The 70,595-nt window shown below is 48.1% G+C and overlaps 3 protein-coding genes across 3 annotated transcripts; 1 reads left to right on the top strand and 2 right to left on the bottom strand.

The window, feature by feature from the left end:
* Positions 1 to 6,722: 6,722 nt before the first annotated feature.
* On the bottom strand, positions 6,723 to 31,470 carry RAB7B (RAB7B, member RAS oncogene family). Its single transcript, XM_004425108.3, has 6 exons — positions 31,173 to 31,470; positions 23,256 to 23,323; positions 22,598 to 22,724; positions 21,698 to 21,913; positions 14,275 to 14,400; positions 6,723 to 8,917 (listed from the first exon to the last, which is right to left on the bottom strand). The coding sequence occupies exons 2-6, from the start codon at positions 23,306 to 23,308 to the stop codon at positions 8,837 to 8,839; spliced, it is 603 nt and encodes a 200-aa protein (XP_004425165.1). The 5' UTR covers positions 23,309 to 23,323; positions 31,173 to 31,470; the 3' UTR covers positions 6,723 to 8,836.
* On the top strand, positions 28,682 to 28,858 carry LOC106801032 (large ribosomal subunit protein eL39-like). Its single transcript, XM_087418213.1, has one exon. It carries the CDS (start codon positions 28,682 to 28,684, stop codon positions 28,856 to 28,858), a length of 177 nt encoding a protein of 58 aa, XP_087274339.1.
* A 7,563-nt stretch (positions 31,471 to 39,033) lies between the features above and the next one.
* CTSE (cathepsin E) lies at positions 39,034 to 53,530 on the bottom strand. Its single transcript, XM_004425107.3, has 9 exons — positions 53,365 to 53,530; positions 52,554 to 52,710; positions 51,964 to 52,081; positions 50,863 to 50,981; positions 45,415 to 45,614; positions 43,703 to 43,825; positions 42,442 to 42,583; positions 42,241 to 42,339; positions 39,034 to 40,507 (listed from the first exon to the last, which is right to left on the bottom strand). The coding sequence occupies exons 1-9, from the start codon at positions 53,430 to 53,432 to the stop codon at positions 40,343 to 40,345; spliced, it is 1,191 nt and encodes a 396-aa protein (XP_004425164.1). The 5' UTR covers positions 53,433 to 53,530; the 3' UTR covers positions 39,034 to 40,342.
* Positions 53,531 to 70,595: the final 17,065 nt, after the last annotated feature.

The following is a 70,595-nucleotide window of genomic DNA, read 5'->3' on the forward strand; positions in this document are numbered from 1 at the left end:
ACCTTTGTTTCATACTCACTCTGCACCAGGATCTGTTCCTGCCCTGAAAAATTCACAGTTTATTGGGAGACACAGAGACTCGCATGACCAGCTCTGAAACAATGGTGACGTACTAAATAGAGATATGAACCGAGTACCACAGGAATAAGAGGCAAAACCAGTGAATGCCACAGTCCCTGCACTGGAATAGCATTTGACAGCATCTGTGCCATGAATGCCTCCATAGTTTGTTTGATTGCCTCCTAGTCCTTTAGAGCAGGAAAGGCAGGCCTCAGTAGCTCCATTTTACATAAGAGAACAGAGGCTCTAGGAGATGACAGCCCTGGTCCAGAGTCACACTATATCTCCTTGCCCTGCTGTTCCAGTCCCCCAAAATTTCTATGTTGAATCCTAACCCCCAGAGTGATGGCGTTAGGAGGTGGGGCCTTTGGGAGGTGATGAGGTCAGGAGGGTGGGGGCCTCATGAATGGGATCAGTGCCCTTATAAGAGACCCCAGAGCTAGCTTGCCCCTTTTGCCATGTGAGGACACAGTAAGAAGTGGGCAGTTTGCAACCTAGAAGAGGGCCCTCACCAGAACCCGACCAGGCTGGCACCCTGATCTTGGACTTCCAGCCTCCAGAACTATGAGAAATAAATGTCTGTTGTTTATTAGCCTCCCAGTCCATGGTATTCTGTTCCAGCAGCCTGAGTGGACTCAGCACCGGTGCTTTCTTCTTCTTCTCGGACACCACGTGTGATTATGTGTGTGTGGTCCGTCTCCCACACTGAAGTGCCAGCTCAATGACAGTCCCTTCTGCTCATCGCTCCATCCCCATTTCCTAGAACAGTGACTGGCACATGGTAAGCCACAGTAAATATATGCAAAATGAATGAATGGAGGATACAAGAAAGAAGTAGTGAACGGCAGAGCTAGGCTTCAAACCTCCCAAGCAGGAGGCAGAATCGCTGGCTAAGAGCCCAGCTGCTGGAGCCTGACTGCCTAGGTCTGGATCTCAGCTTTGCCACATTCTAGCATGCAATGTGGGCAAGTTACCTAACCTCTCTGTGCCCCAGTTTCCCCATCTGTCTAATGGGGATGATACTATAACGCCTAGTTCATAGGATTGTTGCGAGGACTAGATGAGTTAACATTTACAAAGCGCTCACAACAGTGCCTGGTACGTAATGAGCCTCAATACTTATTTAGGAACTTAAAAACAACCAACCAACCAACCAACCAACCAAGGAATCTTCACTCCACATCCAGTATTCTTTCTCTACACCATGTTATGTAGAGCTGGATAGTTTCCAAATCACCGACATATTCATGGTTTTCTTTTATCTTTCTATCATCCTTGTGAAGTAAGCCAGAAATAATTATTGCCCCCATTTTACGGGGGAGAAAGAGGCTAGAAATGATACTGGCTCAAGATCACACAAAGGCTTGGTTAAGATGATCTGACTTCAAATTTACAACTCCGTCCATGATTCCACAGGTTATTCCCTCCCCTCCCTGCAGATATAGCCTGAAATAGGAAAAAGAAAAAAAAAAATCACATTAGAGACTGGCAGAGATTCTCAGAAGGCCTAAAAATATGTTTCTCTTATTTTCAGGGTTTGGAAATCCACTTCAATTTCGTCTATCACGGGCCGTCATTGTATCTAAGACAAATATTGCTGAGACCTCATGGTCAAGGCACACTCCTACAGATTCAAGAGTGATGGATCCAAGGCTACAAGTGTCGGGGAGGTTGCTGCCGACGAAAGGCCTCTGCTCCCAAGGAGCAGCTGTCCTCCCAGCTGCGGTGCCAGGTGCTGCGGGGCGGAGAGGACATGTGAGTTCCTCCCGCAGGGATCTGTGGTCCAGTCTGGAGCGTGGAGGCAGACTCTTCCTGGGGCTCAGCTTGCCAGCTGCCTGCTTCTGGAAACTCTGGATAAGCGTGAGAATTGTATTTCAAGTTTCATTTTAAGTGACCACAACGCTAACCAGATGATCTGAGTCCCAGAGGCCCCTCAGAGGAGGAGATGTGGAGGTAAGAATAGAATGAATGAGTGCATTTGTTTGTTGGCTCACCCATTCGTTCATTCAAGTCTCATTTATTTTGCCCTTAGCCTACAATGGGGATGCCTTTATTCACAGATAGATTTAAAACCAACGCCCCTGCCACTGTTCCTGATCCAGTACCAACCACCATTTATTGATCACCTACTACAAGGTAGGCACATATGTAAGGAGAACACTTTGAGGTGAACATTATTATCCCCACTACCCTGGGTTACAGTGGAAGCTCTGAGAGGTCGGGGGACACACCCACGGTCACATAACTGCGGAAAAAGTAGTCAGTGCTCAAACTCAGGTGGACCTGACGTCAAAGCTCAGGCTGTGGTTGAAATTTCAAAATTTGGATATTTGAGTCATGAAAAGAACACGTGTAACATAGATCTGAGATGCGAAGTGTGATGATAAAATGACTGTCTGCGCCCCACAACCCAACTGGAGTAGCAAACATTCCCAACCTTGCCCAGCCGCCTGTGTGTCTGGCCCCTTTGCATTCCCCTGCCTCCCCCACCCTGATCGCCATCTGCAGTGACCGCTGTCTGGATTTTGGGTTCATCATTCCCTTGTTTGTATGTTTTTCTGTTGCTTTCCGTTGTTTTACCACATGCGTTTGTGATAAATGCGTGTGAGGATAAACCGTTTAGTTTTGCTTGGTTTTGAACTTGATGTAAATGGTGGACATTTATGTCTTCTTCTGTGGCTTGCTGTCTTCCACATGCTTCGAGATTCACCCAGCTGATGTGTGTGGCTTTAGTTTATTCATTTCCACCGCTGTGAAATTCCATTGTTGGGCTATACCACATTTTATTTATCCAATTTCCTGTAGAAGGATGTCTAGGTCATTTGCAGTTTCTTTCTTTTTTTTTTTTTTGCTATTACAAAGAATGCTACAAAGAATTCTTGATCATGTCCTCTGGTTCACACCAGCCAGGGGTGCGTATGTGCATGGGTGGAATTACAGAGTCATAGGGCCTGTGTGTGTTGCCTTTTACTGAACATAGCCAAAAAACAGTTGTACCAGTTTACTTTGGAGCCTATAAGCTAGAGCAGAGTCTTTTCAGGGGTCCCATTGGGTTTAGAAAAGGGGGCTCCAGGGTGTTAACTAACTGGTAAGCCCTGAGATTAACCTTGGGAAATACCTACTCCTAAGTGTAGTCATTCATGTAGCAGTGCACAGACTTGATAGTTTATCTCCAGAGCTGAGCCTCCAAGGTTGGAAACACTTGCTCAGTTATTGACCAACATCCCAGGAGACAGGATCCTCCTACAGGACACAGGGGAACCAAGAAACCTTGAGTTGATCTTACCACGCCTGGGAGACTTGGCGTCTTGGCCAGAGCATGTGGGCCCGGGGGGATTTCTTAGGCGTGTGTCCTTCTCTGGTGGCAGAATCCACATCTGTCAGCCTTGGATTCAGGCCATGGTATAACTGGCTGGGGGGCCTGATTGGAGTCCCTCCTGCCTCTCTCCCTGCTTGATCTTCCTTCCACCAATGTTCATCTTCCTTGTTTTGAGTTTTGGTTATGTAATACACTTAAAGAGTTCAAAATTCAACATATAAAATTATACAAGCAAAAGTCTGGCTGCTACTCCTGACTCCCACTTGCCTGGTCCCCTCTCTGAAAGCTAACCACTTTTATTAATTTCTGATGCATCCTTCAGGAGTTATGTACAAGCAAAAATGAATATAAAGTCTAATTTAAGTTTCCTATTATAGAAAAGATAGCATATTATATCCACAATTCTGCCATTGCCTGTTCACATAACAAAATGTCTTGGATATCCATTCCATGTCATCACACAGAACATTTCATCAGCCTTTTTTTAAATAGCTGTGTGGTATTCTATTGTATTGCGCAGCGTTTGTTCATCATCTACTACGCTGAGTGCTGGGGTAAAAATGATGAATCCGAACAGGCCCTGCCTTCAGGGAGATACAGGCTCAGGGTGAACAGCCAACAATTAGGATGAAGTATCACAGGTGTAGTATCAATTAGGTGAAGTATCACACTCAAATATTTATTGAGTCTCAGCCACTTGTCAGGCATTGCTCTGGGCCCAGGGGAGACAACAGTGAACAAAGTGATGAGAATCGCTGCCCGGGGCGCTCCTATCCTGGTGGAACTGCTGTGGGGGCACCTGGCGGCCCCGACCTGGTCCAGGGTGGCGGAAGCCTTCCTGGAGGAAACGAGGTTTGAGCTGATCATTAACAGCTAAGGGGGAATGAGCCGGGGGCGGGGGGCAGTGTGCCAACAGAGGTCCCGCGGCCGGCGCAGGAGGTGAGAGGCATTCCTGGGGGCTGAGAGAGGTTCCTCTGCTTGTAGCACTGTGGGAGGCTGTGGCCAGAGCTGAGCCTGGGGAGCAGGCAGTGGTGAAGGCCTTGTGGACCACGGAAGGATTTTGTCCTTGTGGACAACGCTTGGATGGCTGCCATGCAGAGTGCCTAGGAAAGGGACAAGAGGGCAGGCAGGAGGCCTGTGGGAGGGCGGACTGTGGTCTAGGCAAGGCCTGCAGGCCGGCTGGACCAGGTGGAGCAGAGGGTAGGGGAGAAGGGACTGGATTCAAGAGAATGGCGAGGTGGTGTTGACAGGACTTGTGGGACTGAAGGAGAGGGAGAGGAGGCCTCTCATCTGAAATACGAGCCGAATGCCCTCCTCCCTGGGCTCTTCTGGGGCCTCCCAGGTGCAAGTTAGGCTCTCAGCAATCTCACTGTCCCTCCCCCCCGGCCCCAGCACCCCTTTACCTGTGTTTTTGCTCTCCTCCAATCTTAGGAGCTTCTTTATAATTTTCTGTACTTCAACACGGGAAACCTACTGTCTGACCTTCTAAGTCTCTGCGTGCCTCTCCAGTACACACACACGCACACACACACACACACACACACTACATACACACACACAACAGACACGCACACACACACCACACCACACATACACCGCAGACACATACACACACCACACCACAGACACATATACACACACACCACAGACACATATACACACACCACACACCACACACACACCACACACACATACACACACACCACACACACATACACACATCACACACAGACCACACACACATACAGACACACACCACAGACACATATACACACACCACACTCACACACATACGCACACACCACACACACACCACAGACACATACACACACACCACACACACATACACACCACACACAGACCACAGACACATACACACACCACAGACACATACACACACATCACACACACACCACAGACACATACACACACACCACACACACACACCACAGGCACATACACACACATCACACACACACACCACACACACCAGACACATACACACACATCACACACACACCACAGACACATACACACACACAAGCAAACCACACACACAAACACCCCATACCTCACAGACACACACCCGGAGTCCTGCTACAGCCCATTGCCTGCTACTTGAACTAAACTTCCCGCCTAGCCTGGTCCTCTTCCCACCCCAGTGCCGGCCCCAGCACACAACCTACAGGGAGCCTCCGGGTGTGGGGTGTGTACACAGCACACATGTCCTCATGTCCTTAGCCGGCTGTCACAGCTGGGCCTGCCGTGCATGACTATTAGTTTTGGGTGTCGCTGCTGGCATGGCTGTCCTGTGGCCACCACTGGACTGCACGCTCCCTCCTGGGAACAACACCGCATTGTGGCGCCTGGCATGTCCCTCACTCTGCTAGGAGTTGGCTGTGGCTGTGGACGGGGCAGTGAGGGAAGCTCTGCTGAGGGGGAGAAACAGCAGAAAAAGTTAGCATTTCTGCAAACTCCCTTGGGCCGCTGGGCCCGCCCAGATTTATTTGGTGATAAGATTGGGCTTTGTTTTTTCCCCAAGCCCCAAGGGTGTGTGCTACCTGGAGCCCTGGCCTGGCTCCTCTCTCTTATCCATTAGCAGCCTGGAGCTGCCCCCCAGAGCCCGGCTGTGGCGGCGGCAGAGCAGCCTGGGCCAGAGCTGTCTTGTCAAGCCGGGTCCTCTTCTCTGAAGGCATGGCTGCCCCATCTCATCCAGGCTCCAGTGGGCTCCACCCAGCTGGAGTCACAGCCCCAAATGCCGCCTCCCTCTGCCAATACCTGCCCCTACTGGTGGGTACCGAGGGCCGGCCTCAGACTCAGGAGTGGGGTGCGGGGCTGGCACGGGCGCCAGTCTGCAGTTTGTCAGCTCAGCTCCCTCTGCCCTGGGGACTGGTCGGTGTGTCCCCTAGGCATGCTAGGAGGGATGCTGTGGGCCCTCAGGCTCCCTTTCTCCACGCCTCACCCCCGACCCCGCACCGTGGGACATTCTGTCCTGGCTCCTGACTCCGGGGAGATGCAAAATGCGCGGTTTGGGCCTGGAGTTGAATCTCCACGTTGCTCTTGCAAAGGCAGATGTTTTAACTTTAGCTGCAGTGTGTCTGCAGGCCAAGTGGGCCTGGCAGGGGCTCCATCATTCTGGAGGGCACTGAACACACAGTTGCGTCCTCAGGGACGGCTTCATGGGTGTCTGCAGCCTGCACTCAGAGGGACCCTGTGTTTGGTTTAATGATCCACTATTGCTGTCTTGAAATTCTTAATAATTTTTGAACAAGGGGCTGAGCATTTTCATCTTGCACTGGGCCCCACTAGTTACATATCTGGTCCTATTTTACTTTTTGTTGTCTTCCCTTTAGTATCTTTTGAATTTTGAACTATGGAGACATGTTTGTTTCTTTTTTTTTTAATTTAATAAGGAAGTACCACAAAGGATAAAAACAAAGAAGGACATACTTATCACTTGTTGCACACATTTAGAAACGATCTGTATGCCCATTACAGTGCACAAGCTGCTGCGTACACATCCATACTCCAGACGTCCAGTCCACAGTCCCATGACTCCCAGGAGAGCCCGCGGGACGTGCAGAATGACACCCCCACGGAGCACAGAGACAGAGGTGTGCTCCGGGCCACCTGCTCCCCTGCCAGGGCCATGCTGCCACCCAGGACGAGCCTGTTCTATTCCACAGAAGGGGCTCCCCAAACTCCCTTGCTAACCCCCCATTCCCCTCCCTCGAGGGCATCTGCACAGTCAGTAGACACTCGACACTCGGGAGTCAGAGGCTGACATCCCAGGCCCGCCTGAAGCCCAGGGAGGGGCACTTCTGCGCGGACAGGCGGCTTCTGTGGTGAGCATGCTCGTGGCCGGAGGACCCTGGAGGTGATCTTGTCCGCCCCCTTCAGGCGGGGCCCTGTCTGTGCTATCTGTAGCCAGAAGAAAAAGATGACCGCCTCCGAGTCCGCAGGGCCAGAGAATCCACGAGCTCTCCGGGCCCTTCGTTCTAGTATCTGTCACCGGTAAGGATTCCTTGCCTGAATCACTGATGTTGCAGTTTTCGCCCGTTTCTTACTAGGCTTAAGAAATGGGGATTCTCCTGCCTCTCAGATCTGGAAGCGCTGAACGTGCCCGGAGCCGGCGACCAAGCTTTGAGCATCAGGGCAAGAAAGCGCAGCGGCTTAGGTTCACGGAGCGGCTCCTTTCGGCTCCACCTGGAAGAGAAAGAGCACTGCTGCCCTCTGGCGGCCAGTCGGCAGAGGCTCAAGGAGCCGTTCAGGAGGCGGGGTCCTCTTGCTTGTGCCTGGGACGGCGGCTTTGAGTCCTTAGGTAAACGTGTGTCCTTTCACTGTTCCTGGAATACAGCACGCTTGTCCTCGCCTCAGGGCCTTGGCTGCTCCCTCTCCCTGGAATGCTCTTCGTCCAGATCTCAGGTGCAGCCACCTTCTCATTCTCTAGCCCTCAGGCTAAATGTCACCTCCTCAGGGAAGCCCTCCTGGACCACGTTGTCTGAAACAGCACCCAACCCCACCTCCATCCCTTTCTAGCCCATTACCTTGTTTCATTTTGTTCAACCCTTACCTGCTATGTGAAAATACCTGTTTAAATTCTGTGTCTGTTGCCTCTCTCCCTCACCAGACTGTTGGGTCAAGGAGCATAGTCCTTGTCTGTTTCATCTGTCACTGAACCTCAGTGCATCATACATAGTAGAAACTCAAAAATACTTGTTGAAGGAATAAATAAATGCACATCAACGAGAGCAACTGAGATTTCAGCAGAGCTTCTGGTCCTCAAAACCACACTCTTGGTGTGGGCAGGGCACACATCACCCCCATTTGACAGATGAACAAGCTGAGGCTCAGAGAAATTTACAGGCGCTGCCTGAGCATCCAGCAAGGGGGAGTGAACCAGTCCCCGGTGGCTTTTCCTGGGCTCCCTCAGTCCTGTACTCTGGAGGGGGCTGAGGGGTGTCCCAGGCCTGAACAGCTGCTGCCAGGGGTTGAGGCAGGCCCTCACGTGGGGTCCAGACACTCACTCCCTGGCCCTGGTTGCTGAGGGAGGCTGAGCTATCCAAAGCCGTGCTGTGATTTTGGAATGTGTAGTGGCCTGGGTGAGGAAGGCCAGTCCACAGGACGATGTAACAGGACTCCAGAGACAGTGGCCTGTCTGTCTGCAGAGACGTGTGTTCTGGAGCAGGAGTGTGTTTGGGGAGGGCGGGCGGGAGGAAGGCTGGAGCCAGCCAGGGAGTCGACTCTTCCAGGGCCAGGATCTGGCTGTGACATTCTGGGTTTCATGCGGACCCCTGAGGGGCCAGCCTGTCCTCACTGCACTCAGCCTGAGGCAGGGCTGCCCTCTGTTTCTGGGACCAGCAGAGAGGGGATCAAGGGCCCTGCCGGAGAGCCAGGCCTCCTGGCTGAGCTCGGGCCGGCGGTGGGGCTGGTGGGGAACCGAGGGCGTCTGGAAGGTCAGCAGCATTTACTCCTGTTCTGGTCTTCTGGTGAGAGCTTGATGGAGTCTGTGAGGTAATTCTCTATGATGCTTCGGTACTGGAGAAGGAGGAGAGAAGTCAGCGTACACATCCTCAGAGGCGAAGAGCACACCTGCCCTATGTTTCTTAATGGCCAGTTGTGGTTGGGCTTTCTGCTCCCTCCCCGTTGTGCTGGCGGGAAACTGAGGCCCAGAGGGGGAAGCACCGGTCTTCCCCACCCCCTCCTTCTTTGCCTCCTCCTCCAGCCTCTTCCAGGAGCCCAGAGCAGTTAGGGGCCGCGTGAGGGGCCCAGGTCACCTGATCTCCAACCAGGACCCGTAAATTTCCATTCTCCAGAGGGGACAACTGAGGTGACGTTTGACCTCAGCAGAGATGATGACAGCCCACTCCTCATCTCTGCTGGAGACCTCTCCCAGCAAACATCCCCATACCCCAAACTTCCCTCACCATGACCACCCCCATTCCCCACCCCACCCCGGCACCTGGAGAAGCCCAGTCGGTCCTCCATCCTCCCCATGTCCAGGGAGTGCTCCCTACAGTAGACTCCATGTTTCTACTGGGCCTTTTTGCTTCTCTGGCCACCCTCCCAACTCTCCTGTCCCAACAAGGTCCAGGGAAGGCTCCTTCTCAGTCTGAAAAGCCTCTCTCCACCCGGCTGGGCCACTTCTCACCTGGGACCCACCCTGCCTGGTTCAGGGGAGAGCTTGGGGTGGGGGAGGTGGTCCTTCCTCTAGGAGGTGGGTTCTACCTGCTCAAGGGTCTCTTCTTAAGGGGATCCCCTTTCTTTACTCTGCCGCGGCTCTCTGCAGGCACCGAGCTCCCAGCACTCATGTTCCTCCCACAGCTGGTACTGTGTGTGTGCGGGTGAGTGAGCAAGCAGGTGTGCCCTAACTCTGCGTGAGTGGCTCACGATACATTGGTGTGGACCTGAGCAGGGCAGAGCCTCCTGTGGGGCAGGTGAAACTGTGCCTGGTGGTCTGCCTCTCTGAGGGGACAACATCTAGGATAGCAGTCATGCCTTCTCTCCAGCTAATTGTCGTTAAAATCCTGATGTTTCTGAACCTCCCAGTGAGGCACGAGGAAGAGCAGAGCATCACTATTTAAGTCCATTTTCACACCAACTGACCCATCTCTCCCAGCGAGGCGGGTTTTGAAAGGATTCTCTTACTGTTCGGCACTTTCTGGGTCCCTCTTCCATCATGAAAGCCAAGGAGATCTTGGCTGGGGTCAGGAGCCTTCCTAACTGGGACTTTGGACTCAGAGGGCAGGGCGTGTTGGTTCCTCACCCTGAGTATGCCCCACCCTCACATCCACGCAAGGCCCTGCTGGGCCCCAGAGCCCCACATGAACAGAAACCTGTGCCGCTGTCCATGCGCCGGCCTTCGAGGAGGGAGATGCTGAGTGCCCGGCGCGGCTGCAGGGCTGTCTGGGCTCCTTTGACTTTATTCTGGGAACAAAGGCCATGCTGCCTCGGGAAGGTGTGAGAAACTTCCTCACTCATTACACCGGCAAAGCAGAGGTCTTCACACCAGTTCTCTTCACCAATAATAGTCACACCCTCCCCAGGTCCAGGGCAACCCTGAGCGCTTCCCATTTACAACAGCATTTCACTCAATAATGGCATCATCTTGCTTCTCCAATTTCCTGCAAAACTTCCAAGCAGCCAGCAGGCCATGATTAGGTTTCCCGTGTAGTTTTTTTCTCGAGGCCCTGGTCCTCTTGGCAATGTGTGCGTCTAACTGTAAAGTAACACCACAGCGTGCTAATGCACGCGCCATTTCAGTGAGGGTGTGATCGTGGATTCTGTCCCTCTGAGTCTGGTCACCTCTGTGGCCCTGCCTTTAGGTCCTGCGTCCTGAGGACCTCGTAAAGGTCCTATAACTTTACCAAACTTACCTGCTAGCCAGCCTGCTTCCCTCCCGGACATGGTAATTTGTCTTTCTCCAATTAACCCAAAACGACCTGGGCCTCCATGCTGCAGCTCACGCCCCTGGAGCTGGGCCGGACCAGCCCCAGCAGGGGTGGTATTGCCAACTTGGGAAGAGCAAATCCCATCATCCCAAATCCCCCCAAACAGGTGGGTGTCCCTTCTTTGAGTATGAGGGCATTCTTAATCATATTTTGGAATAATTAAACACCTCATCTTGAAAGTGGCTAGATTGGGACACTGCAGTCACTCCCTACCTTCTTTCCTCTCAGAATGTTAACGAGTACGTACCTGTCGGGGGCGCTACTCGCAGATCGCTCTTTCCATCCAGAGCTCACCGCAGAACTCAGACATTTCAAGGAGCCTCGAACGCCATGTGCGCCAGTGGACGGCATTACCCCCTCCTTCTGTGACACTCCTGCTTTCCCTCCCTTCTCTGTCTTGGTCCAGAGCAGCACTGATCAATCGTCTCTCAATCTGTCAAGCTAGAAACCTTGTCCTCAACCTAAACAGCTCCTGATTCCTTCTCCTACACTGAACCATTATCAAACCCTGACGGTTCTCCCTCCAAAGTCGCTTTAATCCACCGTTTTTGCCATCTGCATCCTCTCAGGCCTGGACCATTGCACTACCTTCTTAACCACCCCAAAAGCCCAGCCTCTCTGCAGCCTGAAACTCCCCTGCTGAAAACCCTCATACATAGCTCCCGTTTTAAAATAGCTCCCATCTTTTATTTAATGCCTTCTCTGTGCTACGATACTATGTTATTTAACCCTCGCAGCAACCCCATGGGGAAGATATTATTTTAAAGAGAGGGGAGTGGTGGCTTCGGAGGCAGCAGGACTTGCTCAAGGACACAGCGAGGAAGAGGCAGAGCCAGGATTTAAAGCCAGATCTACGTGGCTTCAGAGCCCCAGCTCTGCCCGTGCCAGACGGGGGCTCCCCTCCTGTGACAGCAGCGCCTCTCACCTCTTCCTGCCCAAACACTCTGGGCTGGTGGGAATGAGCACACGACCTCCCCGGGAAGGTGGGGAGAGGTCTTGGTAGGAAATGTCTTTGAAAACTCTTGTTTGACTTTAAAATACAGTTTTGCAAACTCTAGTTTCACCTTAAAAATCCAGGTGAGTTTTACATTCTATACCCTAGTAAATGTGTTTGTTTAATGTGAAAATGTTTCTCCTCCAAATTTCTGAGTAATATAGACATTGCAGAAAGACATGCTCTGTCGGGCTTCAAGGTCCGGGGTGAGCCCCTGTGTGCCCTGGGGGGTCTAGCAGCACAGGCTGGAAAGCATAGACCTTTGGCATGCAGTCCAAAGTCCTGGCGGGGGCTCACTAGGCCTTCGTGATCTGGCGCCGTTGACCTCGCAGGCATCATCGCTCACCACGGCCCGTGCCCCCGCTTCCCTTCATGCCACATTTCTTGGTCTTACAGACAGAACCCACAGCTGCTTCCTCACATGAGCCCTGTGGATTCAAGCCTGGGCATCTGGCTGTGCCCTTCTCTCTGCCCTTCTGCTACTCCTGCTCACACCCCCGGTGGCCTACCATGTCCACCTGCAAATGGCGCATTGTCTTTCAACATCCAACTCACATGCTGCTTCTCTGGGTGGGCATCTGGCCCACCCTCACCACCAGCTGCCTCTGAGTCACCTCGGTGCCTTGACCATGCTCCCCGTGCCGATTACCTCACTGCATGACAATCTCTTTGTGAATGTCTTGCTCCTCTACGTGACCTTGGGACCACTGAGGTCCGTATCTCCAGCCCTAGCCTGACAACTCAAGAAATGTTTATGGGATTGAATTATTCCTGCTTTATAGGTAAGGGAAGTGAGGATCAGAAAAGTCACATGTCTTGCCCAGGAATTCACTCGAAAGCACTCAGGCAGGCAGGATTGAAATCCAGGTCAGTCTGACTGTGGACACCACACCTGCGTCTTCCAGACTGCTCACGAGTAAATTTCCCCCATCCACGTGAGGGACTGACGCGAGGCTTTTCCATTCTCTTGCGAAGTAAGGATGTTAAAAAAAACCAAAACAAGCAGACAAGCTACCATCTACTAACACCAGCGTGGAATAAAAGTGACACAGCAGGAAGGACATACTTTCAAGAATAAAGGACAGTCCTTCTCCAGAAAGGACAGATGCTAACCACACACAGATACTGGCTGTGGGCTGACGGCCGCTTCCCTGTGACCAAGCATTTGGCGATCATTGCACTGTGTTTATTGGGGATCATTCATCACCTATCACCATACAAGGTCAAACAGCCTTCCTCAGCCTTCCAAGGGGACAGCAGGAGCAGGCACAGCGGTATTTTAGGAGCCAAATTGACTGGCTCTGTAATAGGGCCATGCTTCTTGACCATGCGCTAGAGATGGACAACATCTGCTTTCTTTCACACAAGACAGCGGGGGCTGGGGCGGGGAGGGGAAGCATAAGGGCAGCCTGTGGGGGCACCCCTGAGATTAAGCTCTGAGGTGTAAGGATGGCAAGCTCGAGCCTTCTCCCTGGGCAGCCGCTAGAGGTGTCTGCTGCCTCTCTCCATTGTGGACACCCCCAGGCTGGGCCCTGGAGCACTTCTCTACGGGGCAGCTGGCTGCGCCAGGCCAGCCGGGCCGGTCGCCTGTGATGATGGCAAGCACGTCCACACAGGGGAAGTCGCCAATCTCCCATCCTCATTTGCTCATTTTGTCAATTCAAAATCATTGCCACGATGACCTTGTCCCCTCTTCTAAGAAGCCCACCTTGATCAGATGCAGCAGAATGAGAAACAAGCTGAGCCCCTCCTCGGGTAATCTCTCAGGGACTCTCGAGTCTCCAAACCCCACATCAGAAAACCCTGCTCCTGCTTCCAGGCAGCCTTCCCGGAGCTTCCTCCTCTCTCTGCTCCCTCCTGCCCCACAGTGCGGCTGTGTGCCCCTGCTCTGGGCCCCTCACCTCGTCCTTCACCACCATGCAATTACTGTCCACAACCACGCCTGTGCTCTGTCTTCCTCACAAGGGCGAGGGGCCCGGCACACACGGCACACTCACGGCACGCTGTTGAATGCTCACACCAAGGGGTCTAGAGGATGCGGAAGGATGTCAGCCGCCCCTGCAGGCTGACTATCCCACTGGACAAGCGCCTGGCACCAGGGGGTCTCCCGCTCTCCCACCAAGGAGGATTGAACCAGGTCGTCACCTCTTAAACCCTTGCTAAACTAGAATCTCCAGGGGTGAGGTACAGGACAGTATGTGTTATAAACTCCACAAATGATTAGAAACAGTATGTGTTAGAAACTCCACGGCCAGATTGAGGGACCAACGACTCTGTACTCTCAGCTTTACTGGAGTACTGTTGAGCCCAGTCAGCAACTAATTAATTAAGACGATGAGCAATCCTGCCCCACCCGCATCCCTACCTGTTCTCGAGACGGTCTTTTCTGGAAGCTCCTGAGTTCCCCCATCCTAGAGGGCAGCCCTGGTACTGCCACTATAGCCACTCACCCTCGACAGAGCCCGACTGGCCAGCATCTCAAAGGCTTGTACCACATTGATGTCATTCTTGGCACTGACTTCAAAATAGGGAATATCCTTCTCTTTACACCAGCCTTGGGCTACCTCCCGTGGCACCTGAATGAGGGGAAGAGATAATCACTGTTGCTGTATCATCATCCTCGCCATCCCCACTATTGTCATGTCCCCATCATCATTATCACCACCATGTCCCCACCACCACTCCCATTTATTGAGAACCTTCCATGTGTCTGTAACTTTACACATTATTTTTTAACATAAATCTACGAGGTGGCTATTTTAGCTCCATTTTACAGATGAGGAAACTGAGGACTAGAGAATTAAAAAATTTGCTCAAAGTGTGTGGGGCTGAGCAGGATTTGAACACAGGCCTGGCAGAATTAGAGCCCACTGCACGTAAGGTCTACACAAGGAGATTCTTCCTGCCATTGGTTCCTTCCCCAGTCCCTTCGAAGGGAGATGGACATGACAGACACTAGCCAGAGAGGGGGACTTCCTTCTCCTGAGCTGGCTGACCAGGTCCACACCCAAGAGGCCTGTTGCTGGGCGGAGACTCAAGTCCCTGCTAACCCTTCTTCCCCAGGGTAGAGTCCTAGGAACAGTTGATAAACTCTTACTATCGGCTGCATTCTGTGTTAGATATCTTATCGTATTAACTCATTTAATCCTCTTGATAACCCTGTGAGATGGGTCTTATTAGCTCCACTTTGTGGATAAGAACGCTGAGGCTTAGAGAGATTCGAGACTGGCCTCAGATCGCACAGCTGAGAAAGACAGAGCTGGGAGGCAGCCTGAGCTCAGTGCTTCCGCGGCATCTGCGCCGCCCTCTGCAGGGTGCTGCCGAGGAACTCTCTCCCACTGGACTGTTGGTTCCTTGCGCTCAGGGTCAGGACCTTTCTAGCTCTTGGCCTGGCACCATGAGCCACTCAGTATAGGCTAAATGAATGAATATGTGTCTACCCAAATGCAAATGGCCCATCACAGGTTGAGGGCGTTGGGTTGGAAAATGCTCTGGCAGCCTTGTGGGTTACTTCCAAAGGCAATTGGTACCATTGAGTTTAATGTCTAATTAATTATTTCAGGGAGGAGGAAATGACCATATATTGAACATTTGCTGTGCCTGGTACTTTATAACCATTGTTTCATTTTATTTAAGGGAGCCAAGGTTTTTCTCATGGAGAAAGGACCATTCTGCCGCTCTCCCAGAACACAGTGCAGCCAAGGGGAGACCAGAGACAGTCCCTCGTCAAATGGTTTTCCTTGCTCCTGCAGCTTCTGGGAATGTCTATTTTATAGGGACTAAAGGAACCATCACTGTCCCCTGTCTCTTTGGCCCTTACTTCTCTGGCCACAGGAGTGACAGCAGGGCCCAGGAGCTCATGATTCTCTTTCACTGTACCTGTTGTCCCTCAGCATCGCTCTGGCATTGTGAGGCTCGCTACCTAAGACTGAAGGGTGAAGATTGAGGTCAGCTAAGCAGCCTGCCCTTTGGGAAGCCCAGATGACACTTCCTCCCATGCCCAGGCTCTGCCTGGTCAGTCTCGCAGGAGCTATTGAACTTGAGCAGAGCAGAGAGAAACCCTAGGCCCTTGTCTTGGTTTCTGATCTCTAGGATCCTCCTGCCTTTGTGGGGAGGAGCCCCAGAATTGGCCAGGACTGGCTCCCTTCTGTGGAGCACAGACGCCCAAGACCTGGTGAGCAACCTAGAAGCCTCACAGCTTGGAGAAAATCCTGAACTATTTGGAGGAAGGATCAAGGATGGCTCCTGATTATTATTGTCCTCACTAGTAACACACAAATAAGTAATCATCAGAAGTTAACATGATACACCTCAAAGGCATCTTAGAAATGCAAAGGGCTTTGTATCTTTTAAAGTCCTTGAGTGCAAGGACTGGACTCACACTTCTTATAGCTCCTTCCTTGTTTACTTCCTCTCCCCTGCCCAGCCCCCACCTCCACCAGGTGATGAGCATTTTACTGGGCACGTCACTGGTGCTCAGGAGTTGCAGTAAAAACTGAAACGAAGTGAAAAGAAGTCAACTGCCTCTGCTTCTCCGGAAGGCAGGGAGCTTCTTTATATTTCATGGCATGAGAAGCAGGAGCCTGGATTGATGCCCAAGGTCACCAAGCAGCAGAGCTAGGCAGACAGGCCTGCAGCCACAGCCCGCGGATCTCGGCTGGCCCTCTCTCCCACTGGACAGTGCCCGGGTATGACAGATATTTATCTCATTTCGCCCCGCTCTTTCTCAGTCTGGTTTATATGGAATGATTAAATACACACTCCAAAATTCCAGCTGAGATTATGTTGCAAATTCCCATTCTTTTTACGCCCCCCTCTCCTCTCCCGTGCACCCTCAGCAAGCTGCCCTGGAAGGAAAGCCACCCAGAAAGCACTTTTCACTTTTCTCTTCCAGTGCTAGTTACAGTTTCATGATTGTTTAAATCGTCTTGTCTTTTATTTATGGGAAAAAAAGGTTTTGTAACTTAGGCTCTGAGTGTGGAAATAAATTCAGGGTGTGGTACTTGAGGACATGGGAAGTATGAAAATTTTGAAAGTGTTACTTCCATTAATTTTGCTTTTGGCTGACCATATACTATAAATATTTTACTTTTCCTGTTACAATTTTGCTTATTCATCAGAGGCCAAATGCTTGACAAAATTAGTCCAGGTTGCAAAATTTTATTTATGATGCTTTTCCATCTTATATGCATTTAAAATGATCAATTACATAAGTGCTAAAATTAGCATGTCAAATATATCTTAAACCACTACCAAGAATAACAAAGAATATTTTCAGAAAACGTAATCTCAATGATATTAGTCAGTGGTAAGTCAGAAATGACTCCCTGAGCATAGAACAAAGAATTCACATCCTAGTGAATAAATTCCTTGTAGCATAGATGCTAGCAGCATAGATGTTCTTTCTAACAAACTAATATTTTTTCAATATTACCTTCCGTAGAAGGACTAGGAATTTAAAAAAAATCTAAGTCAGTAATTTCTTTAAAAATTATCCCAGTGATAAGTATTTTAAAATTGTGGTAAAATATACATAAACATAAAATTTACCATTTTGGCTATATTTAAGTGTATAGATCGGTGGCGTTCATACATTCACATTGTTGTGCAACCATCACCCCTACTCATCTCCACAACTTTGTCATCATCCCAAATCTGCCACATATGTTTTAAATATTCATTTTCTTCTTATTAAGTGGGAAAAGCCCCTGTGTCTTCCCAGCCATGCCTTGGAGATGAGAAGAAGGAGGGTAACAATCGCTCCCCTTTGTTAAGCTTGCCCTGTGCTTTATAGGCATCATTTCCTTCCATCCCCAAACAACCTCATGAAATCTGTGTCTGGTCTCCATTTCACAGGTGAAGATACTGGAACTGGCCAAGGACACGCAACGAGCATGAATCCGTGCCCAGAGGAGGTGCTCCTTCAGCAGCCCTTAGCCACTCAACCCTGTGCGAGTGAGAATGTGCCTCCTGGCTACCCTCTCCCAGCCCAGAACACGCCTCTCAGCTCGCCTCCTCCATTCCCCACAGCACCCTCTACTCCCTCTGTGCCAAAGGCAGGACCTTAGAGGGCAGTTGCTTCCCAGCCTCAGCTCTTGGCTCTATGGTCTCGGGTCTCTGATTAAAGTCCCTCTGCTGTCCCCACTCCCATTTCCTCCTCTCCACTTCCCTATCCTCATTCCATTACTGCTCAGCACTTCCTCACCTCTGGTTCCTCCTCTCTACCTCCCTCTAGACCCTTCCCTGGGCCTATCTGTGAAAATTCAAACTGCCCCGGGGTTCGCCAATTCGGATCACGGCGCGCACCGACACACCGCTTGGCAAGCCATGCTGTGGCGTTGTCCCATATAAAGTGGAGGAAGATGGGCACAGATGTTAGCCCAGAGCCAGTCTTCCTCAGCAAAAAGAGGAGGATTGGCAGATGTTAGCTCAGGGCGGATCTCCTCACACACACAAAAAAAATTCAAACTGCCCTCATCCTCCCCACTCCAGGATCCACTCTCACCTCCCTACCTTGGCTGAACCCTGGCTTTTCCTGGATTCACTGTTCCCCCTATCGCTCCCTCCAGTGGGGGTCATTTCCATACCCTACTCGCCACAGACCCCAAGATGGGGCTGGGCTTGCCTGGGGCTTCACTGCTTCTTTCAAACCTTTATTCTTCCTCCCTCTGTAGAACAAAGCTCATCCCCCTGAGGCTTGGATTGAGCCCCTCTACCCCTTCCAGTCATCACGTGCATGCCCCATCCTGCCAGGTATCTCTTCATTCATTGAACACCCGCCATCTGGTGAGGCTTCCTCTCCACCTCACCGTGCAGCCTCCATCTCTCACGACAGCCTCACAATTCCTTCCCCTCCAACAGAATTCACCTTCCCTCTACTTCAGCCTCTTCTTCCCAGGCCCAGACCCAGGACCTCCGTAAAATATTAAATCTGGTCTCCCATTCTGTGACTCAGTCTCCTCTCCCTTTGACTCTCTCACGCCCTCACTCCTTCTGCCCTCTCTTCAACCGCTGACACCACAGCCCCCTGGCCCTTCAGCCCTCTCCTTGTCCCTCTTCAAAGTTTCTCAGAGCCCTCACAGCTCTATTTCTCAGCTACTCTCATCTGGAAAAACCTTAGTCCCAGGTCCCTTGTTCCTGGCTTTTGTCCCATACGCAGCTGTTGAAGAAAACCACAACACAGACTCCACCTCAAACTCCTGGTCTCCTCCTTGGCTGATCCCTTAGTATCACTCCTCATTCTTGCCTTTGTCCTTGCTGAGCTCCTTCGCCCGTTTCTCTCGAGTAGCTGGCAAAGCTTCACCACGATTCTGGAGACTCCTACTTGGTTCCCACCCTCCACCCTCTCAACAGAAGATGGTGCCTCTTATTTCACTGAGAAAAAGCCAGACTCTCAGGCTTGAATCCCCTCAACTTCCCACCCCATGACCTACAGACGTATGAAGCAGGACGTTAAAATGGAAGTTTCAGTGAGGCACCACAATTTGATAGACATCAGATATGAAGTTGGCTGGGAGACAGGCCACCCCTGGGACCTTGCACGTTTCCAAAGGTTGACGACCGAGAATCTGTTAGATGACTTAAAGGATTGAAAAGGAAGATTAGAAAGGATTTCTTCAGAGAGAGTTGTGTTGTAGGTACACCCTCCACAAGAGGGAGGACAGGGAAGACCTCACCTGTAGCCAAAATAGGGCTTCAAGGAGGCCACTTGGAAAGCTTAACGTATGACCCCTGGAGTGTGTTGGCTACAGTGGGATGGTGTCTGACAGGCCTCTGAGGGGAGGGATCTAGGGCAGAGAGAGAGCAGACTGCACTGGGAACTAACTGCCCTTGTCCGCACAGTGGATCCTGAAGGCACAGTGTGCCTGGTGAAGGAGACAGTGGGCTCAACAGAGAGCTAGCCAGCCTGGAGCTGTTGTACGTCCCATCAGGAGGACTGCCTACCGGAGGAGGTGACCCCAACAGGTGGAAGACGGTTGAAAAATGAGGAGTTGAGGAGAGAGAGGAGGAAAATGCAGCACCCTTGTCACGGGAGGTACAGTTACAGTCCCCAGTGGAAGCTTCCTAAGGACCCAAAGGAGTAACCCATGGAAGAGACAACTGGAAACGCCTGCTAGGCCCAGAGACACAAACTTTCTTATGATGATATCAGTCAGATAAAGATTCTCCTGTTCTCCTGACCTCCCTCTTCTTGCTTCATTCCTGACAAAGTCTGCAACCAGAATCATCTGGAGAAGGAGAGGAAGTGTGGACACATAAAATTGGCAATGAGATGCAAAGGACCACACTCCCTCCTAGACTACGGTGTTCTCACCTGCAGCTGGCACAGTGGGAAAAAGAAAGGGGGACACCTTGCCTTTGAATGAACTTAGGATTTTGATTATTATCTGATATTGGATATTTGTAATTAGAGAACTGACACTGAATTTACAACCTAAAGTGACCATACAATTGATGACTCCTAGCTTTCTATTTCCAGCACAGACTTCTCCCTTGAAGTTTCATTCTTATGTATTCTAAAGCTTACCGGTCATCTGTAATTAGCTGCTCTACAAGCTCCTCAAACTCAGCATGTCCAAACCAAACTCATCTCGTTCTCTCTGTACAGGAGGCCCTTCTTTATGTAAGTGGCAGCTTAGTTGGAAGAATTATCTTCCATCCATCCATCCATGGTTCCAAATGATGCCTCAGTTCTCCTATTACTTTCCTCCGTTTTAATCATTATAAAAACATAGTTCAAATATGATGACTCAGTACCCCATTTCTTTTCTCTATTTGAAACACTAAGACAACCTTATTCAAATGGCTCTTTTTGGTGTCATTTGGGCTTCGTCTGGCGCAAGAGTATCTTTTTTTTTTTTTTTAAAGGAGAGCTGGACTCCTAAGTGCCTCCATTTTTATTTATTTATTTATTTGTTTATTTATTATTTAAAAAAAATTTTTTTTTGCAGGAAAGATTTGCCCTGAGCTAACACCTGTTGCCAATCTTCCTCTTTTTTGTTCTTCCCCAAAGCCCCATTGCATGGTTGTGTATTCTAGTGGTAAGTCCTTTGGTTCTTCTATGTGAGCTGCCGTCACAGCATGGCAACTGACAGATAGGCAGTGTGGCTCCACGACCGGGAAATGAACCCGGGCTGCCAAAGTGGTGAGAGCACTGAACTTTAACCACTAGGCCACCAGGGCTGGCTCCAGAGGCTCTTTTACAAATTAAGTCCACTTCTATTCTGTTCTCACTAGCAATGATGCAGAGAGCTCTCCTCGACGCCCCTGCAATGGTAAACACCCACACAAGAGGGGTCGCTGTAGCCATGGAGCAGACCAGCTGCCAAGTGGTTAGCCAGGTGATCCAGAATATGCTTAAGCTAATAAAAAAAAATGTCACTACTTTCGCAGAGAATTTGTAGATTGAAGAGTTTATCACTGCAGACCCTGTAGCTGACCCCAGGTAGAAATACTGTTCTACAGGTTAATTCAAATTCTACTTGCCTACCTCTGATGCCTTATCTCTTCCATTCCCTGTCTCCAGACAAAATTGCCTTCAGTTCTCAGCTTACATCATGCTATTTCTTCCCTTTGCTCATGCTGTTTCTTCAGCCTGGAATCCACCTCCTCTAGGAAGCCCCTTCTGTGTTCTGGGCTTGAGTAGATGCCCTTTCATTGTGGTCCCCAAATATCCAAGGTATATGTCTATTGTTGCATTTAGTATATTGTATCATAGTTGTCTTTTAAAGTGTCTGTATCCACTACTAGACTGTGAAATTCTTAGGGTAAGGACTGTGCCTGATTCAGCTCTGCATGTGTAGGACCTTACACAGCGCCTGGCATAGAGTTGGTGTGCACATAACGTCTGGTGAGTGAGTGAAGGAGTGGTACCTGCCGGTCTGCCAGATCAATCTTGTTGCCCAGCACCACCATGGGGTAGGACTGCTCCATTGGAATGGTTTTGGCGAGAACATCACCCCGCCAGGTATCCAGGGCTTCAAAGGACTCCAGGTCGGTGACATCAAAAGCCAGGATGCAGCCATCAGAGCCTTTGTAGAACGTGGACACCATAGAGCGGAACCGCTCCTGTCCGCCTGTGTCCCAGATCTGAAAGCGAAGAGCAGCAGCCCCACGGGGCTGTGATGAGGCGCTGGAGGTAGGCCCAACTGAGTCACATCATGTCAAAGCTCCTTTTTTTGGATAGAGAGCAGACAGCCCTGGCACAGGTGCATGTGGTCCTTTCACACACGGGCTTCTTGACCCTGTCACTCAAGGACACCCCAGTATCTTTGCACAAACATTATCATCCCAAGAGAACTTTCACATCCGAGCCCTCATTATTCCCCTGGGTCATCAGGGCAGGCATTGTTATTCCCATCTGAGAGATGGTTAGACCTTGGAGCGACTTGCCCAAGGCTACTTGCCAAATTTTCCTGAGACTGGGAAACTCCTGGGTTAGCACTCTTCCTTCTAGATCAGGGATCAGCAAATTTTTCTGTAAAGGGCCACATAATAAATATTTTAGGCTTTGCAGACTATACTAGCTGTTGCAACTACTCACTTCTGCTGTTGCAGTGCGAAAGCAGCCATAGACCATAAGTAAACAAATGAGCATGGCTATGTTCCAAAAAAACTTTATTTACGAAAGCAGGTGGTGGACCAGATTTGGCCCATGAGTTGAAGTTTGCTAATCTCTGCTCTAGACCATTCTAGCTCCTGGTGCACATTGCTGTGTTGAGTGGGGTGATTTTCAGGTATGTATGTTGATGAGGGAAAGGGAGGGCTGCTCACCTGTAGCTTCAAAGTTGTGTCATCCAGTATGATAATCTTGGAGAGAATGCTGGCCCCTAGTGTGGTCTGATAGTCCTCGTAAAATGTCTTGTGCACATATTGGTGGAGGAGGGAGGTCTTTCCTACACTGAGGAAAAACACCCAGACACATGTGGACACGCATATGAACACACACACACCATCCATACCATTCTCAAAATCTTACCATGCCCCTCTCGCCACCATCTCTCCCTGACATTCTGAATTTCTAACATTTGAAGTCCAAGGACCGTACTTTGAGTAGCAAGGGACTAGGGAATGGTCTCTAGAGTAGGGACCAGTTAAAGGAGCAGGGAAGTTTGCAGAGAGCTGAGCGCCCCACAGCAATGGTCAGATCTTTTCTGTGTGTGGCAGGAGGTGAGAGGGCAGATAGATGCTAAGTGGCTTGACTAATTCACACAGCTAGTTACTGCAGAGCTGGGACCAGAAACCAGGGTGCCTGACTCTCAGCCTCTTTCTCCCATCTGAGCTCCCTTCCTTGGGATAGGATACCCTCCCTGGTGCCACTCTGAATCAGAAATGGACCCATGGGAGGTGGGAACACATCCAGGAAGTCTCGCTACCCTTCAGTAGGGAGCTGCTTCCCAACTCCCAGATCCCCAAGCTGAGCTTGGCTTACCCCAGGGCTCCAATGATGATGAGCTTCAGGTCCACCTTCTTCCGGGGATTCATGAGGGGCTTCAGAGCCTGTAGGGAAACAGAAGTCATCCACATGCTGGCCAGAGTCCCCTGTGGCCATTTTCACTGAGGCTGCCCTCTACTTTTCCCTCCTCGATGTGCAGATCACTGCCCTGGGCTGAGAACTTGGGTGGGGTTGTTCTCCAAAAGAGGCGGATGACTTAGCAACCCTTACTATACCCTACCCCTCCCTTCCAGGGCCTCCCCAAGGCTAGAAGGCTGGTGGCCCCACAGGACAGGCACGTCTCTCACCCTTCAGCTCCACCAGCCCTGCTGTTGGAGGCAGCCAGGAGAGCCAAGAAGGCGGGATGGGACTGAACAGAGGCCTCACAGACAGTCAAGCCTGAAGCCAGGGATGGAGGGCAGTGTGGGAAGAGGAGATGGGGGCAGGACAAGGGGTCCATTGTCAGGACTGCCTGAGAGGCTTTGGTTGGAGGAGCACCCCTCCCCCAGCCCGAGGTGTTGCTGAAATCGCAGAATCAAAGGCTCTTCTCTAATGCAGCTGGTGGGGTTGTAATTGGTACATGTTTCTGGAAAGCTACTTGGCAGCAAGTATTGAGAGCCTTAAAAATGTCCCTGCCCTTCACTTCTAGGAATGTGTCCTAAGGAAATAATCCGAAATGTGGGCAAAGACTCTTCTTCAAGAATGTTCTTCTCAGTATTATTTACAAACATCCAACAATAAAGAAGTGGCTAAATAAGTCATGGCACACAATGCACTATTAAGTAGTCATTAAAATGGAGTTTTGGAGCATATTATAGTAATGTGGGAAAGTGCTTATGCCGTAGGACATAAATGAAAAACAGAAGACACTAAACTGTGCATACAATACTACCTCCAAATATTAAAATGAGTTCCTACTTTCATGGAAAATGGTCTAGAGAGAAATATACAAAAAATTTAAGTGGTTAATTCTGAGTGGTAGAAAATTACATGATTTTAATATTGTTCTCTGTGCTTTTTAGTATGTTTCAATTTTTTTTTACAACAAACGTGTGTTGTTCCTGTAAGAGAAAAATACGTATATGTGCATGTGTGTGCATTTTATATATACGTGTATGTAAATTTTATATATGTTTATTTATTTTTTAATAAGATAAATCAGAACTGTTGCAGAGGATTGTGCTTCACTGTCTCTTCGGTTCTACCCTTACACGCACGCACATTTGTACACTATTCCCAACTCCTGGGTCTTCTATCTTTGCATGCACTAGACATTCTGAGAAAACAGACTCTGCCTGGCTGAGGCGTCAAAAGTTGGCCAGCTTGAGTTTCCCCTGGTACTTGGGAAAGGCTCTAAATGGGATGTCTAGTTCTCACTTTGCCACTGCGTGACCTTGGGCCAGTTACCTCCCCTCTCTTTGCCTGCTTTCCAGCTAGAGAGTGAGCCAGTTGGGACCCAAAGACTCAAGGTCCTTCTGCTGGCAAATGCTTTATTTGGAGCTGTAACTCACTGGACCACGAGAGCTTTGTCTGGGGTGCCTAGTCAGTGCACAGTTAGAGCAGAAGACCCCCAGAGGCCTAGGGTTGTTTGTGCCCCTCCATGAACCATGTCATGGACCAAGGCTGATTTGAGGCTCTACTCAGAGCTGCTTGTCCTAGGAGCCAGATTGGTGGCACTGGACTTTCTGCTATAACCCAGGAGGGCTGGGTTGGCATGGTGAGAAACAGGCCTTTTTGATGGTCCATGCGTTCATTCAACAAATGCCTACACGTCTACTGCATGCAAAGCCCTGCACTCGACACTGGGAGGAGCACAAAGACAAAGCAAATAGGAACCCACCCTAGGGAGTCATCAGGGGAGAAAGGGCAGGGGCTGAGCAATTACACCGGAGAGGAAGTGTAAAGTGCCCCCACAGAGGACAGAGAAAGTCCTGAGGGAATCTGGGAAAGGGGTCAGGGAGAAGCCAGCAATCTGAAGAAACGAGACAGGTGGTTGGGGGTGATATTTCAGAGGTAGGGAATGAATGAGTCCAAGCCCTGGGAACAGGTGAGTGGAGAAGGTGGATGGTTTGCTTAGGGAAGGGTGAGGTGAAGGGTATGGAGAGAGGAAAGCCTGGAGAGGAAGAAAAATTAAGATGGCTCATGAATATCAGACCAAGGATTCTGTCCTTCATTCATTCAGCAAATATTTCCCATGCTCCAGAAAAGCAATGGAAGAGAATTCAAGGTCTTCACTGGGGTTGGCATTTTGTAATGGATGTCACTGCCCACAAGGAAACCAGCCAAGAGAGAAGTAGCTCAGAAGCTCCTAAAAGGCACAGGTCTCTAAGCATCAGTTGCCGCTCCAGAGAGGGAGCAATGGTGAGCTCTTTCCTAAAGGCTTTGGTACGACACGCTAACTTAGCTTCAAAAGCCAACACAGAGCCTTAGAAAGGGAGTCAGAAAAAAAGGGAGGCAGGAGAAGTAAGAAAGGAACTAGCATTGGCTGAGTATCTTCAAGGTGCTGTTCTGCATCCTCTGTAGAGCTTAGGGAATCCTCCCAAGAGCCCTAAGAGACGAGTACAACCGAGCCTCAGAGGAACCAAGTCACTCATAACTCATCCAGGCCACACGGGTAGTACATGGACGAGCTGGTGTTTGAATCCAAGGCCAGAGAAGGCTCCTCTGCGCCACGTTGCCTCCTGACTTCCTGAGTTTGAACCCATAGAATCTGTGTGCACAGAATCTAGGGCACTGGACTCAGGTTTGGTGAGCACAACAAACCCTAGTAAGAGTTGGAGGAGATTGAGAGAAAGACAAAGTGACGAGAGGTACAGTGGAGGGAGGGAACTGGGGCTGCTGAACTGGAGCTGCTGGGTGAGGACTGACCACAGGGTCAAGACTGGGCATGCTGAGGCAGAGGGAAATGTGCTCACATGCTGTGACACAGCCATGCTGCCTGGCGGCTCACACTATGAGCTCACACTTATTTTCCTGGCACTGTGCTGAGGGCCTTGCAAATATGTGAATAGACAGTATGCATATCATTGTGAGGTTAAATGACTGCATACATTATTATCATACGTTTAATACATACATTATCTGGCCGGCCCTGTGGCTTAGCGGTTAAGTGCGCGTGCTCCGCTGCTGGCGGCCCGGGTTCGGATCCCGGGTGTGCACCGACGCACCGCTTCTCCCGCCATGCTGAGGCCACAGCAACTAGAAGGATGTGCAGCTATGACATACAACTATCTACTGGGGCTTTGGGGGAAAAAAAATAAATGAAATTATAATACATACATTATCATAATACATTTACTGGCACAAATTAAGGGCTCAAGGATTGTTAGCTCTTTTACCACTACTCTTAGCACACAAAAAATAGCCTGTGGGGTTGACACTATTATGATCTCTATTTTACTACTGAAGAAAGATGTTTGGAGAAGTTAAGTAGTTCATCTCTAAAGACACAGCCTGTAAGTCGTAGGGCCTGGGTTTGAATCCAGGCCTAATTTCAGAGCCCACACCCTTAACTGCTAGGGTCTACTGCCTCCTGCAAATCTGGAATGAGGATCACACACCTTGCCACTTTCTGCCCCTGTCTGGCTTGGGAGCTGGATGCTGTGGATGGACAGGTTTGGCGTAGTGCAGCCAGGCTGGTGTGCGCATAAAGGGAAAGCTGGCGGGGGGAGGTAGAAAGTGTATGTGTTATGTAAAACAGAGGATCAATTTCCACTATGTGTAAAGCACTCTATGGGTAATCAAAAACAACGTACAAGATAAAAGTGAGCAAAGAGTATGAGTAAGTAACCAGTAGAAGTCTTATAAACAGTTAGTAGTAGGCTTTGAAAAGATACTCAAACTTACTCATTTTTAAGGGCACGCAAAATTTAAAAATGTCATTTTTTTTTTTACCCACCAGAGTGGCAAAAATTAAAGAGTGATGATAATATTTAGTGTTGGCAAATGTGTTGAGGAAACACTCTCGTGTATCGTGGATAAAGTATGAATTGGCACAGTCTTTCTTGGAGGGCAATTTGACAATATCAAAACTTAATACGCACATACCCTAGGTTCTAATTCTAAGAATCTATCCTACAGAAATACGCATATACTCAAACACACATTTGTACAAGGATGATGGCTGAAGAGCATTGTTGTAACCTAAAAGTCCATCAATAAGAGCTCTCTATGTAAATTATGACCCATTCATTCTTTGGAATACCAAGCAGTTTTTAAAAGACAGAAGTAATGAAGTAGAAATGTCTGCTGATAATTTAAGTAGAAAAAGAACATTATTGAACTTTGTGTATAGTATGATCCCACTTGTATAAAAGCAAACAACAAACCTATGTGTGTGACTATATGGTTGATAATATATTGATGCTTGTCCTGCAAACACACAGAAAGCTATGGATAGATACAAACTAAATGATTCCTACGAGGTGGGGAAAGGTAGATTAGAGGCCAGGAGCTGTTGTTTTATTTTATATTTATCTTGTGTTAAAATTGGCTACACAAGCCTAAGCTATAATTTAAAAATATCAAAGACTTAACATTTCTTTCCAAAGAGCATGTGGACGGATGGCAGCCCAAGGTCATCTGAGTGTGACTTCATGGCAGGACGAATGACTTCTGTGTATGGGCAAGAGAGGGAGGCCACCTGGCACCCTGGAATGATCATGAGGTTCCGAGTCATAGTTCTTATCCCGTCTCCACACGTTTGTGACCTCGGGTAAGTTACTTAAGTTTGCTGAGTCTGTTCCCTCGTGGGTGAAATGGACATCCCTCATGGCCACAGCTTATTCTGCAGGGTGGTGTGTGTCATGTTCTTATAGCACAACAGCCTCCCCAAATTAGGGAAGATCCAGTTAAATGGTTAACAACTTGGGGCAGGGGAGCAGAGATCTGATCTGTAGTGCTTGCCACTTTCTGTGGTGTAAAGAAATACTTCCTCCATGGCTGATTTCAAGCTATCAGTGTGGAGCCTGCTCCAACACATTATAGGAGGGACTTCTAAGGTCATCTAGTCCAATCTCCCCACCAGTGCTTGAGCCGTCTCCACCACATTCATGGAGAGATGGAGCCAGACTTGCTTTCATAGAGCTTCTTCCCCCCAGTGTGGGTGGATTTCTCCTGGGGACCACACAAAAAATGCTCAACTCCTCTGCCACTTGCTAGCCCTTCTGAGGTTTAAAGTCTTCCCTTTGAGTTCTAGTTGAGTCTTTTCTTCCCCAGACCCTTGTAACTCACCTCTGTCTTGATTCTGAGCTCACCTCACCCCACCGCCACCCTGGTCCCTTCCCCTGGATGTGCCCTCAGAGCATGCTGCCACTGCCAGTCCCCTACCCCACTCCCAGAAGGGCAGGAATTTGCTGAGGCTGCTCTGTAAAACAGCCTGGTTCTCTCCCTCTGTGCCGTCATGGTGTGTGCATTGACTCATCATGGTTGACTCATTCCTCACCATGTCTTCTCATAAGACTTGCAGGACCAAGCGATTCCTGGCCAAGAATCAAAAGCAGAATCATCCCATTCTCCAATGGATTTGGATGAAAACTGGTAATAAAATCAGGCACAACTCCAAGAGGAGACACTGGAGGAGAACCAAGCTGGGTCTATAAGGAATCGCATGTGAGATGGCACACATATTGATGCTGTATCAAGGTCACTAGCATCCTACCATGTCAGGCTTTAAAAATCACCACTATCTGGACAGTTGGACATGTTTTATTGGGAAAATGATTTTTCTTTTTGTTTCTATGCTTCCGTATGAGTAGGTGTTCAGTAAGAAATACATGAGAACTTTTATTTGAAAAAAATAAAATAGAATAAAAAAGCCTGGTCCTTGGGCCCAGGATAACTAGCAGCAACAGAGGGTGACTAGGACTGCGTCAGTGGCAGGGAGGGCAGCTCAGGGGTCAACGCTGGCTGGGCACACCAAGGAAGCATGTGCAGATTTCCGATGGTGGCTCCAGTCCCTTCCCAAATCCTCTGTGCTCTACCCTTGGCTGGGCTTTGGCAATGGCTGTCCTCCCACTCCTCCCACTCCTCCTCCCACTCAGCTGACTCAGATGCTTCAAACCAGGGCATCCTCCTAGAGGCCAGGCTGAGTCACCACCCTCCACTGTTAAATAACAGTGAAAAGCAGGCTTGGAATGCAAAGCCCGCCTTCAGCCAGCCGGGTGTACACAGAGCAGAATCTGCAGGGGACTGTTGCCATTGCATTCAACTCACTCTTCACCCTCTCTTGCCTGGCGCACTTCTAAGCCCAGAGCCCTGGCCCTGCCTGGTATGCCAAAGCTACAGTGTAGCTCAGTCCCTGGGGAGTAAGAGAGACTGAGTTGATGCTCTCCCCTAATAAAATATTTTTTTAAAAAGCCCTAGCTCTTGGAACCAGACTTACGAGAACTCTTGGACCTGCTCTGCTCTCACCTTCCCAATTCCCTTCTCTCCCTAACCCATGGCCCCAGCCACAACCCAGGTACAATCTCCTGCCTCTTTTGTGTTGGGTTGACGTGTCATTTCTGCTAATAGGGAGGAGGGATGAGGGAGGCCAGTGTGCATGGGTAGATGAGAATTCTGAAGCAGGCAGTCTCCCCACCCACCTCCTACTATCTTACCCCACTTTTCAGTGCCTCCCGTCCCTGTTCCCACATCTTGGAAAATGACAAATGTATCCCCCCTAAAACATTAATGGGATTTACAATCTGGGGAGTAAAGTTCGTCTTTGAAAAGAGGCTATCTAGGGAGCACAAGGTTTTATTGGCTCCCAGGAAGTCTCACAACTCTGTCTTAACCACTTACATCTCAGCAGGTCTAGACCTGCTCACTCTGGAAAGTGCACCCACAGCCCTGGTTTCAAGAGTCTCAGCGTTCTCGTTCTTTGAGTTCTTTGGGAGTATTAGTCTTGTTTTACCAAGTAAATTGTCAGTGCCCAGAGGGCAGGACAGTGCCTCACACCTCTCTGTACCCCTCCAAAGAGCCTGACCCATGTTGGGAATATTGAGTCTTCAATAAATGGTCATCCATCATCCTCATCTATCTGTCCATCCACCCATCCATCTATGCATCCATCCACCCATCCATCCACCCATCCATCCATCCATCCATCCAACTATCTGTCTATCCATCCATCTATCTGTCCATCCAAACATCCATTGGTCTGTCTGTCCATCTGTCCATCCATCCAGCACATGTGCTTATTATGCATCAGCAATATGTAGGTCTGAGAATATAGACAAGTTATTATCTCCAGGGGACTTATGTGGTGGGGGATGGATTGGTAAGCCCCTCAAAATCACTTTTATTAATGCATAATGCCTAGAAATTATAGGATACTTTGCAGTTTACAAAACGCCATCATAGCCTGGTGGATTCCTGAGCCAAGGACAACTAGGTAGTGGCAAGCTCAGACGGGACTCTAGGTCTGTCTGACTCTGTTCGTTGGCTCGCCTAGCATTGCTGAGCTGTGCTAGGAGACATATTTATGATTTAGAACAAGAGGGACACTTTCCTACTCCAAGGGTTCCCCTGTCCCTGATTAGACCCTTTGCGTGATATGGGTTCCAGCCCAGAAGGTACCCTGTCCATGTGGCAAGGGGACTCCGGGTGCTGGCAGGACTCTGGTTCCTGGCTGGTCCTCCTCTGGCTGAGCCAGCAGCCCTGTCATCCTGCTGAGACTAACAGCCGGTGTAGAGCCCCGAGCCGGGCCCCAGCTCCCTGGGCTGGGCGGGGAGTCCTCTCTGCATGGCTCGCTGCCAGTCCCTGGGTGTTTCTCCAGCGTGGGGGTCTTGGGACTGGATCTAAGCCTGACAGCTGCCAGATTCTAAGCCTCATTCTTGCATCCCCTGCCTCCATTCCTCCCTTCAAAACCCAAATACTCTAGAGGCTGCTGGGGCAGACAGAAGAACCAAGAAAAATTTCCAGGGCACTTACGGTTGTAGCTGCTTAGCATTCAGCCTCCAAAGGCGGGCAGGAGTCCTCTCTGAGTCAGGGGTCTCCTGTTAGAGCAAGTCTCAGCCGGGTCGGAGGAAAAAGGCTTTGGGAGCAAAAAAGAGTTTGTTGAGGCCAAGACACTTCCTTCTGAATTTTCCTCCTCTCCCTCTCATGCACAGACTTGGGAAAGTTGCAAAAGAGGCTGGGCCGGGGTGACCTCAGCTGTGTGGGTGGAGGGGGTGGGGTGAAAAGGGAAAGCTAGGCTTCAGAGCTGACTGGATTTGGGGCCCCATGAGAATTTAGTTTGTAGGGACTCTGGCCCTGGGGGAGATGTGGAATGGAAGGCTTGAGGGTGGGATCTTGTGGGTCAGAGGGCCTGCAAAGTAACGGGCTGACTCGTGGGCACCATAAAAAGCCTCTGGCTGGTTTTAGGAACTTCTGCCTCTGCTGCTGGAAGCCACCCAGTAAAAGGGCCCTTTTGTTTGTTGAAGTGTCACATGTGTAGTAGATTCGGTCCCACCACCAGCCTGGCAGGGAGACGATCTGGCCCTCGCGCCTAGCCCTCACCCTAATACTGTACACACTCCACATCACACCATATCATCGCCACCACCACCACACACACATACACACTCCGGGCTTGTGAAATGGGAGGCAAGTCCTGACATCTCACCGGGCCTCTCGGATGGGGATGTGTGACTCAACCTGGAGCACTTAGAAGACTACAGCAATTTAAAATGCTGTTAGCGTGACACTAACCGTGCTGTCTCTTTGAGCTGCCTATGGTTGGCAGATAAAAGGGGAATAAAATGAGTGTAGACATGCCCAAATTAGGTGGGTTAACAGATCCCAACGGATGCCCTCAAGGCTTGTAACACATTTGATGCACCCCTCCATCCCCACATTCCTTCTGAGGTGGAGGTTTTCCTCCTCGGCAGCCCATTCCTTTGTTCAGTAATCTTTCTGTCAAAAAGTTCCTCCTTGTGTCCAGCATGAGTCTGCGATGCTGCTTTGTCGCTTCTGTCCGTGTCTGTTTGGTTAACCAGACACGACGCACCTAAGGGCGGACTTAGTATCCTTCACCCCACACTTGCACACGCGGTGCCGGGGACAGGCTCAGGAGGGAGTTTTTGGTGGCACCAATGCTCCAGCTGAGGCTCGTTTCCTTGCTTCAATTAGCAAACATGCCTGGAGGGAGCGTGCAAAGATTTCTGTGGAGTGCGAGTGGAATCTTGTGCTTACTTGAGAAAGGCAGTCAGCCCACCCTGGATTCGTACGGCGTTGCCCTTTAGAATTGTTTCCCCCACATTCTTCTATTTTTTTGAGACCATGTTTTAAAGAAAGATTTGTGTTTGTGTTTGTGTGTGTGTGTGTGTGTGTGTGTGAGAGAGAGAGAGAGACAGAGAGACAGAGAGAGACAGGGAGGGAGCATGAATTGAATGTCTGTGGAGGCACGTTTGAGCCCCTGTCAGAGAACATATACAAGCTGCCATAGGGCCTGCTGCATTGGCTGCTTTTGGGTAGGGGAAGTGAACTAGCCTCCACCAGGCCTTACAGCCTCTGAACACGGGACTGAAACTTATACTTTTAGGGGATGTTTGCAGAACTGTCCCTGACACCTTTGGAAGCCAAGTCATCCACCACCCTCGGGCTCCAGTCCCACTTCCTCTGTTCACACGGATCAAGAGTCAGCACCTTCGTCCCCTTCCTCTGACACGTGCTCCAGTGGAGAATGATGGCCCACAGGGTGGAGGCTCTGACGCCACATTCATTGAGTTTCCTTCTCTCCTTCCTTCCTGCATGCATTCATTCAATAATCTGAGTATGTCAGACCCTTTGGATACTTGCATTTCATCAGTGGAAATAAGACATAGTGTGAATAACGATATAAGAAACGCAGCTAAAGGGTTGTGGGGATTTAGAGGCTTTAGAGGAGGAAAAGGCTTACGGAAGGAGGGATTCCAATTGGAGCTTAAGGGATACACAGGGTAGGAACATGTTGTAGGTGGAGGAGGGAGTCAGGTTCAATATAAGAAGCATCTGGGGGAGGTGGGCCCTAGGTGGTGAGGAGAGGAGTGGGGATGCTGAGTCTCTGCTAGGCAGAAGAGAGTGTGCACGAACGGGGCTCCGAGTCAGAGCTGACACTTTCGCGGTGGGCATCCCACAGGACTGAGAGCTCAGTCTGCTTTCTCGTGGCACTGCGTCTAGCATCTCTTCGCTATGGTCTTAGCAATCGTTGAAAAGGAGCCATTTTGGGGAACGTGCTCCTCTGGTGAACAGGGTAGAAGGAATCCCAGGAGCGAAAGTGTACAAGTGAGAAAATGGGGATAGTTCCATTTGGTCCGGGGTGGAATAGATGTGAGTGGAGGACAGGAGGTCAAACTGAGGCAAGGCCCTAGAGAGCCCTGAAGGTCGAGTCAGCTTGGCTTCCATTTGGTGCACAAGGGGAGCCATTGTGAAGTTCAAGGCAGAGGAAGGGTGTGATTAGAGCTGGGCTTCAGAAATGTGTCTGGAAGAAGCAGAGACCAGAATCACATCATCAGGAGGTTCTTGAAATACTCTTGATGAAAGGTCATGACTAGGAGCATGGGGACAAGGAAACAAGTCATAGAAGCAATTATGTGACAGAAGCGACAGGGCTGTTGTGAAGATTAGATCGCTGACTTGTTCAGTCGTTCAGCTGCTGTTATGGAGGACCCGCTGTGCGCCGGGCAATGAGCTGGATGCGGTGTATTCAGTGGGGAGCAAGACACCCTTCCTTCTCTCACTCCCGGCATTTAGAGAGCTCTCAATAGACGTTAATTGAACCTGAAGATGTGCCAGGGGAGTGGGAAGAGCGTGAGGCAGATGGAGGAATGAACCTCGGCTCTGCATACTGAGCTGGCATAACTGAGGGGACAGCATGCCACTGACGGAGATGGGAAACATGGAGGGATTGGAAGGGGACATGGGGGCTTCCGTGTCATCTAAACTGAGGCTGAGGTGCCAGCAGGACATTTCCACGACACCAGTTCGGTTCCATGAGGGTGAACTCTATCATCTTGTTCATGATTCTGTCCCCAGATCACAGTAACAGTGCCTGGCACGTGCTCGGTGCTTGGTCCTAACTCCCCTCCCCCACCCAGCCCCAGCCCCTTGTCTGGCTTCTGACCAGAGCAATTCTGCTGATGGCCCCTGCATTTCCCTGGCCCCAAATCTAGGATCACTACCACTAGAGGTCAAGGAGGCTGCAAGCAGGGTGCTGACCGAGGAGAAGCAGGCGCAGGGCCCGCTCCCAGGCTGGTAGAATGGCAGAGGCCCTGGCTTCCCAGCAGCTTCCTGGAGAGGCTGGGAATACAACCTGGGCGTGCAGGGACCAAAGGCCCATGAGAAAGACTGTGACCAACAGAGACAGGAGGAAAAGATGCCAGCAGATAGAGGTTCAAGCTTGCCGCCTGCCTCTCACTGCCACCTTGCCATCGGACCGTCCTGAGCTGCACTCAGTCCACATGGCCTCGCTGGAGAGGCCCTGTGGAACCGAGCAACAGCTGGGTTTGTTGCAAATCTGTAGTTAGCTTGGAAACTCACCTCCTTGTATTTATTCCCCTTCTCTCTCTTCCTCACTTCCCTTTTCCCCTCTCTTGCTTCCTTTGAATTGAACTTCCCACTAAAATGTTAAATGTAAGCTTCTGACTCAGACATTTTAAAAAAGTTTCCCCTTAAGGAAGTGGGACCAAGATAGGGCTCCATAAATATCTGCTGGGTAAATGAATGAATTGTAGGACCAGAGCTCAGGTTCGATAGAGCAGGACAAGGAACAAAGATACAGGAGTTCATCTGAAAATGTCATAGCTTATCATGTCATCTACTTAGCAATGTAGACATGGGGTTGTCTCCACAGATTACATCCACGCAGAGGCGCCTCATCTCCACGGGTGTGAAAGGGGAGGGGGCAGAGAGAGAGAGAGAAGAAGGCTGAGGTAGAGCCTGAGACACATGCACATTTAAGGAGTGGGAGAAAGAAAAAGATCCCAGCTGGAGGTCGGATGAGGCAGAGACTACTAGTGTTCATTAAAGCCCGCGCACACCTCCAGGCCATAGCTAGATGGTATTTTCCAGCCCCTGTAGATGGGTGTGGCCATGGACTCCATTTTAGCCAATAGATAGAGTGGTGAACAAGACGGAGTTCCTGCCCTCCTGGAGCTCAAGTTGACTAGATGTAGAGGAAATGTCCTGCTGGTTCCTCGGCCTCTTTCAGTCCTGGCCCGTTACCACCTCTCGCAGGATCTGCCGTAGTCTCTCCCTGTCTGCAGGACAAAAAGAATGACTCTGAGGTCCCAGGGGATGTGGGAATGACAAGACGCAAGGACCCCAGGTCTTTGACTCCTGCGACTCTTCAGCTGAACTCTCCATGAATGAGAAATGAACCTTTATTGAGTTAAGTCACTGTGATTTGGGGGTTTATCTGTTACAGAAGTTAGTGTCCCCTCATAACCTGGCAGGTACTGAAAAGACAAGAGGCAGATGTTGAAACTGAGGAGTGGGAGCATATTATGGTCCCGAGGCCTAAACTTGTAGCTCCAAATCCTGGTGCCTTTACAACACCCCAGGTCTGTAGGGTGCTGAGTAAGTTCTCACATGTCTCCTCTACCCTCACCATGCTTGTGAGCACAAGCTCTTCTTTTATGAGCTCCCCAGCCAAAGACTCTGAGCCACGCTCTCGAGCTTTCCTTAGAGAAGGGATCAGACTTCACAGTCTTGAGGCTGCTGACTCCCATGGCAGGACAGTGAGCCCGATCTTCCTCCTACTGTAAGATGCATGGCCAGAGTTCTTCCACTGAGAACAACGGAAGCAATAGGAAGAGATGAGCACCAAGGCCTTAGAAGGACAGAGGAGGGCAGCCCTGGCCATCTCTGCACTAGGGACCTGGGAGCTATCTCTCTTGGAGCACGACTCAGCTCCAAGCACCCGTCCTCGCTGTGGGGTCCCACTCAACACTCAGATTCCCAGGACAGGGTATCTGCTGGGTGTGACATGAGGTCTGTGTTCTCCCCGTGGTGATGACAGGCCCCCAGGACTGTTAGCCACAGGGTCACTAGAACAGGAGAGGGACGAGTCCTCAAAGGAAGTAGTGTTGACACACAGAAACAGCAGGTTCCCTAGAGTGCTCTCAGCAGGGCCTTATCTCCACGCGGGAGCAGACAGGAGGCAGCTGTTTGCATCCTCTTGGGATCAGCAACCACTGACCTTTCAGCAGCAAATAGATTTTTATTTTAAAAAGTAAATATTATTGGGGCGGCCCAACTAGTGTCTACCTGCTGTCCTTGCACCAGAAATCTGCACTGACAGATCCCAGGTCCCCTGGGGAGGAATGCAGATAAGAAGAGTGGAGGAGGAGCCATGAGACGCAGATTCCACCGGCACCTCGACTTCTGACATTGTTCCATGGTTTTATACTCCAATTTCCCCGTTTAGAAAACAGGGTAATAAAACCGCTCCGCCTAATTCACAGATTTGTTGTGAGGGGGGAAAAAAAAAAGAAAAGAAAGAAAGACAAAATACTAAAAGCTCCTGAAAGGAATTTAAGAAGCCACAAATCAAATAAAAGAGCAGTTAGTTAGCAAAGCATCTGCTCTGGGTTGAATTCGCCCCCCAAAAGATATGCTGATGTCCTAACCCCCAGGGCCTCAGAATGACCTTATTTGGAAATAGGTCGCTGAAGACACAATTCGTGGAGAGGAGCTCATACTGGAGTAGGGTAGGCATTTAATCCAATATAACTGGTGTCCTCATGAGAGAGAAGAGACACAGAGACAGAGGCACACAGGGAGAACACTGTTTGATGGTGGCGACAGAGACTGAAGTGTGGCAGCTACAAGACAACAAATGCCAAGGATTGCCAGCCACCACCAGAAGCTCGGAGAAGGCAAGAAAGAATTCTCCCCTATCGGTTTCAGAGGGAGAATGGCCCTGTTGACAACTTGATCTTGGACTTCTGGCCTCCAGAACTGTGAGACAATAAATTTCTGTTGTTCTAAGCCACCAAGTTTGCAGTACTTGGTTACGGGAGCCCTAGGAAACAAGTGTATCATCTTTTAACAACAATTCCCAGGGCATGGTGAAGCTTGGCCAAAGCTCTTGGCCCATCCCTGAGAGCTTTGTGACCTAGTATCAGACATGGGACATGGGACAAGGACCTGGATTTCAGGGGTAACTCCACTGATGTGAAGGTCACAGAGAGCAGAGGTCAGTTTTGGAAAACCCACAGCAGCTAACAGGGCTCAGCGGGTTTCCACAGCCAGTAGAGTTCAGTCCATGCTGACTGAAAGCACCACTTCTGCCTGGAGCGACCCGAGTGCTCAGAGCAGAACTGGGTCAGGGCAGCCTCGGGCCCAAGCGTGCTTTCACTTCCTGCGGGGGGGCCTAAGCACCACTTTCACACCCCGGCCCCCATCACTCAGGCTCCTGGATGAGCAGGCACCGGGCTGGCATGTTTAGCACACCAGGGTAGCCCGCCCCACACAGAGGTGCCCCTTAAGGAGAAAGCCTGCAGGGCTGTTGTCTGACAGTTGGTTCCCATAGGGCTCTTGGGGTGCTTTGTTTTAGAGGAAGAGTCATAAAGCCTTTTTACTCTAGGGCCTCCCACCTTTAATGAGATTTGACTAAGCTGAATGAAGGTCTGGACCCTTGGTGAGCACAGGCATATAAACTAGTTAAGTGTTTACACCCAGGCGTTGTTATTGAATCCTCCCAATAAACCCATGAGGTAGTTACTATTATCACGTCCACTTTACAGATGGACAAACTGAGGTGCAGAGGTCCCACACCTAGTGTCTGACTCTAGACCCTGTGATGTTAACTGCTCTGCTATAATGCTTTGATAGCTTATTCGGATCAAGCTGTTGTGAATTAACTCTGAAAGCAACAATTTAGTAAAAAAAAAAAAAAAAAAGTAAAAACAAAACAAAAAATTGTGAGTATATGTGTGTGGCCGCCATCTACTTTGACCATGATACCTAAAGGGGAAGGGAAGCTAACATTACAAGCCGAGTGCTTCCGTCCCGGTGAGCTCCTTGACTCTTCCCGCAGCTCTGTGAGGCGCAGATCTCAGAGATGTGAAGGAATCAGCCAAGGTCACCAGACTGATGAGGGGCAGAGCGCAGATGTGAATCCAGGGTATCTGGCTTTAAGCCTGGTGTGTTTCCCATGACCCCTGCTGCCAAGAGTGACAGCCAGAGCCTGCCCCAGGTGTCTGGCAGGCCTTGGAGTGCTTCGCTTGGTGCCTGGCACAAAATCAATATTTATTGGATGGGATTGAGTTACATCCCAAATGAACCTAATGTTCATTAAGAGAGGATTTGATAAGTAAATGGACACTGTGAGATGTTAGAAGGAATGAGCTGTCTGTACTGATGTGGAATCTACTTTTAAATGAAAAGAGCACTTTAGAGACAAGGATGTGTAGTGTGATTCCTTTTTTTTTTTAGGAAGAGAAAGGTTTCCTTACCAATAGCCATCTCTGTTTATATATACAAAGAAACGAGTCTGCATAAAACAACTTCAAATTGATAATAATGCTTATCTCCAAGGGGGAGGATCATGGAGGACTTGCACATATTTTATAATAAGAAAAAACATGAGCTATTTCCATTTTGACAAAAGTAAAAAGGAAAGGGAGGAAAATAAAGACAAGACGTTTCTGGTGGCAACAGATCCCACCAGAATGGGGATGCGCCTCAGCCCTGGACTCTCCGCGTCAGCTCCCTCAGATGGCCCTGGGTCCCCAAAGGTGAAAAGGGTTAGTTCAGAGTCTTTGTCCACCACCCCCCCCCACCTTTTACTATGAGATATTTTCATTTACAACAAACGTATGACCACACTACGAGGAAGCAGGACTCCTTGGGAAAATGTGCCCAGAACATCTCTTTGTATTGAGGTCAGGTCAAAAGTCCACAGTAAGTAATCTGAGGGGCGCACACCGGCTAAAGGTGAGGTGATTTGAGCACTAAAACACTGCAGTAGTTGAGACACACTTGTTATTCTGAAAACTGGTAGATAAAGGGAAAAAAGCAAGTAATCTTGCCTTTCCTGTATGAGCTGTACCTCATGGTGAGCAAATAGTCGATGAAAGTGTTATTTTTTATAGAAGAATTCCAGCTAACAAACACAGGAGGAAAAATAGAATTAGAAAAATCCCTGTTTCGCAACCCCTAATGACAGCGTGGGTCTAAGCAACGCTCATCACTGGCTGTGGAAACATTCGGGTCAGATCCTGAAGGGAAGCCTGTCACGGGTAGATGAGGCTGACAACTCCAGAACCCTCTCACCAGTCCCAACACGACAAACAGAGAGGACCAGGTCATCTGCCACCTGACGGGACACAATGGGATGCACCCAACACCATCTAGGAAATATTCTTGCCACAAAATCAGAGTTCTGGATCTAACTACCACTTTACAGGAAAGATGGGCTCAGAGAATCATGTTACGCGACACCTTTGGATTTCAACCAGCAAAATTCAGAGTGTGGTAAATGCTACAGATGAAAAGAGACATGAGACATTTTAAATAAATGCAATTTGTGGACTTTGAATCCTGATACAAACGAATCAACTGTAAAAATGAGCAAACATTTATGAGATAATAGGGAACATTCAAACACTGACTGCATATTTAAGAATATTAGAAGGATTTATGGACAAACCCTTGATGTGATGATTTATGATATGATGCTAAGGATTTGCTTCAAAATAATCCAGGCATGTGGGGCTGGAGCGAGGAGAGGTGTAGAGCAGATAAAACAGGCCTGGCCATGTCTGGGTGGGTTCTGAAAGCTGGGTGGGGTGCACAGGGATTTATTGTTCTAGAATCTCTGCTTGTGCACGTTTGGAGATTTCCATAATAAAATATTAGCCAAAAGCCATAAAAGGTATGGGCATACAACTTAATTCTTCCATCATGATGGTGGTGGAGGTGGTATGTATGTTGGTATGTGTAAAGTATGTGTGAGTGTGTGTGTGAGTGTGTGTGTTCTCATGCTCTGTTTGGTCCTAATTCCAGTTGCAGCTTTGGGACAATTATATCCGATTGAAAAAGACTATTTGACAGCTGTGAAGAATGCCACAACCTAATAGGCCCAGCTGGATTTCCAAGGGGTGTCAGGCAGGCAGGCACAGACATAAGGCCCCTACTTAGGGGACTGCTGGCGCCAGCCCCACAAGGTTATTCCCACGGTCAAAGACAGAGTAAAACTGTCTAATGAAGACATCGCCCAGGATCCAGAGAGGCCCAGCTGGAGGCTGGATGTCAAGACCTTGAAAGCCACTGCTGCAGAACTTCATTCCATCCACGAAGTCCTAGGGTTGGAAAGAAGAATGTAAGTTACACAGAGGGGAAGAAGGAAGTGGTGCTGCCTAGAGGCTGTACTGTGTGGTGGTGGTGGCTATACCGAATGATCTTGGACAGCTGTTCACAATTTTGGATGATTGGTTCTTCCTCCCACTTCACACACCTCTACCTGTCTACTCAACAAAGTGTTTGCACAATTTCATATATGCGCACCTGGGCTTCTAGGTTCTACGATTTTGAGAATCGCTCATCTATTATACAGCCCCATCCCCCACCACCATGTTACAATTGGGAAAACTGAAGCCTTGTTGCATGGCTGGACGAGCAAAAGGTTTGGCATTAGAAGATCTTGGCTTCAATTCTGATTTCTCCAGTTTCTTGAGAAACTCAACTCAATTTTGTTAAGGGAGAGAAATTGTTCTATAAGTGGCTAGCCACTGCTATTTTCTTGTTGGTGTTCTGAGAAGAGTCATTTGAGTGGCTCCTTTTAGGTGTGTGGCAAGTAGGCACCATTGTTCCGTGAGAAGAGTGTAACCTCCCTCAACCTTATGTTTTAGTTTGGCAAACTTGGGGTCTAACAGGCACGTGTGGTCTTTCTAAGACCATTTGAAATTTGAGGTTGCCGGGAAAATTTGCAGAGGGCTTAAAGAGCCTTCTTGAGAGAAAGGGGTAAAAATGCAAAGTCGTTACAGCATTCTTGGTGGACTGAGGTGGCCCTGACCGAAATCTGCCGGCAGAAAAGGACACTGGCACCATATTGGGCACAGGGAAGGGTGTGGGGTGAGCAGGACTCACAGAGCATGAAGGTGGGAGCGTGTGGGTGCTGGGCTGGTGAAGGTGTACAGACTGGTGAACTTGGCACAGGTGAAATGTCTAGCTTGTCCTCAGTATGGTGTTCACAGTGGCAGCTTCAGAATTCCCTTTTTGGAAGAGCTTAAGGGACTTGACATGAAGCTGTGTTTTAAAGCAAAACCTCTGTTTTCACGTGCATTGTCTGTTTCTATTTGGCGGCTTTGGGAAGGGGTTAATGTAGATCGAGGCGTGGGGGTAGGTAAATCCCCAATGCCCGCGGTCCACACCTTAGCGCCTCCATTCTGGCACAGTCACCTTGACGCTGTGAGTGACTCTGGGGGTAAGTTAGTGCGTTCAAGTGTGTTGCCAAAGAGCCGTGATACTGCAAATTCGGGCCAACTGTGGTGTGAAGTGATCATAGGTTTCCAAAACATCCAGGAGTTCCCTTTCTACCTCTCCCTCCAGACTTAACGAATCTACTGCAACAAGACATTTTCTTGTTTGAGGAGAATGTGAATTTGAATGTTAGAAGATAAAAACCTTATTCTGTAACCCCTCTCCCCAAGCAGCTCATATCTTGAATCATTTAACTCTCTGAGTCTCAATATCCTCATCTGTTAAACGGGACAGTAACATTCCCAGTCTGACTTGATAGTTGAGAGGATTAAACTTTGTCAGTTGCAAAGTCCTACACGACAATGTCAGAAAACCTCAGTCAATGGCTTGTCCAAGGTTTGCTGCTGCTTCGTGGCTGAACAGGGGATGGCAGAACATGGCGGACCACGGGCAGCTGCGTCCCTCCCAGAGGGAAGGCCACTTCAGTGCAGGATAAGATGGGAGGAGGGCTTGGGGTAAACGCAGCCTGAGTGCAGGCGACTGTTGGAAAAGGGGAAGTGGCAGGCGGGTAGGGGTGGCCCTGTGACTTGCAGAATTAGGAAACAGTTCTTACCAGCAGGGTGTAGGCAGTTGGTTGGAGGGTGTAGGGAATTCCATTGATGGTGAAGGTGACATCCGGCATGACATTGAGATTGACACACTCCACAGCATACTAAAACACAGCACGGAGGATCCAGTTAGAGTCCTCGCATCTCCCAAGAGAAGGCCTAGCTCCCCTGCTCCCACCTGGTCCCCACCCCCAGCAGGCACTCACTTCTCCATCCACGGGCTCTGCCCCAATGGCCTCCTGCAGCTGCTTGATCTTGTCCGAGGGGCCTGTGATGAGGGAGGTCCCTGTGTCCACAATGGCCTGGCAGCCCTCGGAGCAGAACATCACGGTGCCCCCCACCTGGATTCTGAAGGCAAAGGAAGCATTGTCAGCCCCCTGCCTCTCCCGTCCCACTTCCTCCCAGCCCGAGGCTTCCCCTGGCTCCCAGCAGCTCCCACTCTCTGCTGGGCTCTCTAACATGTTCAAGCACATTAATGATTTCCATTTTGGTCTCCCTCACCACATGTGTTTCTCAATTTTTTTTTGACTGAGATCCATAGCGAGAAATACACTTCTTCACCCAGCATATACACACACATGCAAAAATTAAAAATTTCATGAAACAATGCTTCACCTTAATATGTGAAGCGCATGCTGATATTTTCTATTTTCTTCCATTTCACTCAAAACTATAGGTCTTCTCCTAAAATGATGTCATGACCCATAAATGGGTAAATCCCTACAGTTTGAAAAACACTCGGTAGACAGTGAACATTGGAGGCGTTTTTGCTCTTGTATCCCTAGTGCCCAGCCCACGCCTGGCCCCTTGCAGGAACGTCTTCTTGGCTGAATTGAAACTTGAATTACATGTCTTTGCGTTCCTGCCTTGTGTAGTACAGCGCTAGCCGATTGGCAGGCATCTAGCCCCACTTCCCCAGTGCTCCATGTCTCTGTCTCTCTCTCTGTACATATTCATCAAGGCTCAACCAACGCCATTCCTCCCTGAAACCCTTGAGGAGGTCTTAGATAGAAGCTGTCTTGCCCATCTGCTGGGCCACTTTGGTGGCCCACCTCACGGAACCCCAACCACCTTCCACTTACATGGTAGTAGTTTGTGTGTATGTCTCATCTTCTGTACTTGCTTCGCGAAGACAAAATCTGAGTCCAGCTCACTTTTGCACCCCCACGTCACTCAGCCTTAGCCTTGTGTATTAATTAGTGTTGAATGAACAACGAGTAGTTGACTGTGTGAGTGTTTGTCCGTCGAATTGAGGGCGCACCACATGTACAAGGAAGGAAGCTGAGAGGTGGAACCGCATGCCTGCCGCCCTGCTTACTGAGGCCACTTCCCGCCCTTCTGCTCAGCGGCTCCACACCTCACACAGCAAGATCCCGGCTGTGGGATAACTCAGTGTGAATCCCACTTGAGTTACGCCTGTTCTGAGTTCTTCCCTCAGACCACAGCCGCTTTGTGGAGGATACTCACGCGTCCAGTGCAATCTGCCAGTAGCCTTGCTTGGTGACCGGAACCCAGTTCAGACTCCCAGAGAAGTGGGAGTGGTCATAGCCTCCGAAAATCAGCTCGCTCCCCGCACCGCCTTCTGGGTCACTACATGGGAAGAAAGGCCGATTGTCAAGGAAGGCACCTAACAGGATTCTGGGGAAATAGGACATAAAACTGATTCATTTTCAGAGGAAAAGGATCAGAAAAATATGAAACATTGGGTACTGCAAGGCAGGACAGTAAAGGGGAAGGGAGCCGGATGTCTGTGGGCATCTGAGGAAACCGGTTTTAGAGAGGCGAGGGGGAAAGAACTAACTGTTGATGGCCTAGATGCAAGGCACTGGCTAGGAATTTTACCTGCCTAATCTTACTTAATTCTTCCATCAACCTAGTGTCATCCTCAACCTAGGGAGATGAAGCAACCTAAGTGGTAGGATTTAAATCCAGGTCAACCTGACTGCAAAGCCTTTGTTGTTTCCCATCACAACTCACGTCTTCCCAGGCTGGAAGGGAGCAGGAAGCTGTGAGGGGGCAAGTGGAGGGGTCCGGACAACCTGCCCTCTTACTCACTCGCCCAGGCCTGGTCCCACTGCAGCCACACTAGCGAGGAAGCAGCGTCATAGAGGAAATTCAAGACTCACCACATGGGAGAGGAGAATGAGGGAAAGGGGCTTATGCTAAAACAGGGTAACCTCAGGCCAAGTCTCACTGGGAATGAGTCAGAGAGGTAAGAAATCTCCTTCCTGTGTAGGAGGAGGGTGGGATGACCCTCCCAGGACTCCAGGCAAGAGTGCCCAGAGGCAGGCAAGCCTCAAGACCTTTTCCAACTACAGCACGCAATTTTTTTAATTGTATAAATTGGTAAAATACACATAACATAATATTTACCATCTTAACCGTGTACAGTTCAGTAGTATTAAGCATATTCATATTGTTGCGTAACCAATCTCCAGAACCATTTTACCCTGTGAAACCAAAACTCTATATGCATTCAATAACTTCCTCTTTCCCCCTCCTCCAGCCCCTGGCACCCACCGTTCTACTCTCTGTCTCTGTGAACTTGACTACTCTAGTACCTCATATAAGTGAAATCAGACAGTATTTGTCTTTTTGTGACAGCCTTGTTTCACTCAACATAATGTCCTCAAGGTTCAGCCATGTGTAGCATGTGTTAGAATCTCCCTCCTTTTCAAGACTGAGTAATATTCTACTGTATATGTATGTATATTTTGTTTATCCATCCATTAACATGCAATTATTTTATTGTCAGCTTACTTTTAAATTTTTTTCCTGTCTCTCCCCGCCCAGCCCCGGAATTAAGCTTCTTGAAGGCAGGGGCTGTCTTTCTTGTTTCACTGTGCTACCAGTGCCTAGCAGCATGCTCAGTACATAACAGGGGCTCGAGAAGTATTTGTTCACTGCATAAATGGACATCCGATTCCAGAGATTCCTTAAATTAGTCCAACGTGGCACAGTTTATAAAGTGCTTCACCCAGCGACTTTATGAGGCAAACCCCATTTCTTCAATATTCAGAGAGGTTAAGCGTTTTGCCCAAGATCACACAGCTGGTCAAAGGCCAAGCAAGAGATCCACCCCTGTGTGTGACTGCTAAGTCTCGTGCTCTTTCAGCTGCATCATGTTGTCTCCCTGTAGTCATAACTGACCTCAACCTGGCAGGCTTGACGGGCCTTACCTGCTCATGTAGACGGAAAACATGGGCACCTCCACCAGGTTCTGGGCCATCATGCTGTCAAACACTGGAGTCACCCCTCCCACAGCCAAGGACGGGTATCCCAGGCCCAGAATTCCATCAAACTCTGCGTCCACAAAGGTCTGGCCAGGCTCTGTGACGCTCTCTCCAAATTGTTGGCCGACTACAGTCAGTCCTTCCACCTGGTGGGAGAAAGCCCGAAGGAAAATTGCACAGGACATCTTTGGCAAAGGGTCTCAGATTCCCGGATTCTTCCTCTGGCTTGAATCTAATTCTTCCCCTACTCAACTTTCCTCGATGAAACGGGCACAATGAATTTTGCCATATTCCCACCCACTTAATTTTTTTTTTTGCTGAGGAAGATTAGCCCTGAGCTAACAGCTGTGCCCATCTTCCTCTATTTTGTATGTGGGACACCGTCACAGCATGGCTTGATGAGTAGTGAGTAGGTCCACGCTTGGGATCGGAACCTGTGAACCTTGGGCGGCTGAAGCGGCGTGTGCAAACTTAATTAACCACTACGCCGTGGGCCAGCCCCCACTTAATTCTTTTATGTTAACTTTTTTATTGAAGTATAATACAGAAATCATAAGTGTACTGCTCACTGAGTTTTCACAAACTGCACACAGCCATGTAAGCAAGCTCTCAAACCTAGAAAGAGGACATTCAAGCCCCCAGAAGCCCCTCCCTGCGCCCTGCCAATCCCTGCAGTCCTCCAGAGTAATCAGTCTCCTGACTGCCAACAGCGTTACTAGCTTTGCTGTTTTTGAATTTTACATAAGTGGAATCATACAGTATGAATTCTTTTGTATCTGGCTTCTGTCACTCAATGTTATGGTTACTGCATGGTGTTTCAATTTGTTCGTTAGGATTCCATGGGATGAATATATCGTCATTATTTATCCATTCTACCACTGATGGATATTTGGGTTGTTTCCTGTCTTTGACTTTTGCTAATAGTGCTGCTTTAACATGCCTCTTGGTGAACACATGTACATGTTTCTGCTGGATGGATGTGCCTAGGAATAAAATTGCTAGATCGTAGGGTATGCAAATGTTTCGCTTGAGTAAATACTGACAAAGAGTTTTCCAAAGTGATGGTACCAATTGATGTTTTCAGTACCAATGTTTTGCGAGCTCCAGTTGATCCACATCCTCACCAACACTGAGTATTGCCTATCTTTTCCATTTTAGTCTGCTAGTGGACATGCGGTGGGTTACACTGTGATTTTAGTTTGTATTTCCTGATGAGTAATGAAAGTGAATATTTAGATACCCCCTTTTGTGAAGCGGGTTGTCTGCATTTTTCCTACTGACTGGCGGGAGTTCTGTATTGTGGAATCAAGTCCTTGTTGGATATATGTATTACAAATAACTTCTCCCAAACTGTGGCTGGTGTTTTTACTTTTCAACAGTGTTTTTTGATGAACAGAAGGTGTGAATATCAATGTAATCAAATATATCCATTTTTTCCCTTATAATTAGTGGTTTTTGTAACTTGTTTCAGAAATTTTTGCCTACCTTAAGGTTATGAAGACATTTTTCTATGTTTTCTTCTAAAAGTTTTATTGCTTTACTTTTCACATTTATATCTATAATCTATCTGAAGTTCGGTAATGTGTGAGGTAGGAGTCAACATTCTTTTCCTTTTTTACTATATGGATATCCAAATGACCTAGTACCACTTAAATACACCATCATTTCTTCCACTGCACTGCAGTGGAAGTCAGGTGACTGTGTGAGTAGTTTCTGAATTTTCTCTTCTGTTCCATTTGTCTATTTACTTATCCTGTGCCAATACCACGCTATCTAAATTACTATAGCTTTATAACATCTTAATATTTAGCAGTGTTTTCCTTCATCTAAATAATTTTAGAATTAGCTTGTCATATAAATTTTAGAATTTTACAATTAGCTAATAAAAATTGCTGTTATTTTGATTGAGGTAACATTGAATCTATAGATTGATTTGGAAAAATTTGACTTATTTATAATACTGAGTCCTGAGCATGGTTTATCTTTCACTTTGTGTAAATCTTCCTTAATTTCACTCAATAATGTTTTGCAGTTTTTAGAGTCAAGTCTTGCACATTTTTTGTTAAATTTACTTCTAGGTATTTGATTTTTTTTTTTAAGTGAACTTTTTTTTTTTTAATACTTTCCATGGAATGTATTTCTTTTTTTTTTTTTTGAGGAAGATTGGCCCTGAGCTAGCATCTGTTGCCAATCTTCCTGCTTTTTTCCTTTTTTCTCCCCAAAGCCCCAGTAGATAGCTGTATGTCATAGTTGTACATCCTTCTAGTTGCTGTATGTGGGACGCTGCCTCAGCATGGCCTGAAGAGCGGTGAGTAGGTCCGCGTCCAGGATCCGAACCAGTGAGTCCAGGCTGCTGAAGCGGAGCGTGTGCACTTAACTGCTACATCACCGGGCCGGCCCCCACGTATTAGATGTTTTTGGTGTTGTTACAAATAATGTCATTAAAAATCTATTTTCCATTTGTTTTTCCTCATATATAGAAGTTCAAATGATTTTTGTGTGTTGATCTAGTATCTGGCAACCTTGCTAAATTCACTTATTAACCCCAATAGTTTGTCTGTAGATATTTTTGGATTTTCTACATATATAATCTTGTCATATGTGAATAATGACCGTGTTATTTCTTCTTTTAAAATCCTAAAGCCCTTAATTTCTTTTTTCTTGCCTTATTGCACTGAGGGTGAGCATCCTTGTCTCATTCTTGTTCTCAGGGAAAAGGCTAAGTGACTAAGTATGAAGTTCGCTGTGGGCTTCTTTGTAGATATTTTTTATCAGATTAAGGAAGTTACTTTGCATTCCTAGTTTTCTAAGAGTTTTTTTAAGCCATGAGTAGGTGTTGAATTTTATCAATAGAGATGACTATACAGTTTTCTCCTCTTACTGTCTCAGGTGATAAATTCCTGCAAAAAAACAACTCTTGATTGGGATGTCTTATCCTTTTATTTATCACAAGATTTTATTTGCTAATATTCTGTTTAGAATTTTGCATCTACATTCACAAGAAAGAGATTGGTCTGTAATTTTCATTTTTTATAATGTCCTTTTCAAATTTGTTGTTAAATTTATGCTGGCCACATAAAATGAGTTATGAAGTATTCCTTCTTTATCAATTATCTGGAAGAGTTTGTGCAGGATTGGTGCTATTTCTTCCTTAAATGTTGGAAGAATTTACCAGTGCTACCTGGACCCAGAGTTTTCTTTGTGGAAAGGTTTTTAATAATGGAGTCAATACGTAAATAGATATTGGAGTCTTCATAGTTTCTAATTTTTTCTTGTGTCAGTTTTGCCATGCTGTATTTCTCAAAGCATTTGCCAATTTTTAAAAAAATTGTTAAATTTATCAATGTAAAATTATTCTTAGGGCCGGCCTTGTGGTATAGTGGTTAAGTTTGCACGTTCCACTTTGGCGGCCCAGGGTTCATGGGTTCAGATCCCAGGCGCGGACATACTCACTACACATCAGCCATGCTGTGGCAGGCATCCCACATGTAAAATAGAGGAAGATGGGCACAGATGTTAGCTCAGGGCCAATCTTCCTCAGCAAAAAGTAAAATAAAAAAATTCTTCTTGATATCCTCTTATCATTTTAGTCTCTGCAGGGTCTTCAGTAATGTATCATTTTTCATTTCTAATGTTAAGTTGTATTTTTTTTCTTTTTTCTTGATTAGTTTGCTAGCAGTTTACCAATTTTATCAATCTTTGTAAGGAGTTAATTCTTGGCTTTGTTGATTTTTCTCTATTGTGCGACTTTTCTATTTTATCGATGTCCTATTCTGGTATGTATTATTTCCTTCCTTCTACTTTCTTTGGGTTTGATTTGCTGTTGTTTATTTGTGCTTTGCTTGTTTTCTGGTTGTTTATTTGTTGCTTGAAATAGACGCTTAGATCATTGACTTTCCGCTTTTCTAGTCTATGCAGTCCAGGCTGTTGTTATCTCCTAAGGACTGCAGTAGCTGCCTCCACAAATTTTGGCACATCATATCTTCATTATCTGTGTCAGTCAGGGTTTGATAAGAGAAGCAGAGCCATTAGGAGCTATATATGAAAAGGATTGTATTCCAGACAGTTGACTATATGCATCTGTAGGTGCTGGGTGAACAGTGCCTGTGGGGATGCTGCTTCTGTCCTGGTGCGGCAGCCTGGAGTCTGCAGTTTTGGCAGTCAGCAAGGGAAGACAGGCGCCAAGTGGGAGAAGAGGGTGAATTGGAACTTCGAGGTTGAGGGTGGACTGGAACCCTCACTGTCCTCTCACTGCCTCTAAGCCTCAGTGACAGGGTGTTCTGAAGCACAAGTTGACACTGTTTGTCACAGAGTTAAATGTGCAGCTAGCCTGCGAGCCAGGAAACCTGAAGGAGGAACCAGCTGCAGCCGGAGTGGCCGTGGGCTTGGCTGCCGCCCCACACCGCCCAGGTGAGCCCGCAGATGAGCAGCAAGCTAAAGGCTATGATTCCCCTTTCCATGCCAATTTCAGTCCCTTCTCTGCTTCCCAGAGGTAATGATGATGATCAGTCTGGGATGTAGCCTTCTAAATAGTTATTTGTACTTGGACATATGTTCTAATAGAAAATACAGTATGTTGTTTATCTGTATGTGATATTTTTACAGAGATGGTGTGTGTTTTGCTCCTGGCATTTTTTCAGTCAATAATATGTCCTACTCCACCCACTTTAAAGGGATGTCGATGAAGCCTGGGCCCTCCTGGCCTTGGGACCACCCCAAAACTGGAACGATGCTTGTCAGGAGTGGGTCAGCCTCTGTTTCCCCAATGGCCTGGGCATGCACTGCTGCCCATAAACCTGGAGGGGCAGGACCGGGGCTCTCCTGCTTCCCTGTCCCCACACTGGCCGGGTTTCCACAGCTGTAGGACCCAGAGGACCTGTGGTCAGAGGGAGGTTAAGGAGCAGCGCGCTAGCTCCACCCCGAGCGCAGTGCTCACCTTGGGCCTCTGTTTTGACAACTGGGATTCCCGTTGTCTCTGTGATTGCCCCCCACCTCCTACCTTGTCGCCTTATTTCCATAACTGAGTTCCCACCTTGACCCCTGCCTTGGACTTCTTTATCCTTCAAGATGGAGGCCCGGTGCTGTTTCCTCAGTGCTCCTGGGGCCTGGAGAGCCAGCTGTGAACCTCGCCACCAGGATTGCAGCCCTGTGCACCATTTCCCTGCGCGAGTTCCCCTTGCTGCCTCCCTAGGACCAGCACACTGAGCAGACTGACCCGTTGCCACCGCCTCAGGCAGGGAGTGCTACCAGGCCTCCCCCTTTCCCTAGAAGCCGGCTCCTTGTTTCTACCTCTTCCTAATGCAGATCTGAAACCACTCCTCTAAGAGCTCTGAGCAATGTTCTGTCTCCCAAGTCTCTGACCAAGAGAGAAAAAAATGAAAGAATCGTACTCACAGAGACTTGGTCGGCTCCGATGATTCCGGACATGCTCCCAGTCCCATACTGAATGGAGAAGTGACTCCCCACCACGCTGTAGGTGCTGGACTGGGAGGGGTAGAACCTGGTGTGTGTCTCTGGAAAGCAAGGATGCTGCTCACGCCTGGGCCTTCAGCTCACTGCCTTCATCCCTGCCCAACATCCAGAGACGCAGCGTCACTTCCCTCAACTCCCAGCCTTGAGTGGGGGCTTCTGGAAAGGTAGATCACGGCCCTCCCTATCGGGCTACTACATTCCTCTCTAGCCATATGTGGTGACCTAACGGGGACTAAAGAGTTGTCCCTGGGCAAGCACGACTGCCCACAGTGACCGCATGAGGCATACCAAGATAAGTGCCACGTTTCAGGCGCCAGCCACAGTCTCTGCCAACCAGTGTGGGTCAGAGCCTGGCCTTCAAAAGAAACTCAGGAATAAACAGTTGCCATCCAAGGAAATTACTCTCAACTCCTCGCCTAACCTGTGGACACCTAGTCTTGGGGTTTCCTGAGACATTCTGTCTCCAGAACTTGTCCTGCATAGACTAAGGCATCTTTCCTTAGCTCTTCCTTTTCCAATCTTCACAAACACCTCTGAGTTACCTCTGGCCAAAGGGACCCACCCATACATTGTGCCCCACCATCCCCACCTCTGATATTCAGGGAGGTAGGCCACTAAGCCTCCTTGAAGCAGGTGAACGGTGCACTAGAACCCCACCCACGTACCTGCCCAGGAATAGCCATCTGAATGGAACTTTCCCCTGCATTCTTTTGGGTGTTCCAAGGGGAGTGAGTCATCATGTAGTCTAAGATTTGTATTTTTGACGGCTGAGTTTCCCCCTATTAATTCTAGTTAGTATGAAAGTTGCTAGCTTGGATAGCAGTCAAATTTTGGCTCTCTCCCAGGCCCAGCCCTGTTTCCGCTGTAGGCAGTCCCAGGGCAGACTCAGAGGTGGAGGGGGAAGCTGGTGTGGCAAGGCTGGCCAGTTTCTGGAGCCCAAGCCCCCCGCCCCCAGAGTGCCAGGCCCTGGCTCCCAAGACTGGCCCCCAGCCTTTTCCCGCTAGGGCTCTTGGCCCCACTTACTGCAGGCCGAGCTGGTGCAGTACACAGAGGGGACCCAGAGGTTGGAGGAGCCAGTGTCAAATATGACGGTGAAGTTCTGCGGTGGGGAGCCAATGGAGATAGTGCCAAAGTATTCCATCTACAGGTCAGGGAGGGAAGGGAGCAGAGCATGGGTGGTAGGGCGGGCTAAGGGTGCTCACCAGGGGACTCAGGGAGAGCTCCCTGGGGACAGAGCCTGGGCTAGCACAGACTGGAGCTTACAGAGCATGGAAAGTGGCAATAAAAGGTAAGAGAAGCAGAGGGAGGGCCACAAGGGAGTAAATCAAATCAAGCCCCCGCGGCCTTGTTAGCGTCCACTTATGTTATCCTGATTCTCATAATAACACTGTGAGCAAGGCAGAGGAGGCAGTAATGCCTCTGTTATGCAATCAGGGAATGGGGGCTGGGAGAGGTTAAGTCATTTGCCCGAGGACACACAGCTGAGAGCAGAAGCAGGGCCCTTCCATCTGGGATGCTTGCCCTTTCCTCCCCCAGAGAGTGCTACACATTCAGGCACTGGCTATGCCCCAGGCCAAGCCTTCCTCCCTAGTCCCTGCCCCAGGATGCCTCACATCCAAGTAGTTGATGAGGGGCTCATTGGCACTCTGGTCCATCGTGCAGGACTCAGTGAACTGGATCATGTCAAAATTCTTGGATTTCCAGAACTCAGAGAGCTGGCCCCGTGCCCGCAGCTTCTTCCGGAGGGACGGATGCCTCCTGAGTGGCACCCTGAGGACAAAGCCCATGTGAGGAGGAGATGCATTTCTACCTCCCTCTGACCCTCCCCTCTTCCCACTCCATTTTTCCAGAGGTTAACTAGGGAGTTACAGGAAGGGATGTGCAAGTGCATGCCAGGGTTTGGTCAGAATCAGCGCCCTCTCAGCCCCCAGCCTGTCCAGTCTTGTCTCTGCCCCTGTAGACTCTTAGAATCTTAGACATGAAATGCCATCCCTCCCGAAGATGGGCTCTTTGAGATCTTTCAGGAAAACGGAGGGTGTGGGATGGTCTGCAGTTTTCCATGAACCTCAGGTGGGGCTGATTTAAAGGGACAGAAAAACTCCTGGGGGCAGCCATGGTCAGTCCCTTGGGCAAGTACTCAGGTCCTTGGGGCTACAAGCCATAGCTGCAGGCTCCTACTCTTTCCAACATGAAAAAGTCCCCGGGGCTTGGGCAGGCAGCTCCAACAAAGGTGGAGGCAGAGGGATGGCCTGTTGTGGGCTGGAGATTGAGGCCATACTCAAGGCGGCCACGTGGTAAACCTTTCCCAAGCCCTCAGGTTCTTTTCCTCTTCATTTCCCCGTCAGCTTTCCTCTCCCAGAGCAGCCCTAAGCTTGAAGACAGAGCGCTGCCCAGCTGGACACGGTACAGAGGACATGGCCTCACCTGTGGAGTGCTCCTTGGGCCTGCCCCAGGTCCAGGAGCACCAGCAGCAACAGAACGAGCCTCTTCATTGTGGGCGCAACCAGCAGCTTCGTCGTCGCTCTGCTGCGGACTTCCTTGCGCCTTCCTTTCTCCTGTCCCACAGGGCAGTGGGAACCCAGTCTCCCTCACTCTCAGACCTGCCCTGCCCAGCCCAGTCTGAGGACCCAACGATAAGGCCTGGAGTCAACAGCCAGGCCCAGAGTAAACACAGCATGTGTAATAGGGCGTTCCCTCTCTACCCCTCGGCTCCTTTCCCTCCTGCAAGGGGGTGTGGGTCTGAGTGGGACCTGGAGGTCTAGGCATCCTTGCAGGTCAGAAGGTAGTCCAAGGCTCAGCTTCTCCCAGAGCCTTTGTTGCCCTACCCCGACCCCAAGAAATGCTGTATTAATTAATGGAGAGAGCAACGTGCTCCTGGACACTGGGAACCACGCTACTGACTTGTTACCACCAGCGGTCTGGCTGAAGACTCCTGAGGGGCGGAAGCTCAGTTGTCACATGTGGGGCAGGATTCTAACTCAAAACATTAATCGGTTTGTTCTCTCTGTATTTCCTATTCTCTCCTCATTCCCTGGGGAGCCCCAAGGGCACTTTATCTTCCCTCAGCCCACTTTGAAGCAGAAGCCAACATTCTCTAAAGCCCCTGAAACGGGAAGATTTGGCTGTGGATCGTGGAGCCAGTTTTTCTGATCCCGAGGACTTGATGAATCCAGGCCTGGGGGTGGGGAGGTTCGGGGGAGAACACAGAGGCAGCTCTGGAGGGCCGGGGGATGATGGGGGGTGGGGGTTGTTCTGGGAGCAGATGCCCGTGTTAGTTTGCTACGGCTGCCGTAACAATTTATCATGAACGGAGAGGCTTAACAGAGCTTTATTTTCTCGTGCTTTTGGAGACTAGAAGTCTAAGAGTAAGGTACAGGCAGGGTTGGTTTCTCCTGAGGCCTCTTTCCTTGGCTGTAGATGGCCGCCTTCTCCCTCGACGTAGTTTTCCCTCTGTGTGTATCTGGTTCCTAATTTCCTCTTCTTGTAAGGACACTAGTCAAATTGGATCAAGGCCCACCCTAACGACCTCACTTTAACTTAATTACCTCTTTAAAGACTTGAGCTTCAAATGCAGTCGTATTCTGAGGTGCTGGGGGTTAAGACCTCAACATGCGAATGTTGGGGGCACACAATTCAGCCTATAACAGTACCCAAAGGCAGCAGGATCCTCTGTCTGTCAAGTGGGACTCAGGCAAGGGTAGAGGGTGGTGAGACTCAGCGCTCAGTTACCCAAGCACACGTAGTTATCATCATCAACCCATCCCTGCGGTCATCACACCTCCCAAACGGGGGGGGCTTTATGGCCTTGAGTGGAGATGGAGGGTGACAGGAAAGAACATCTTCCCCTGACCCTGACCCAAGGCGATGGAACTCTCTGAGCCAGGGCAGCAAAGGCCACCATCACTGTCACACATGCCAATGCTTCCCTGCTGTGGAGCAGGAGGTAGGGGGCCTGGGTTTATGTCGGCTCTGCTCTGACCAGCCAGTGATCTTAACTGCCACTGTGGGCTCTGCTTTCCATCTCTGAAGCCTAAGAAGCAGACAAACTGGAGTTTGGAGCTAAGTTGAGCCCTGCTTTGGGCTCCAAAAATGTTCAAAAGGACATCAAAAGGACTTGGGGAACAGCCCGGACCCTTGACCCCTGACCCCAAGAGAACAAAGCTTCCTCAGGATTTACTCACTTTGCAGGAGTCCTTCTCTTTGACTTTTCATTGGGGAGAGAGGTCTGCCCCAGAAGGGCGGTGTGACTGGAAGTGGCTGGGAATCAAGGTACTTCGTTTTAGCATTAAGCTCTGCCATGGTTTGCCCATGATTGCCCAGCCACTAGGTATCTTAGTTTGGCCACCTGCCAAATCCTCTACCTACATCAGTGAGTTTTAAGGAGGATTAAAAATACACAAAATAAGGTATGTGGAAGTACTTGGAAAACTGTAACGTATCGTTGGGACTGAAGGGGGTGACTATGAAAACCTTGCACTGGAAGACTTCCTCTAGACCATCAAGGCAAGCCCACTTACAGAGCAAATGAGAACACTGAGGTGCAGAGAGGCAAGACGGCCGGCCCAAGAGCCTCTGGTTCATTTGGTGGCAGAGCTGGGGTTAGGACCCAGGCCTGCTAGCTTCCAGCCCCCTGACCTTCTGCTACAGAATCGTCATCATGGTTGCCTCAACTCCTCCCTCCTCTCCCATCTTCCAGGCCAGTTCCCACATGCCCCTGCCTCCATTTATTGTGAGTGGAGGGTTTGGCTGGCTCAGACTAGAAAAAAAGCTGGTTGGTGTGAGCAGCTGTGGGCCACCCGGCTACCGACTAGAGCAGAGACAGTCTGGGTTGTCTGCGAGGAGCTCCAGGGTCTGGCAGGATTCAGAAAGTTTGACACAGCCTAAAGCCAGAAGCATGGGGACGTTTGTTGGGCCTAGTGGGTTCTGTTTTCTCTGGAAACACCAGGAGCCACACCTGCCCTGGCTGCAGACCACTGGCTCTTTCTGTGCTGGAACCAAATACTGCTGTGGACGATTTGAACACTTTCCCTGGGAGACAAAAGCCCTCAGGCACATGCGTGACAGCGTGTGGGTGTTCTTCAAGGAAAGGGAGAGGGAGGAGTATTCGGGTGAAATAGTACCACGTGGGCAAAAACAGGGCCGAGTATATGTACTGACCCAGTGTCTTAGCACTGGGGGAGGGTCTCTGGAGAGAGATCCTCAGGGATGTGGATTGGGGGCTGGTTGGATGAGAGGTTTTGTCTGTTTCCAGAACATTGGAAAGCTGTTGGTGGTGACACTCTCTGATCAACTTCTCCTTTCTGGAGCTTCAGCTTTCAGAAGATAAACTAAGGATAAGAGAACGGTTGCTCAGTGGGAATCAGCTTTATCAGGGTCTGATAGCCCGAGAGACAGTGTGTCGATGTAAGACACGAACAGCTGCTTCCCCTTCTTGCTCAGCTGGCTCCTGATGGCAGGGAGCCAGCAATCCAGGACACGCTTGGCCCTGGCTCTGGCGACATCACCAGCTCAGCATGGACATGACCAATGGAAAATGTTCCAACCTCGTTTTGCTTGAAGTTGATGAATGAAGGAAAACCTGTGCTCTGTGTGGTACAGTAGAGAGAGGGCTGGGATGAGGTGCCTGGATCTAGTCTTGGCTCTGCCACTAACTGACCATATGACCTTGGATGAATCACTTTTCTCTGGATCTAGTTTTCTTGCCTGTACAACGAAGAGAGTGGATTGGGTGATAACAACAAGGAGCATTCTGGGGGCACAGGCTACATGCCAAGCCAAGCTGAGGGCCTTACAAGCCTTAGCTCATTCAACCCCCACACCAATCCTATCAGGTAGGTCTTAGTTTTAAGCCCATTTTACAGATGAGATAACTGTGGCACAGAGTGTTAAAGTGACTTGCATAAGGTGCTAGAGCCAGGATTCAAACCCGGGTTTACCTGACTTTAAAGTCAATGATCTATATTGGATGATCAGTAGGGTCTGACATTCGAGAATTTCTTCCTGGAAGAGAAAGACAGAGAGGGTGAAAGAGAGGAGGAGATGGGAAGAGAGGGACAGAGAATAATTTCCTGCATGGTGGAAAATTTGAGGCCTTTTATTGTGAAAAGAGAGAAGGGTATGTGTAGGGTGGAGTGTGGCGGTGAGCTGGTGATGAGAGATCTTGTCACGGCTTCTTTTTTGCAAATATTTTCTGTTTTGCCTTCAAGGAGCCCCTCAGCAAGGATCATTATTGTAGTGCCGACAGGTGCAAAAATCCCCCCATGCACCCCTCTGCTAGTTACCTCCCACCCAGACACTAAAATTTAAGGTGACTGAACTGTTTATTGCTGACAGAGAGCACCTGCGCTCAGCACTCCCTTCCCAGGGGCTTCCGCTGCTTCAGTTCAGCAAAGCCTCGTTTTCATGCAACTGCAGGTAAGAAAGATCCGATGTCTCCAGCAGCTCACCATGTCAGGAATTCAGTTAGAGTCATTTCCAAAACCACTGTCAACTCTATCAAGAAAATGCCTTTCAGACCAGAAACTGTTGCCGTACGGTCAGCAGAGGGCACGGGCACGGGGGCGTTTCTCACCTGAACACCGCATGTGTGTGTGCATGTGTCCCCGTACCTCTCAGCAGGAAAAGCAGTTCACGCCTTGGGCTTGCCAGAGAGCAGGACTTCGCCCTGACAGCCCCAGCTTCTGCGCTTGTTTCTGAGCCCAAGCAGGGGAAGCAGACACTCAGGGTTTGGATTCCAGCCCCGCCCCTTAGATGGGATGTGTGACGGCAGTGTTGTTTGGAGCATCAGACTCCTCTACTGTAGAAAAAGGAAGAATGATTTCCTTGCAGGATGATGTATACTCCTGTAATCCATAAACATAATAATCATAAATCATAAACATAACCACTGTACCCCTGAATCCATAAACAAAGAAGATGGCTCTACAATTTACAAGTTAAGAAAAAAATAGTGCAGGTCTCCTATATCCTCCACTGACTATTCCGCCTTGTAGGGTTGCGGAAGAGTTGTCTACTGAGTATGATTTTAAAAGCACCTCTGTTCCACCTGGCATCACCTTGCCTGAAATTCCGCATTGTCCAGTCATTCCCTAGAGTGAGGCATCATCCTCTTAGCACAGTGCCTAGAACCTAGCAAGCACTCAATAAATTTGCGCCACTATTTTTATTAATATTTTGTCCTTAAAAATGCAGACATCCCCGGGAAAGATGGCCCACTGAGTCATCAACTCCTCAGTGTGAATTAGTTTATCAGCAGGAACAGTTAAGAGAGACCTTAGGGTGGGGACAGGGGTGGGGTTGCAGAAAGGGAGAAAGAGTTTCCAAAAAATGGTAGGGAATCTAAGCCAATCTCGATTTGTGGTTTTGCTGAGACCCGCGCCTGCACAGCACGAAGAGCACTCTGCAAGCTGCATCAGCCATTGGCTTTTCATTTCGGGGAGGTATGAGTCTCCCTCTGAGCCCAGCCAAGCAGTGGAGGAAATGAAGAGGCTCTCAAGGGAGGGGCAAAGGAAAGCCCGGGGTAAGGCGGAGGGCAGCCGGCCCTGAGAGCAGCCGCCCCTTCAGCATGGAAGGTCTCTCCCGCTGCTGCTGCTGCTCGCCCAGGAGACAGGTAAATGGTTCCGAGTAGGGCTGAAACTTCGCTTTCTGTTTCTTCCCTACTTGTCTGGGATCTGGGCTCAGACAGTAGGAAGTGGGCACTATGCGGCCTAAAGGGATTGGAGAGCCAGGCCCCCCCTTCCCTTAACTGCTCCCTGGGATGCTGTGTATCCCAAGCCCCAAATCAGACGCTTAATCTGACCACTGTTTATGGGAAGGGATATTGTCCCTGGGGTTGGGGTCTGTCTAAGGCTTATAGGAAAAAGGTTGAGCTGCAGGTTTAGTGCCTTATGATAAGTAGTTTGGGAACGTCCGGGCAAATATATACTGTTGGGTAAATATCCTCCATCTGTCCTACATCTCAAACTAGACAATGAGCCCCCTGAGGGCAGGACTCATGCTCTAGTCTAGACCTTCTGGTCCCCCAACACTCAGCACAGTGGTTGGCACATGGGGATTTGTCTACACCTGCATGGTCCAGTACGGTGAACCCTTGAACTGTGGCTAGTCTGAACTGAAATATGCTGTAGTGTAAAATGCATACTGATTTCAAAGACTCCGTAAGAAAAAAGAATATAAAATACCTCATTAACAATTTTTTCAGCACAAGTTGAAATAATCATATTTTGGATATATTGGGTTAAAGAAAACATAAAGATTAATGCCACCTGTTTCTTTTTACTTTCTTGAATGTGGCTACTAGGCCACTTTAAATTACATCTGTAGCTTGCGTTATGTCTCCATCAGACATGTCTGGTCCAATGCCCTGGCCTCCCTTCTTCCACACTTCTCCCTCCCCTCAGCTCTCCAATCAGACTAGAGGTGCCCTTCTCCCTGGCACCTACAGGCCTCAGAGTCTTTTATTAGCTGGAGCAGGATCTCCGGTGTATTTTACATTTGTTGAATCATTGATTGCACCTTAGCAAATGCGTTGCTCCTGACATGTAATCTAAAATCACGCCCTTTGTTCTAGGATAAAGGCTTCAGGAGGGAGCAAGCAGGAGGGGACCCACTTTTATCGGGCACCAGGGCTACCAGCTTCATAAATGTTATCTCATTTAAATTTATTTTCATGACAGCTCTGTGAGGTAGGCATTATTTACTTTCTCAGATAAAGAAACTGAGGCTCAGAGAGCTCTGATAACTTGCCCCAGATCACCCGCCTCCTGAGAGGCGTGAGGTCAAGACTTGAAGCCTGGTGCACCTGGCTCAAAGGGCGAGTCTTCCCCCCACCCCCACCCCCACCCCCAGTAGCATGTGGCTTCACTTTTGCATCATTTGAAATGAGCCTCCAGGGTTTCCCCCACTTATTTGTAGGTCCTATTATGCCTGCACATGGAAGGGGCTCATGAAGGGAGACCATGGATGATTTATTCTTTACCAGATTTCTAGACTGTGCGAGGAAGAAGCCCAGGGCTGCGTCTCAGAACCCGCATGTGCATTCCAGGCCTGGCATGGCCCCTAACTTACTAAGTGGCCTGGGACAGTAGCTTTTGCCTTTGTGAAACAATGGAGACCTGACAGCTTGTGACCCCAAGCCTGCTGGCTGGGGAAACCAAATTAGACTGCCCTCCTCAATTAATCCCTAATAGGTTACACCTGGAATTAGAGTAATTTTTTCTAAATAAGAATTATTTTTTAACACTGAGAATCTGTTATTTCCTTATGTCCGAATTTCTGTTAAACGTGCTGAAAACTAAACTCTAGAAAAGGGAGTCCACGTTGTGTGGGCGGGCTCAAGTTCATTTTCAAGGATTAGGGGGCTTTTGATGACGGCCCTCGAGGCGGGCGTTTTGCAGAGCGGTTTCCTACGGGTGCACGACTTGGGAATTTCGAGCCAGTGTCGTTGCTCTAGTGACTAGAAATCCTCATTGTTTAGCAGATCAGACAGGAATGGAACGCCAGTCCTCTGACTCAGGCTGCGCTCAAACCTCTTTATTCAACGCCCACTGATTGCTGCTGAGAAGGCCTGTGAAGATTAATTTTCCAAATGAGTTCCCAGGCTCTGCAGGGTAAATTTAGGTGTCCTGCAGCAGTTAGTTCTTCTAAATGGATCTCAGGGAAAATAGTGATTTTTATCTACCCAACTTGGCAGAGCCATAAGTTAATTCTCTGCTAGTCTTTGAGGGCTTGATGTTTAAAAAAAAAAAAATGGTTTAGGGAATACATCCTTTATCTAAATCCCTTTGAAACTTGGTTCTGGGGTTGAAGGTGGGGTGGGAAAAGGATCAGAGAGAACTGTTGGTAAGGATTTGAGAACCTCTTTCGGAAGAGTGCCTATTAGCAGCAAGGGTCTGTTCAACGCGTTCTGTGACTGCTAACTAGTCAGGACCCCGCCCAACAAGGGACCGCTGTAGATGAAAGGAAGGAAACATTTTACATGAACAAGAGCCCTATTAAGTTACTCCTGGAAAACAAACAACAAACTCTTTTGAAGGTCTTTCTACCTGTCAACAACAGAGATTGTCAAGCCATATATGTTACCTTCAAATTAATTTTTTCTGTGAAAATCTGTGAGGAAGAAAAACGTTGCAGGGTAACCTAACCTTGCAGGCAGCAGCTTTGATGGAAGGAACGAGATAAAGATGTGTTTTCTATTTTGCTAAAGCTTATTATTTATAACCCCCCAGAAGACCACAACCTTCAGAAAAGGGGCTACATCTGAAAAAAACCAAGGCAGAAATGACCTTAATTGTAACAAGGCTAAGAGCGAAAGGCAAACGCCCTTCCTAAGGGCACAGCGCCATCCCTGTCTGGACACAGGCTGAAATCCTGATGGTGCAGGCTGGGTAGTGCTGCCAGGTGTGCCGGGTGTGCCAGGTGTGCCAGGTGGGGAATGAGGACGAGGCAGGGACTGGAGAAGAGGGATGAAGAGAGGTCAACTCCTGTGAGGGCCGCGCTTTCCACAGCTGCAGGCGCTGCAGGGCCTGGGCAGAGGCTTCCCAGGGGCATGGCTGGATGCTGAAACCGTGATCCAGCAAGTTCTGCCTACGCATGGCATGAAAAGAAAAAGACCAAGGAAAACTGGCTGGAATGTCTGGCAGGCGATGGAGGGGCAGGGCAGACTGGAGGGAGGGGGCTAGGAGGATCTGGGACTAGAAACGCCTCCCCACTTCTGTCATCTCTCTGGGCAGCAGGTTCTTCCCCAGCCATCAACAGTGCTCTCTCTCTGGCCTCTCTGTCACAGCTGTCCCTCTTACTTTACAGCATATATTTATTTAACATCTACTCTGCACATGGCTTTGCATTTCAAAATGAGCTAAATATAAAGTTACTTCAATGAGGCTCAGGCGCCAAATACACTCGATTAAGGTGACATTTACTGAAAAGTGTTTTAAAATAAAATCCCAGGAAAGGGGAGTCTAACCCTTGCTTATCGTACATCAAAACAGATTCACAGCAAGAAAACAGTTTCTTTGCAAAGCTGCTTTGCTGACCTACATCAAAAGTAGCAGGCGTTACTAGAAAGAGGTCAGAGCGGCAAGATAAATTACGAGCTCTGTTAGGTGCCAGAAGGAGACGTTCTGTTCGGAGAAGGGAACACCTAGGGGTTGTAAAAAGTTGACTGCCATGAGAATCACTTTTTCTCCAGGCTCTGGGTTCACAGGCAGTTTCAGTTATGCTCAGACTGCCTTTTGGCAATTCCATTTGCCTCTGAACTCTTCTTTTTGAAAACTATCTTCACTTTCTAAAGCTTCTGTTGTCTCCGAACTGGAGCTCTTAGAGTTATCAACTCCATCTCCTCCCTCTCATCTCCTAATTCCCATTCTCTCCTTTCTTTGAGAACTTTTCATCATCTACCCTGTTCGTGCCTGCCACCCCAGGCGGCCAGCTCCCTCTCTCTTCTCTCCTCTCTTGCCTCTCTTCTTCTCTTTCTCTTTTAACAAAATATAAGCTCACTGCAAAAACACAGAGAAGTCAGAAAAAAGAGTATGAACGTCACCAGGAATCTCACCACCCAGAGATGATGATTATTAAGATTTTTGGTTTTTACCTTTCTGCGTGATGTGGACGTGGAAAGATGGCCATAATATGTTGCTAAGTGGGGAAAAACAATACAACGCACACGGGCAGACACTGCCCCCCCCCCAGAGTATTCATTTTAATGGAGCATATTTGACATTCTCTTGTGCTATCTGCCTTTTATTGACTTGGCAATACACTGTGAACGTCTTTCCCTGTCAATAAATTTGTTCCCAGAGATCACTTTACTGGGTAAATCATATTCCACTTGTGGAGGTCCCACAGTTGCCACAACCGTCCACCGTCCCTGGGCGTTAAGGATGTGTCTCGACTGCCGCTGTCATAGGTGACTCAGCAGTTGCCTGTCTTAGGGGATCTGCACACACATCCTGGCTATTTCCTCAGAGTGAATTCCTCTAAGTGCAGTTGCTAGGTCAAAGAAGTATGGACATTTGCAGGGCTTTTTGACACATACCACCAAATTGTGTCTCACAAAGATTGTGACAATTTGCCTTCCTCCCAGCGTGCCCATTCCCAGAACACTTGCCAGAGCCGAGCATTTTCATTCTTTTTAAAAAATGGTTTCAAATTGTTTTAATTTAACTTCTTCGATTATTAGTGAGATGGAACATATTTTATAGGTATGCATCTGGCCATTTCCATGTGTCTTTGTCCAAACATTTCTTAGGCATCGAGGTTCCATGCCAGAACTGGGTTTACAGCAGCATGCAACGACTGATGAGGCCTGGCTCCTCCCTGCAGGGGTGGCAGTCTAGTGGGGAAGCCAGAGGAGGTAACAAGAGATTATAGTCGTGTGACAAGTGCTATGGTCCATGGTGCTGTGTAGGAGGGTCACCCAGCCTAGTACCTTGATGGGTGGGGATTGGAGAAGGAAGACTTCCCGGAGGAGGGGACTTCTCAGCTTAGTCGTGCTGGAAAAGTAGGAGGAAGAAAAGGTGTCCTGGGGCCTGTGCATAGGCGAGGATGAGCACAGGGTTTTGGGAAACTGTCAGCAGTTCAATTTGGTGATAGCATCAAGAATAAAAGGAGCTGCTGAGAGACCAGATTCGTGCACAATATGCGTGAGGCGGCAGGTTCCCGGAAGAGGACTAGATGCTTCCCGGGCTGGCCTCTGCCCCGGCACATTTTCACAATCCCTGGAAGGGTTAGGCTAGCCCCTAGGGCACCTTTGTGGGAAAAATGAAGAAGCGCCCCTTTCTCAGGTAAAACCTTCTCAGGTTAGATTATGTACTTCTCGGTGATAACAAAGCAAACAGAAGTTAATTCTACATACATTATATACATAGAATTATTGAATACAAAATAGAAAATTAGTGTTTTTAGTCATGATCACCAGGAACGCAAAATCTCGGGGACATAATTTGTTGTAAGAGAGTTTCAGTTACAAAATAATTTTATGAAAACAAAACTTTGTGGTAATTTCAATGCTTGCATCTTCTAATATCTTATTTTCTATAGAAATGGTCACTAGATTTGACAGCCTTTCTTGTCACATTGGGGATATTAAATTTTTTTAAATTAATTTTTAATGTGAGAAGCTACATTTTCCACTGATAGCTGATACAGCCAAGGTCGTATATCCCGAGAGCTACAGCGGTTTTAGTAAAAGGTGTCCAATGTATTCTCCCCGCACAAACACTGAGGCACTTCACGTGCGCCGACTGCAGTTGAGGAAGTAGCTTAAGGAGTTTAGCTCCTCTTACGTCGTCTTACCATTGTCGCACTTCCTACCATGTTCCTCAATTTCAATCATTTATTTTCAATCGTTGTAGAAATTCATGTTTATTATAATTTTTCAAATTACACATCTTCTAGAATACTGAAAATGCCATAAGTCTTTGAGTATCACAAAACTTTCTTTTAAAGAGATATTGCTGTTTCCGATATAGGAAAAAATTTGATGTTGATATTGACGTTTGGACTGTAAAAGGGCTGGTCATAGGATTCACAGTTAAAATGAGTCTTCTTTTTCTTTTGCTTAGTACTTTCTGTTTTGGAGAAGTTGACCTCAATGTTCAGAGACTACAATTTGTTTAGCATTGATAATGTATATTTCATAAACTTTGTTTTATGAACTGGGTAAAACTGTGTTTTTCCAAGAGTTTCTTAATCTCAGTGATGCTTTCAGAGACATTATGTACATTAAATTTTTTGACTTTTGATATTTATGTTGTAAATTTGTCATAAATTTTGTCCCAAATTAGTGCTCAGCAAATATATTTTTAAAAATATTTTTTCAAAAGTATAGGTTTGGGGACCGGCCCAGTGGGGTAGTGGTTAAGTGCGCACGCTCCGCTTTGGTGGCCCAGGGTTCACAGGTTCAGATCCCTGGCACACACCGATGCACCGCTTATCAAGCCATGCTGTGGCAGCATCCCACATATAAAGTAGAGGACGATGGGCACGGATGTTAGCCCAGGGTCAATCTCCCTCAACAAAAAGAGGAGGATTGGCAACAGATGTTAGCTCAGGGCCAATCTTCCTCACACACACACACAAAGAAGTATAGGTTTGGGTTGTATTCTAGAATCTATACCTTTACTAATATCAATGATTTCTAAAAGAATGTTCCATACTGCCTCTAATTGAGTTTTTCGGGTCACAATGGTTTCAAATTGACTTTTCCATTGTGTATTTGACAGTAGTCTCAAATTTATGTTGGATTACTCTGTTTTCAATACTCTCCAATGCTTCACTGAAGTTAAACAGTTCTTGGAAGATGTCACAGAGTTCTGTGATGTCGAAAGAACTTTTTGCTCTATTATTCGCTGCTAGGTTTAAAGAATGGGCAGCCTTAGAATCTTTTGGGGGATCTTATGTTGAAATCCATGAAGGTTGTCATAAATTTTTTTCACCATTGTATCTCTGCTCACTCAAATTATCGTGGCCTAGATTCTGTGTTTTTTTGTTGGTGGTCCACTAAAAATCTGTATAATCCTTCACCAGCTGTATCATTTACTGTGGAAAAAAATTTTTTTTAATGTTTTCATATAGATATATTTGCATTTTAAAATTTACAAATCTAAAAATAACTATTCCACATGGCTTACATCAGGAGATGTCTCAGTTACTGAACTGTCTAATATTTAGCATTTCTTACAATACTCAAAATTATTTCAGTCAACAAATCTGCTATATTTTAATTATTTGATTTTTGTTTTTCATCTGCTAAATAATGTGTAATGTTATTTGGTGTTTGTATCCTGGATAAATGTTCTGCTATAATGCTATTATTAATCTTTTATGATTTCTGCAAATGAAGAAAATTCTTATTAAAATGCTCGTACATTTTCTTGGATGATCCTCTAAATGCTAGACAATGTCTTGCTAAACATAGAATTGTGTTTGGTATGTGTTCAACTAGAGCACACTAATATTTTCCTCATCACATAGAATCTGTTTTGCAGCATTAGTAATTCCATATTTTTCAAATCAGATTTGAAGTTTGAATACATAGTACTACTATTGATGTTCACTTCAGATTCTTCATGTTTATATAAAAAAGTGCTAAATGCTCCCAATCTTTGCACCTTACTTATTCTCCAGTTGATTTTTCATTCTCAAAGAGCTGGCAAAATACAGAATCCTTTGAAGTATATATAGTACCCAGAATCTAGTGATTTTTCCCCTCACCATTTAGAAAAATATGTGTCCGTTATATTTCCCCAAACTTCTAACCTGTTTTATCTTTTGCAAAGTAAAAATTTCTTACTCGGGATGGATACTTTTCAACAAGAGTGCACCTTTGTTTCATATTCAAATCACACGGCCGTGTATTTGGATTCTTTGCACTTTTTCCTAATTTTTCTTGAAATCCATCAGTTATGGTTGACAATGGAACTAAAAGGTAAATTCACATCCGTCTCACATTTCTGTGACACATTCACTGAAAGCAACGGCTCTGAACTCTTTTATTTTTTATTTTTTGGCATTTTACCTTTTTCTCTCCAAATTTATTCAACAATGCAAATAGTTTTATTTTGTTTCTTCTATAAACAGCTTTTCATTTTCTGTTTTTGCTTCGATATCTTGTTTTCTTTCCAATATCTTGGGAGAAATGATATATGAGCTTAGTATTTTATTTTAGAATTTGTAACTTTAAAAAATAATATGCAGCATCCTATGAAATTTAACTACAGTTAATTTTTGTCCTGAAGAAATTTCCTTTAACCACCCATAAACAATAGCTAGGCTTTAATTAGCAGTTCATTATATAGAAGTCTCTAATTTATGAATATAAAATAATTACTTTGTGGATACGTAATGATAAATGAACATTAATTACTATAAAAGTGAGTTATGTCATAATGAAAATTTGTTAGATTAAAATTAGAAACTCTGAGCTACCATTCAGCAGACAATGTGAATTAAAATGCAAAATTTCAAATTTAGCCAATACACAAATACTAATAGAAGATTTTTGAAAAATTTAGATAAAAATCAAAACAGTTGGAAAAGCAGCTCCTTATTTGAAAGTACTAGTCATTGTAGATGTCTTAAATCAGCAAGGTGTTTATCAAACTCACTCTGCTTCAACTTATGAAGCAAGTAAGTGTCGATGCTGTTAGAAAAAGTCTTTTTATTTCCATCTGTCAGGAAATTATCACAATACATGGATTTTCGTCAGATAAGACATTTTATTGTTATCTGCCAGAAAATTATTGTAAGAAAAATATAAATCACCTAGCTTTGAATCAGCAGTTAAATAAAAAATGTGAGGGCTGGTCCCATGGCTTAGGGGTTAACTGCGCGCGCTCCGCTGCTGGCGGCCTGGGTTCGGATCCCGGGCGCGCACCATCTCACTGCTTCTCCGGCCATGCTGAGGCCGTGTCCCACATACAGCAACTAGAAGGACGTGCAGCTATGACATACAACTATCTACTGGGGCTTTGGGGGGAAAGTAAATAAATAAATAAAATTATAAAAAAAGTGAAAAAAATTCAAAATAGTAACAATGTCTCCAAAGTGGATAGCCCCCTTAGATGTCATGCCCTTGAACAATAAACAACTTGGACAACCGTCCTTGGCTACTTTAAACATTTATGTGGCCATTACAGTTAATAAAGCGCTCCCACAGACATAGAAACAAGCTGTGTAGGAAACGGAAGAAAGGCTAAGGGCTCGTGAGACCTGTGTTTGGATGCTGGTCATGCTCTTTGCTATGACCCTGGCAACTCATTCACCACTCTCTAGGCATCCTCAGTCACGTTATCTACCAATGGGGATAAGTAGGCCTGATCCTTCACATTCCCACCTGGAGGCCACAGGCGACGTCCCCAGTTCTGAGTAGTGAATGAAATCAGAAGATGTGCCTGAGGTTTCCATTTGGCACTTGATAAAATGTGCTTTCTTAAAAAATTGTATTATGATTTTCCAATCAAATGAAGTAAGTATGCCGAGCCAGTAAAGGACAGTCATTTCAATGAATTTGGGATCAGTTCCTGTTAAGCTGCCTGTGCACGATTGCTGGTTTCAGATGTTCACCGGTGATCCTCCCAGGAGGCAGACATTGATTTTCTTAGGAAGCCAAATGTTAAGGCAACTGTTTGAGCCTTGCAAATAAGCCACTGTGCAAACTGGGAACCTAAAAGAGATCTTTAAAGCAACTCCCAGCCAATAAATGGCTCTGTTATAAACCTCAAGAGGACACAGGTTTCTATTTTGAGAAATGAAATTTTGCAAAAACAACCAGAAAAACAGTTAAAGTCCCAGAAATGGTGAGAATATTTACTTCAGAGGAAGCCAGGAGGAAGCTTACTTAAAACATCTTCCCCCCTCTGCTCCTGATGGCCCTGCTTGATTACAGGGGTGCTCTGTACTGCGGCCAGCCCGGAAGAAGGGAGTGTGCCTGATCCTTCCTCCGTACGTCAAGCATTTATTGTGAGCCTGCCGCATTCCAGGCACTGGCCTACACGCTGGCAAGATAAGTCAAATCAGAATGATCTCGGGCCACGCGGGGCTCCTGAAGTCTAGTGGGGGAAGTGTATTTCATGCACCTTGTCTTCTCAGGTTTTGGTCCTCCTTTCTTCCACCATCCTAGGTGACAGCTTCCCTTCATCCTCAGGTGTCGTGTGCACCTGCTCTTTTCAATGATTTCAGATGTTCGTCGAGGGAAAAGCAACTGCGTGTTAACTGCCGTGCCTTTGCTCAGAGCACTCTGGTATGTCCGTAGTCTCAGCACTGTCTATAGGAATCCTTCCCATTGTTCAGGACCAGCACGAATGCCACCTCCTCCATGCAGCCTTCCCTCATCACCCAAGTTAGAAATGACTTGTCCTTCCTCTCTGATCCAATAGCCCTTTGTTTGTACATCATTTTAGCACTGACCATACGCCTGCCTTCTGTTACAGGTGTTGCGGTCACTGGACGTCTCCCTGAGAGATTGGGGTGGGAGGGTGAGGTGGGATAGCACTCTCGGAGCCCAGGTCCCATGTCCAGTTCCTCTCTAACCCTGCAGCCTGTCTTACCCTGCTGAGTACATAACATATAAAAAAAAATTTGGCTGGATTGGATTTCTTTTTCTGTGATTTTAGCTGCTGGGAGTTGGCTAGATGAAACTCCTCTGCTGGTGCGCTCTGCCATCAAGGCTCTAATGGTCTGTTTATGTGATGCTCTTGGCCTCCTTTATCCTCCACACACATTCCCCCACCCCCCACCCACTCCTACCATAGACACACACCTCCCTTTTATTAAAGAGTAACCTCCCAATCCATCTCAGTAACCGGAGGATGATCTACACGTTTGTGTAAGTTTGAACAATACTTGACCTTGTTTTGGATTGAATTTGCCTTTGGCTAAGGGAATGAAACACCTGCTGGAACTTCAGGCACCAGCAGCCAGTCAGGAAGTGTTCTGGGCAGGGCAGGTGCCCCGGGGAATCACAATGTGCCCCTTGGTCTGGCACGGCTTCTGCCTCCTCTCCAGGCTCCCCCCACACCTGGGTTCTGTCTGCTCTGGCAGAGCTGTCTACACAGCTGCCACGTTGCCAGTCAGGGGGCTCCAGAGCGTTCTCTCTTACAAGAGATTGTCTGTCCTACCTCACACATACTGCTATTGAGAACACCCATTTCTTCTCCACGTCTTTTGGCTTGCACCCTCGATGTCCCACACCCTTGGTGAAATGCCCCTCTCTCGCCCTCTGCTCAAGAAACGCTACGAGTCCCTAGACCAGTGGCTCTCAAACCTTTGGTCTCAGGGCCCCTTTACACTCTTAAAAAGTATTAAGGAGGGCTGGCCCCGTGGCTTAGCAGTTAAGTGCGCACACTCTGCTACTGGCGGCCCGGGTTCGGATCCCGGGTCTGCACCGAGGCACCACTTCTCCAGCCATGCTGAGGCTGCGTCCCACATACAGCAACTAGAAGGATGTGCAACTATGATGTACAACTATCTACTGGGGCTTTGGGGGGGAAAAAAAAAGGGAGGAGGATTGGCAATAGATGTTAGCTCAGAGCCGGTCTTCGTCAGCAAAAAAAAAAAAAAAAAGTATTAAGGAAACCAAAGAGCTATTGTTTATGTAGGTTATATCTATTTATATTTACCATATTTGAAATTAAGAAAATTTTTAAATATTTATTTAATTAATTTAAAAAATAGTACTAAAACCATTACATATTAACATAAATAACATAGTTTTGTGAAACATAACCATATTTTCCAAAGCGTGAAAAATTTAGTGAGAAAAGAGGTGTTTTACATTTCTACCAGTCTCATTGTTAATGTTTGGCTTGGTAAAGGAGAGCCAGAGTCTCAGGCCTGCTCCTGCCTTCAGTCTGTTGCCGTCTCACATGTTACGGGGCCTTTGAAAACTCCACCGTACACTCAAGAGACTGAGAGTGGAAAAGGCAAATGACCTCCTAGGATGATTATGAAAATAGTTTTGCTGTCACCAACCCTCTGAAAGGATCTCTGGAACCCCCAGGAGGTCCCAGACCACACTTTGAGAACTGCCTGCCGCCTTGGACCATCAGTGTCTTGGTGGCAAAACCATACCCTATTCGTCCTTATAGCCTGGGTTGTAAGCAGACTATGGTTGAGACTCCGCAAATCTTGTCTGGAATACTTGGAAATATCCATGT

Source organism: Ceratotherium simum, chromosome 2 (assembly GCF_057802395.1).
Source record: "Ceratotherium simum simum isolate JZ-2026a chromosome 2, ASM5780239v1, whole genome shotgun sequence".
Taxonomy (NCBI): domain Eukaryota; kingdom Metazoa; phylum Chordata; class Mammalia; order Perissodactyla; family Rhinocerotidae; genus Ceratotherium; species Ceratotherium simum.

Excerpts from the sequence above, each read along its gene's own strand:
- RAB7B (XM_004425108.3), bottom strand. The coding sequence starts at position 23,308 with ATGAATCCCCGGAAGAAGGTGGACCTGAAGCTCATCATCATTGGAGCC. Across the intron at positions 22,725-23,255 it reads ATCATCATTGGAGCCCTGGG|TGTAGGAAAGACCTCCCTCC; the intron begins GTAAGCCAAGCT and ends GTTTTTCCTCAG. Across the intron at positions 21,914-22,597 it reads ACACAACTTTGAAGCTACAG|ATCTGGGACACAGGCGGACA; the intron begins GTGAGCAGCCCT and ends CTTCGCTTTCAG.
- CTSE (XM_004425107.3), bottom strand. The coding sequence starts at position 53,432 with ATGAAGAGGCTCGTTCTGTTGCTGCTGGTGCTCCTGGACCTGGGGCAG. Across the intron at positions 45,615-50,862 it reads TCGGAGCCGACCAAGTCTCT|GTGGAAGGACTGACTGTAGT; the intron begins GTGAGTACGATT and ends TTCTCCCACCAG. Across the intron at positions 40,508-42,240 it reads CAACTGCCTACACCCTGCTG|GACTTCGTGGATGGAATGAA; the intron begins GTAAGAACTGTT and ends TTCCAACCCTAG.
- LOC106801032 (XM_087418213.1), top strand. The coding sequence starts at position 28,682 with ATGGTTGACTCATTCCTCACCATGTCTTCTCATAAGACTTGCAGGACC.